The following is a 72,089-nucleotide window of genomic DNA, read 5'->3' as shown; positions in this document are numbered from 1 at the left end:
CTGTTGGCCAGTTAGATTACAGACCCCAAAAATTATGCATTCACTGTACAGAAAAGATCAAGTCATTATGTGGCTGAAGGTATATTAGACCGTCATTGTACAGATGTAGGAGGGTTAGCACTCAAACTCTTAACTCAAATTTCTAAAATCATTGTGTTTTCAAAAGCCATTGAAAAGCAATTGAAGGTGTTTGCTTAGTTTAGATAACACATCTCAGAAATCTCAGAAAGCATGAGTGTTAACTCTACTACATCGGTATATCAATTTTACTGCAGGCCAGTGGAGTACAGGCCCCAAACATTAGGAACTCACAGGACAGAAAACATCAAGTGATTATGTGACTGGAGGTATATTAGACGGTCAATGGATATCAATTTTACTGCAGGCCATTACAAATACATGTCAAATACATATGTTTAAAAGAACTAAAAATATAAAATTGGATTAAAAACATGGCTAACGAAATCCCCCCTCTTGAAAAAAAAAACAATGGTAATAGGTGAAATTTAATTAAACGTGGTCGTTACAGGTGTTAAATTCCTCCGAGATCCATGCTTCATTCTGTCGTAAGCTAGGCAAGTGCGCTTATCGGTCAAAGTTATGTACCTTCCCTGCCCGTGTTTGCTAGACCATGTGTCTGTGGTCAGATGTATCTTGGCACCGTCACTGTGTGGCAGAGATACTTTCACTTGCTGCTGAACATGACCATATAGCTCTGGGATGCTCTTCTGGGAGAAATATTTCCTTCCAAGGACCTTCCATTGCGGTGTTCCAATGGCCACAAATTTTCTAAAGGCCTCCGAGTCCACCAGTTTATATGGCAGTAGTTGGCGGGCTAGCAGTTCTAACAAGCCGGCGGTCAACCTTTGGGCAAGAGGGTTATCTGGCGTCATCAACTTTTCACGTTTCAACATTTGGGCCATGGAAGCCTGCCTTTTGTCAGATGAACGCGACGACCGCACGGTGGAAGGTGGAGTGGAGGAGAAATGGGAGAAGAGATGAGAAGGAGAAGAGGCAGGACGTGGATCGCCTGGAGTGTGGCTTTGTGGGTTATGAATGTGTTGCTCCCATTGGGCTTGGTGATGGGAGGCCAGTTGCCTTCCTAAGGGGGTCGTCCCTAGGTGAGTGTTGGGCTTACCGCGACTTATGCATTGACAGCACGGGCTGCAGATGGCAACACAGCAGCTTACACGTTAAAAAAAGCCCACACTACAGAGCCATGTGTCGTCTTCCTGGGAGTGCCAGATGTGACTGTGCATGATGGATGGCTCGCTCCATATATATTTGCAGTCTGCTTTTTGCCTCCTGTGCACTACGAGTTCTGCTTGCTTCTCCAACTTCTACCCCCTATCTGCTGCTCTGTCTCTCCCTCTGAACTCCCCTCCTCTTCCTCTCTTGTGGGCAAACAACGTAACAGCCATTGACACGTCATCATTGTCACCTTCACCACCACTGACATTAGAGATCTCGGAGTAAGCAGCAACAGCCGGGACCTCTGTCCTTGGGCTGATCTGGGTACTGTCGTCAGACCGCTGGGTGTGGGGGTTGTTGCTACTACCTCTTCCTGATCTGATGCCAAGAATGGCTGCGCATCAGAATGGCTGCGCATCGGTGAGGTCTGGGAATGGATGGAAAAATAATTTCTCTGACTCAAGTGGAGGGGCTATGGTGGTGATGGTGATGTCTTTGGGGGTGCACACAGCAGAGAGTGAGGAGGGTTCATATACAGAGGATGAGGAGGTTTCAGAAGCGGAAGGCTGAGTGAGCGACTCAACCAACTCTGGTGCGTCCTTTGACGTAATCGCATGCACCTTCTCCAACTTTCCACTTAGGCTTGGGCCTGCTGCACCGCACTGACCCCTACCACCACTGCGGAATGGCCTGCCTCTTCCTCTGCCTGTCATTTTCAAAATAACCCTTTGACAAAGTCCCTATAGAAGAGCAGAATTTGTGGAAGCAGGTATATAGAATCCCTTAATGATTATTTGCTGGAAGCAGGTATATCAAAACCCTTAATCCATTTTTTTGGGGGCAACAGGTATATCACACCAGTTGCAATTAGTTGCTCCAAAAAACGTTTTTCCCTCTGTATAGCTGCGGAATCGCAGCAGAACCGCACAAAAATACTACACAATACAAATGCACTATATAGAAAGTATATCATAGGTATATCACACCCCTGCCTCAATCAGTTTTTGGGGGGCAATTGGTATATCACACCAGTTGCAATTAGTTGTTCCAATAAAGTTTGTCCCTCTGTATAGCTGCAGTATCTTAGCAGAAACGCACACAAATGCCTCAATAATTTTTTGGGGGGCAACTGATGTATCACACCAGTTGCAATTAGTTGTTCCAATAGCGTTTGTCCCTCTGTGTAGCTGCAGTATCACAGCAGAAACGCACACAACTGCTGCACAATACAAATGCATAATATAGAAAGTATATTATAGGTATATCACACCCCTGCCTCAATCATTTTTTTGGGTGGTCAACTGGTATATCACATCAGTTGCAATTAGTTGTTCCAACCAATAGCGTTTGTCCCTCTGTATTGCTGCAGTATTGCAGCAGAACCGCACACAACTGCTGCACAAAACAAATGCACTATATCGAAATTATTTTATAGGTATATCACGCCCCTGCCTCAATCAGTTTTTTTGTGGGGCAACTGGTATATCACACCAGTTGCAATTAGTTGTTCCAATAGCATTTGTCCCTCTGTATAGCTGCGGTATCGCAGCAGAACCGAACACAACTGCTGCACAATACAAATGCACTATATAGGCAATTTTCTGACTGGGCTGTTAATATTGAGGTTTTTACACGATTTAGGAAAGAAAGGGTCAATAGAAAAGGCGGTGGTATGTGTCTGTATGTGTGGAGTGATCTGAAGACAAGTGTGAAAGAAGCAATTGTGGATTTGGATGGTGAGGATGTTAAAACCTTATGGGTGGAAGTTCAAAGGGATATAAACACTGAAAAAATAATACTTGGTGTAATCTATTGACCCCCCTTATTTTACAGATGAGATAGAAGCTCAACTGTATAACCAAATAGAGTGGTCTGGTACAGTGGTCATAATGGGAGATTTTAACTTCCCTGACATTGACGGGGATCATGGTTCGTCCTCAACCGCAAAAGGGAGAAGATTCCTCAATTTTCTGCTGGACAACTTTATGGGACAGTTTATAGAAGCCCCCACTAGGGGCAATAATCTGTTGGATCTGGTAATTTCAAATGATGCAGAGCTTGTTGGAAATGTTATTGTTCGAGAAACACTAGGTAATATTGACCACAACATAATTATATTCCCTCTAAACTATAAGAAGCAAACTCTGTCAGGCACTGAATTTTAAAAAGGCTAATTTCCCTGGGTTGAGGGCAGCATTTCAGGGCATAGACTGATACTGTCAAATAATAATACTGAGGATAAATGGGAGAGCTTTAAATTCACATAGAGTAATTGCACAAAAAATTTATTCCTTTAGGTAACAAGTATAAAAGGCTAAAATTACCCCCCCCCCCCCATGGCTTACAGTTACTGTTAAAAGGGCAATAAATGATTTTAAAAAAGGCATTTAAAAATACAAATCACAGGGGTCAGCTGTAGCCTTTGAAGTATACAAAGTATACAAAATTACAAAACGAACAGCAGGTGGCAAAAGAGAGCAAAACAAATCCACAAAAATTATTTAAATATATAAATGCTAAAAAACCAAGGTCTGAGCAGGTAGGTCCCCTAAATAATGGTAAAGTGGGGTTAGTCACTGAAGATAAGGAAAAGGCAGAGTTACAAAAGTTTTTTTTTGTTCTGTATATGCAAAAGAAGAGAAAGGAGCTGATTAGTGTTGGGCGAGCATGCTTGGCCGAATATCGCGTGTGCTCGAGTCAGTGTATTTAAATCTATTTTAGCCTCTATTTCTGAAAATTTTCTGGCGGGATTCAAACTAACAACCTTCTTCATTACAGCCAAGAATGTTAACCACTGCACTATACAGCTGCATGGCCAGATACAAAAATATATATATATGAGACTTCTGCTGTATAGGAATACTTACTACTAGTAAAAGTAAAAGTCTAATATTATTTTAATTTTTTAAGTAACTGGCCATGCAGCTGTATAGTGTAGTGGTTAAAGGGAACCTGTCACCTCCAAAAACCATCCCAAGCCGCCAGCCGTACCTGACAGTAGCCAGCAGCGTGGTTCCAACGATCATTTTCTTCCTAAAGCTCTGAAAACGTTCTTTTATCTTCTGCCAGCGCGCTTCTCTAGTCATGCTTGAAGTCAAGGGGGCAGCGGCCTCCTTGCTTCAAGTCAAGATAACCACTTCCCTTCGCTGTGACTGACAGCGCTTATGCAGAGAGTTCGGCAAAGCCAGCCGAACTGCTGGATGTCAGTCACAGCGAAGGGGCAGGAAAGGGGGCGCGGTTATCCTAACTTGAAGCAAGGAGGCCGTTGCCCTTGACTTCAAGCATGACTAGAGAAGCGCGCCGGCAGGGGATAAAAGAACGTTTTCTGAATCATTGGAATCACACTGCTGGCGGCTTGGGAGGGTTTTTTGAGGTGACAGGTTCCCTTTAAGATTCTTGACTGTAATGTAGAAGGTTGTGAGTTCGAATCCCGCCAGAAACTTTTCAGAAATAGAGACTAAATTAATTTTATATATTTTATATTTTGTTTAGTAATTGTAAAAAATGTGTAATTACAAAAAAGTAAAAAAAAGTAAAAAAAGTAAAAAAAAGTAAAAAAGTTTGGACGCACCTTCTCATTCAAAGAGTTTTCTTTATTTTCATGATTATGAAAATTGTAGATTCACACTGAAGGCATCAAAACTATGAATTAACACATGTGGAATTATATACATAACAAACAACTGTGAAACAACTGAAAATATGTCATATTCTAGGTTCTTCAAAGTAGCCACCTTTTGCTTTGATTACTGCTTTGCACACTCTTGGCATTCTCTTGATGAGCTTCAAGAGGTAGTCCCCTGAAATGGTTTTCACTTCACAGGTGTGCCCTGTCAGGTTTAATAAGTGGGATTTCTTGCCTTATAAATGGGGTTGGGACCATCAGTTGCGTTGAGGAGAAGTCAGGTGGATACACAGCTGATAGTCCTACTGAATAGACTGTTAGAATTTGTATTATGGCAAGAAAAAAGCAGCTAAGTAAAGAAAAACGAGTGGCCATCATTACTTTAAGAAATGAAGGTCAGTCAGTCAGCCGAAAAATTGGGAAAACTTTGAAAGTAAGGGCTATTTGACCATGAAGGAGAGTGATGGGGTGCTGCGCCAGATGACCTGGCCTCCACAGTCACCGGACCTGAACCCAATCGAGATGGTTTGGGGTGAGCTGGACCGCAGAGTGAAGGCAAAAGGGCCAACAAGTGCTAAGCAACTCTGGGAACTCCTTCAAGACTGTTGGAAGACCATTTCAGGGGACTACCTCTTGAAGCTTATCAAGAGAATGCCAAGAGTGTGCAAAGCAGTAATCAAAGCAAAAGGTGGCTACTTTGAAGAACCTAGAATATGACATATTTTCAGTTGTTTCACACTTGTTTGTTATGTATATAATTCCACATGTGTTAATTCATAGTTTTGATGCCTTCATAGTCATGAAAATAAAGAAAACTCTTTGAATGAGAAGGTGTGTCCAAACTTTTGGACTGTACTGTATATATATACAGTACAGACCAAAAGTTTGGACACATCTTCTCAATCAAAGAGTTTTCTTTATTTTTATGACTATGAAGGCATCAAAACTATGAATTAACACATGTGGAATTATATACATAATATGTGGGAAACTATTACTGATGTTTTAGCCATAATATATGTACATATATTATAATATATTATATATTCTAAATATATAATAATATATGTGAATATATTATGGCTTAAAACTTATATATATGTTTAAATTAAATTTAGCCTCTATTTCTGATGGGATTCAAACTCACAACCTTCTACATTACAGCCCAGAATGTTAACCACTACACTATACAGCTGCATGGCCATTTATTAAAAAAAATAAAAATAAAAATTATACTTCTGCTATATTGAAATACCAAATACTAGTAACAGCAGAAGTCGCGTTTTTTTTATTTATTTTTTTTATTATTATTTTTTAAATAGTAACTGGCCATGCAGCTGTATAGTGTAGTGGTTAAGATTCTTGACTGTAATGTAGAAGGTTGTCAGTTTAAATCCCATCAGAAACTTTTCAGAAATATAGGCTAAATTAGATTTAAATAAACTGGGTGTCCCCAAGCACTGACTCCATTTATGGACATAGCTATATATGGAGTCAGAGCAGGGACTCCTAAGCCGAACTAGAGTCCTGACACCATCCCCTCTTCAGAGCAGGGGGTGCCTGGCTTAATGCTCAGGTTCTCCCATTGACTTCAATTGTGCTCGGGTGCTTTGTAGAGCACCCGAGCATCGGGAACTGTTCTACTCGATCACATGAGCACTTTAGTGCTCAACCAACACTAGAGCTGATATATGTGGTGCTGGGGCTGTTAGTACATCCAGCAGTATACTCAATTGGCTAACTGTAGATATGGTCCAAGCTAAGTTAATTAAGGTAAATGTGAACAAGGCTCCAGGTCCAGATGGATTACATCCAAGAGTTCTTAAAGAGCTCAGCATAATCATTGATGCCCCTGTTTATAATTTTTAAAGATTCTCTAGGTACTGGTACAGTGCCAAGTGATTGGCGGAAGGCAAATGTGGTGCCCAAATTAAAAAAAATGATCTACTGTTGGTCCTCCACAGGTAATTATAGACCAGTCAGTTTAATTTCTGTTGTGGGAAAAATGTTTGAAGGGCTCTTAAGGGACTATATACAGGAGTAAGTGACTGTAAATAATATAAGTGATAACCAATATGGGTTTTACCACGGACAAAAGTTGTCAGACTAACCTGATTTGTTTTTGTTAGGAGCCGGAGGTCAGTAGAAGCCTGGACTGAGGTGCGGCTGTGGATGTAGTGTTTCTGGATTTTGTAAGGGTTTTGATACTGTTCCTCAAAGATGTTTAATAGTTAAAATAAGGCTTAGAAAGTATAGTTTGTAATTGGATTGAAAACTGGCTGAAGGACTGTGTCCAGAGATTTGTGGTCAATGATTCCTATTCAGAATGGTCCCGGGTTATAAGTGGTGTACCCCAAGGTTCAGTGCTGGGTCATCTATTATTTCATTTATTTATTAATGATATTGAGGACGGGATTAATAGGACCATTTCTATGTTTGCAGATGACACTAATGTAGTACTATGTAGTACTGTGCAGTCTATGGAAGGTGTCCATAAACTACAAGCTAACTTGAACACTTGGCAAATGAGGTTGGGCATCAACTTGGCAAATGAGGTTCAATGTGAATAAATGTAAATTTATGCTTCTTGGTAGTAATAATCTCTGTGCTTCATATGTCCTAGGGGATGTAACACTTGAAGAGTCACTTATAGAGAAGGATTTGGGTGTCCTTGTAGATGGTAGATTAAATAACAGCATACAATGTCAATCAGCTGCTTCTAAGGCCACCAGGATATTGTCATGCATTAAACGAGCCATAGACTCGTGGGGCAGGGATGTAATACTACCACTTTACAATGCATTGGTGCGGCCTAATCTGCAATATGCAGTTCAGTTCTGGGCACCAGTCCATAGAAAGGATGCATTACAGCTGGAATAAGTGCAGAGGAGATCGACTGATAAGGGGCATGGAGGGTCTTAGTTATGAAGAAAGATTAAAATAATTAAATTTATTGAGTCTTGAGAGGAAACATCTAAGAGGTACATGAAAAAGTTAAGTCTCCTGACTCCTGTAAGAACTGTACTGTAAATCTGCGGAATAGACTTCCTCAGGACGTGGTCACAGCAGGAACAGTGGACAGTTTTAAAAATGGTTTAGATGAATTCTTGAAATTAAATGACCTTCATGCTTATGAAAATGTGTAGAAATCTGAGTCTTACTTCCTTCTGGTATTCGCACCCCCACCTATCCCTTGGTTCAACTTGAAGGACTTATGTCTTTTTTCAACTGTATTAACTATGTAACATTCTACTGCACCCACTTTCAGAGTTAATCCGTTCTGTTAGTGAAATAGTTAGGTTGCGTCTGTATTCCAGGATGATTTAACCCCTTCCTGACACATGACGTACTATTACGTCATGGAAGCCACTGCGTTCCCGCAATTTGACGTAATAGTACGTCATGGTGATCGGGCGGGCATCGAAGTGGTACATGTGCAATCACTGCAGGGGCCCGGCAGTCCCAGTAGCCGGGCTTCTGCTGTATCCGCCGGCATCGCTGTAAAAGCCGATGCAAGCGGATTAACCCCTCCTATGCCGCGGTCCGCGCTGACCGCGACATAGAAGGGGTTTGTGTCGGGTGAGGGAGCGCATCTTGTCCCCGTGCTGCCGTGGCGGGGACTCGATGTGTCAGAAGGCAGCCTGATGCCATGCATATGAACAAAGGATCCCAGCAGTCGCGTCTTTGTGAATCAAATGTCTTTTATTCCATAGACCAGGACCAGGTTTCGGCAATGTGCCTTCATCAACAGGTAATCCAAATACAAACTTAACAGACTATATATGCTCTACAGTCACCGCCCACAGGAGCAAAAGTCCATCCCATAAAGGGAATGGCCAGAAAGTAACAGGTGTAATCAATTTAATGATAGACAAACCAAAGCAGAGAAAAAAGCATCTAGATAGATATTTCATCTTACATTTGTAGATAATACTCTTGTATAACTTTCAAATTTTCAATACCTGAGAAATAAACAGCAAAATATTATAAATATATAACAAAATTATTATATTACAGATACATAACCTCATATTCCCTATTGAGGCCTCTAGGGTGCAATGTGTCCAATGTATGGATCCAAAAGGCTTCCCTCCGTAGCAACATCTTATTAATGTCACCCCCCCTCCGTGGTCTAATCACCTGCTCTATAACCTGGAATTTCAGTTGGGCAATAGAATGTCTGCACTTTTCAAAGTGGCTTGGAATGGGTAATAATAAATTTTTAGTTCTAATGGTCGATTTGTGTTTGTTAATTCTGTCCCTCACTGCCTGCATTGTCTGACCAATGTACAACAGACCACAAGGGCATTTAATCAGATAAACAACATTTGAAGACTCGCATGTAAAAAAACCTTTTACTTCAAACGGATTCCCGGTGTGTGGATGATAAAATGTAGGGCCCTTTATGATGTGTGAACACTGGAGACAATGCAGGCAGGGGAACGTCCCTTTACGCGGTGTTGATAATACACTTTGACGTAACCGATGTTTAGTGCCCCCTAAATCCGCTTTCACTAGCATATCCCTGTAACTGGGGTTCTTCCTATTACAAATCAGGGGTAAACTTTTAAATTCTGAGACCTCTGGATAGGCCTTACCCAATAAATGCCAGTGTTTTCTTACAATATTGTCAATATATGCATTAAAGGGGTGAAATTTATGGACAAATGCTTTGCATGGCATCGGGACCTGCCTTCTACAGGTGCCCAGGAGATCCAGCCTCAGGCTGGGTCTCCTAGGCAACCTGTTTGTGTACTACTCACTGTAGTACACGAACAAGCAATGCATTACAATACAGATGTATTGTAATGCATTGCAGAGGGGATCAGACCCCCAAAAGTGAACATAAAGTAAAGAAAAAAGTTTCAAAAAAAGTGTTTTTTAATAAAATTAATAAAGCAATAAAATTAATAAAGTAAAAAAAGAAAAAAACGCCCCTTTCCTCTTATTTTATAATAAAAAACAGAAAAAAAACATCAGCATACATATTAGGTATCGCCGTGTCCATAATGACCGGCTCTATAAATATATCACATGATCCACCCTGTCCAATAAACACCATAAAAAATAATAAAAGCAGTGTAAAAAAAATGCCGTTTTTGTCACCTTACATCACAAAAAGTGCAACACCAAGGGATCAAAAAATGGTATCAATAAAACCATCACCTTATCCCGCAAAAAAGGATCCCCTACCTAAGACAATTTCCCCCAAAAAATAATAACTATAGCTCTCAGAACATGGAGACACTAAAACATCATTATTGTGCTAAAGTGAAATACATCAAAAAAATATATGCATATTAGTTATCGCCACGTGCATAACAGCCAGCTCTATAAAGATTTCACATGACCTAACCCCTCAGGTGAACACCGTAAAAAAAAAAAAAAAAAAGCAATTTTTGTCACATTACATCACAAAAATTGCAACAGCAAGTGAACAAAAAGACGTATGCCCCCCAAAAAAGTACCAATCAAACCTTCACCTCATCCCACAAAAAATTAGACCCTACCTAAGAGAATCGGTCAAAAAATAAAAAAGCTATCACTCTCAGACAATGGAGACACTAAAATATGATTATTTATTGCTTCAAAACTGCTATTATTGTGCTTAAGTGAAATAAAAAAAAAATATTTATACATATTAGGTATCGCCCCGTCCGTAACAACCAGCTCTATAAAAATATCACATGACCTAACCCCTCAGGTGAACACCGTAAAAAATAAAAAATAAAAACTGCCATTTTTCTCACCTTACATGCAACACCAAGCGATCAAAAATGCACATACCCCCCAAAATAGTACCAATCAAACTGTCACCTCATCCCAAAAAAAATGAATCCTTACCTAAGACAATTGGTCACAAAATAAAAAAGCTATGGTTCTCAGACTATGGATACACTAAAATATCATTATTTCAGTTTCAAAAATGCTATTATTGTGTAAAACTTAAATAAATAAGAAAAAGTAGACATATTAGGTATAGCGACATTCGTAACTATCTTCTCTATAAAAAAGTCACCTAATCCCTCAGGTAAACGCTGTAAAAATAAATAAATAAAAACTGCGCCAAAACAACCAATTTTTTGGTCACCTTGCCCCATAAAGTATAATAATGAATGATCAAAAAAATTATATGTATCCAAAAATGGTACCAATAAAAACGTTAACTCTTCCTGCAAAAAACGAGCCCCTACACAAGACAATCGGCAGAAAAAAAAGCGTTCAGAAAATGGAGATACAAAAACCTTATTTTTGTTTTCAAAAATGCTTTATTATGTAAAACTGAAACAAACATAATAGAAAGTAGACATATTTGATATCATTGCATCTGTAACAATCTGCTCTATAAAAATAGTGCATGATATAACTTGTGAGAGGAATGTTGTTAAAAATAAAAACGGTGCCAAAACATCCATTTTTTGGTTACCTTGCCTCAGAAAAAACGTAATATAGAGCAATTAAAAATCATATGTACCCTAAAATAGTAACAATAAAACTAGCACCTTATCCCTTAGTTTCCAAAATGTGGTAACCTTTTTGAGTTTCTACTGTAAGGGTGCATCAGGTGGGCTTCAAATGGGACATGGCATCTAAAAACCAGTTCAGCTAAATCTGCCTTTCAAAAACCATATGGCGTTCCTTTCCTACTGCGCACTGCCGTGTGGCCATACAGCACTTTACGACCACATGTGGGCTGTTTCTGCAAACCGCAGAATCAGGGTAATAAATATAGAGTTTTGTTTGGCTGTTAACCCTTGCTTTGCTACTGGAAAAAAATTGATTCAAATGAAAAATCTGCCAAAAAATTGAAATTCTGAAATTTCATCTCCATTTTCCATTAATTCTTGTGGAACACCTAAACGGTTTATAAAGTTTGTAAAATCAGTTTTGAATACCTTGAGAGGTGTAGTTTCTAAAATGGGTGGTTTCTATTATGTAAGCCTCACAAAGTGCCCCCAAAAATAAAATGTAATTTTCAAAATGATCCAAACATGAAGTAGACATATGAGAAATGTAAAGTAATAACTATTATATGAGGTATCAAATTTGGGAATTTTTTTATTTTTTTGTAAATTTGGTTTTTTTTTTTACAAATAAAGGTGAAATATATTGACTCAAATTTATGACTATCATGAAGTACAATGTGTCATGACAATTTCTGAATGGCTTGGATAAGTAAAAGTGTTCCAAAGCTATTACCACATAAAGTGACACATGTCAGATTTGCAAAAAATGGCCTGTGGAGAAGAGCGAAAAATGGCCCGGGGTAGAAGGGATTAATATTTTGCCCTGTTCAATTGTTCAGTGGAGCAAAATGTATCACAGCAAATGGCTTCTGCTTTCTGTTGCTTTACATAGCATCAGTATTAGGCCACAGTTAAGTATTTTGCACTGTTCAAATGAGCAGTAAAGCCAAATTTATCATAGCAAATGGCTTCTGTAAGCTGTTGCCTTACATAGCGTCAGTATTAGGCCACGGTTAAAGATCCAACTACGGTATGAGCTTCTTACCTTCATTAATCTTTAATACATGGTGGAGCTTTAATTACTGCAGGTGTAATATATTGCTTTGTGCATCACCTTCTACTGCACTGACATTCAGAATTAGTCCATTATTTTAATGATACAGTTAGTTAAATATTTTGCCCTGTACAAGAGTGCAATGGATCCAAATTCATCATCTCTAATACGATCTGTTAGTGAAAAATTATTCTGCGTCTGAATTGCAATCCGTGATCCCTATGACAAACGGCGTTGAGTGGGTTACCTGCACCTGTAGGCGAAGGTTAGACACAGGGGGATCCCGAAGATCCGAAGATCCGTCTGCATAAAAGCTGCCAGGTGCTGCCAGGCAGCAGGGGGCAGCCCCCCCTGTAGTTAATACATTGGTGGCCAGTGCGGCCGCCCCCCCCCCTCCCTCCCCTGTAGTTAACTCATTGGTGGCCAGTGGGCCCCCCTCCATCCCCTGTAGTTAACTCTTTGTTGTCCAGTGCGGCCGGCCCCCCTCCCTCCCCTGTAGTCAACTCGTTGGTGGCCAGTGGGCCCCCCTCCCTCCCCTGTAGTTAACTCTTTGTTGTCCAGTGCGGCCGGCCCCCCCTCCCTCCCTCCCCTGTAGTTAACTCGTTGGTGGCCAGTGGGCCCTCCCCCCTCCCTCCCCCTCCTAATTAAAATCTCCCCCCCTATCATTGGTGGCAGCGCAGAGTACCGATCGGAGCCCCAGTTTAATCGCTGGGACTCCGATCGGTAACCATGGCAACCAGGACGCTACTGCAGTCCCTGGTGCCATGGTTACTTAGCAATTTGTAGAAGTATTATACTTACCTGCGAGCTGCGATGTCTGTGTCCGGCCGGGAGCTCCTCCTACTGGTAAGTGACAGATCATTAAGCAATGTGCCGCACATTGCTTAATGATCTGTCACTGTGTGGGGCCGGCCACACTGGACAACAAAGAGTTAACTATAGGGGGGAGGGGGGCCGGCCGCACTAGCCACCAATGAGTTAAAAACAGGGGGGGTCTGCCCCCTGCTGCCTGGCAGCACCTGCCAGGCAGCAGGGGGCAGTCATGTACACAGTTCTTTTAGTATATTCTAAACTGAAGCGTCCCCATCACCATGGGAACGCCTCTGTGTTAGAATATACTGGCGGATTTGAGTTTCACGATCTAACTCATATCCGACAGTATACTCTAACATAGAGGCGTTCCCATGGTGATGGGGACGCTTCAAGTTAAAATATACCATCGGATTAGAGAAAACTCAGATCCGATGGTATAAAAGGGACTCCTGACTTTACCTTGAAAGTCAATGGGGGACGGATCCGTTTGCAATTGCACCATATTGTGTCAACGTCAAACGGATGAGTCCCCATTGACTTGCATTGTAATTCAGGACGGATCCGTTTGGCTCCGCACCGCCAGGCGGACACCAAAACGACTTTTTTTTCATGTCCGTGGATCCTCCAAAAATCAAGGAAGACCCACGGACGAAAAAACGGTCACGGATCACGGACCAACGGACTCCGTTTTTGCGGACCGTAAAAAAAAACCGGTCGTGTGCATGAGGCCTTATGCATTTTGGAAGTTTGGGGGTATATTCACATGGGTGTGGAAACATTTTCGTTACGCATTTCACAATTGCCAATTTTCACACACATTTTCTGTCGATTTGCTGCTGTTTTTATCCTATGCATTTGCAATAAAATTCCACAGAAAATGCAGATTTTTCCACAGTTGGTGGATCAGATTTGTTTGAATGACATCTACTTTGCTGCTACTGTTATACACAACAGATTTTCTGCCTGCGCATCCGGACAGAATATCCACAGCATTTATACTCCGGGACAGAATATCAGATGAACAGGTTAAAAGTTGTACAACTAAATGCCGAGTGTCTGAATATCCGAATTTAATACAGCTGGAATGGAATACAGCATTGTACTCTGGTGAGATTGATCGGCAAAGTTAATTACGACTTGATGGCTTGTTTCTAAGTGAATTCAGTTCATGTTTCAATGATATAATCAATTGTGTTCTCCAGAATGTATTACAAAGCACCAATATACAGTATAATAAACCAATACATACCACGATAGCTATGAAAACTGGTGTCCCCATTTTACCGTGTTATTATATAATGTCGCAGAGTATATGTAAATACAAGATCCCATTTCTACAGGTGCCATTTATTTATTTCGATAAATCTCATGACACTATGCATTTGCTACTTTTTATACTGTTTTCTTGACCGAATACGTTTTTAACATCTAGGTCACATTGTGGTTCACCCAATGTTCTCCTGTGTAAATAAATCCAATTTGATGTTTGCCGTAATAAAGAAAACAAACATGACAAAATTCATGAATTATTCAGCCAACTTTCATGGTACAATATATTTATAGGTCCCATACAGATTAAGGTGACCAGAACATTGTATTAATGCAGGGCCCTCATGAAAAATGCATGTTGCCGGGTTGTAATAATTTGAAATGAAAGTTTCATAAGTGTCCTTACAGGTATTTTCTCTTGACACAAGCCATATAGTATAGAGTTATAATAAAACACACTATAAAGGGAATGTGAGATCCGAAAATTATCTATTGATAAAATCAAGTTTTTAAGTTAAACATTTTTTTTTTAAATGAAGTCTGTCTCCTCCAAAATTGGTCTCAAAGTAAGCGTACTGCCATGTAGTGTAGATGCCCTGAAAAGATATCCATAGCTTTCTTGTGAAAATATGATCCTTAACCCCTTAAGGACTCGGCCCTATTTTACCTTACGGACTTGGCCATTTTTTGCAAATCTGACCAGTGTCAATTTAAATGCTAATAACTTTAAAACGCTTTGATTTATCCAGGCCATTCTGAGGTTGTTTTTTCATCACATATTGTACTTCATGACACTGGTAAAATAAAGTCAAAAAAATAAATTTTTATTTATAAAAAAATACCAAATTTACCAAAACAATTTTAAAAATTGCAAATTTCCAAGTTTCAATTTCTCTACTTCTATAATACATAGTAATACCTCCAAAAATAGTTATTACTTTACATTCCCCATACGTCTACTTCATGTTTGGATCATTTTGGGAATGATATTTTATTTTTTAGGGATGTTACAAGGATTAGAAGTTTAGAAGCAAATCTTGAATTTTTCAGAAATTTTCAAAAACCCAATTTTTAGGGACCAGTTCAGGTCTGAAGTCACTTTGCGGGGCTTACATAATAGAAACCACCCAAAAATGACCCCATTCTATAAACTACCCCCTCAAGGTATTCAAAACTGATTTTACAAACTTTGTTAACCCTTTAGGTGTTCCACAAGAATTAATGGAAAATAGAGATACAATTTCAAAATTTCACTTTTTTGGCAGATTTTCCATTTTATAATTTTTTTCCAGTTACAAAGCAAGGGTTAACAGCCAAACCAAACTAAATATTTATGGCGCTGATTCTTTAGTTTACAGAAACACTCCATATGTGGTCGTAAACTACTGTACGGGCACACAGCAGGGCGCAGAAGGAAAGGAATGGCCTAGCTGGCCTAATTCATTAGCTGCAAGTACTAGCTTCAAGTACTACATTAAGTACTAGTAAAGAGATATTGCAGGAGATAGTCAGGAGGTAGGCTGGAAGGTGGAAACAATACAAAAAAAAAAAGGTAAGATTTGTTTGATTTAAGGTTACAATTATTTTTTTTTTCTCTCCTCTTTAAAATGGCAGACTTGGTTCAGTGCAGGAATTGTTGTGCATTTATTTCATGTTCCACTCTTTGGAGATTCGGATGCTGTCAGATCTGTAGACAGTTCTCCTTACTGCAGCAGGAAATTGCATTTTTGAAAGCTGAAATATTTAAATTATCTGTTAAACAAACTCCAGCTAGGACTGCTGCAATGCAGCTGCCACAGAGGACCCCCAGAAATGGCAGATGGGTTACTGTAGGTTCTGGAAGTCTTAGAGTGGTGGATAGAAGACATGTCCCACAGTCGGTGGTTCTCCATAATTCATTTGCAGCACTCTCAGAATGTAAGGACAACATGGATATGGACTCAAGCACAGAGGGTGTGAAACCATCGACTCCTATGTCTAATGTATGCAACAAAAAAGATAAAGTGAAGTCTCAAAGGAAGCAGCTGTTGCTGGGTGATTCAATCATAAGAAGTGTGGAGCTTAAAGAAAATGGTTTTGTGAGATGTCTCCCTGGGGCTACTGCTAGAAGAGATAGAAGACGTATTATTAATATTGTTAAGCAAGCAAAGCAGGAAGGGGACGTGGATGTTCTTGTCCATCTAGGGAGAAATGACCTGGCTTGCAATGAAGTCTCAGAGGTGAAAAAAACTTTTATCACACTTGGTAATGACGTACAGGATTTTGCATCCAGCATTTCATTTTCTGAAGTTCTGCCTGTGCATAATGTTCAGAATGATAGGCAGAGGCGCATAAAGGAGTTCAACATATGGCTTGGTAAATGGTGTCAAGAGCAAGGATTTGGCTTTGTTTCTCATGATAGCTCTACTTGGAATAGAAAGGAACTGTACAAAAAAGATGGTTTGCATCTTTCTCTCAAAGGAACAAATGTACTTAGTGAACAACTCCAAGAATTTGCGGAAGAGTATTTAAACTAGGAAGGGGGGGCAAAAGAGTGAAAATAAAAGAGTCCAATTGCCCCCCGAAACAATGCCAGAACAGGTCAGAAGCACAGAGGTTAAGAAATGATAAGCTCAGAGTCCTGTCTACAAATGCTCGCAGTTTAGGTAAAAAAATCAATGAACTTGGGTCAATAATGGCATCTGAGAATGTAGATTTAGTGGCTGTTACGGAGACATGGTTTAATGAAAGAAATGACTGGGACATAACCATACCAGGGTACTCTTTATACAGAAGAGACAGAGAAGGCAAGAAAGGAGGAGGAGTGGCCCTGTATGTGAAAGATAGCATTAAATCTAACCTAATACAAGTTGGTGAGGCCAACATAGAGTCAGTTTGGGTTACGTTGCAGTTTGCTAACCATGCAGTAACTCGTGTAGGTGTGATATATAGACCACCTGGTCAAGTTAAAGAACTAGATGATCTACTAGTTGAAGAAATAGCTAAAATGACAATGAAAGGAGAAGTTATCATTATGGGAGATTTCAATCTTCCAGATATAAACTGGAAAACCAAAATAGCAAGTTCTACCAGGAGTACAGATATTCTAAATTCCCTACTGGGGTTATCTCTACAACAAGTGGTTGAGGAGCCAACCCGGAGGGAGGCCATTTTGGATTTGGTATTCACAAACGGGGATTTGGTATATGATGTCATTGTAGGCGAAACCTTGGGATCTAGTGATCACCAGTCAGTGTGGTTTAATATAAGAACTGTGAAAGAGTCCCACCACACAAAAACAAAAGTTTTAGATTTGAGAAAAACAGACTTTTCAAAAATGAAATTAGTCATAAATGAGTCCTTATCAGACTGGAACAGATTACATGGAGTCCAGGAGAAATGGGACTACTTAAAAGGTGCATTATTGAAGGCAACAGAAAATTGCATTAGACTTGTCAGTAAAAACTAAAAAAGGAGGAGACCACTGTGGTACTCAGCAGAAGTGGCCCAAATCATTAAAAATAAAAAGCTAGCATTTTGTAATTATAAAAAAAAACAGAGCAATGAAGATCAGGAAATCTACAAGATTAGGCAGAGAGAGGCCAAGCAAGTTATAAGAACTTCTAAAGCGCAGGCAGAAGAAAAACTAGCTCAGTCTATGAAAAAAGGGGATAAGACATTCTTCAGATATATAAATGAAAAAAGGAAATTAAAACAAGGAATAACTAAATTAAAAACAAAGGACGGAAGGTATGTAGAAGAGAATTAAGGGCTAGCCGACTGCCTTAATGAATACTTCTGTTCAGTTTTTACAAAAGGAGAAGGACCTCCACTAGAAAGAATGACTAATAAATTGTTTGTTGCATGTATCTTTACAGAGGAAGATGTTCTAAGTTTGCTGTCTAAGGTGAAGACAAATAAGTCACAGGGGCCTGATGAGATACACCCAAAATTATTAAAAGAGCTTAGTGGTGAGCTGGCAAAACCGTTAACAGATTTATTTAACCAATCATTAGTAACAGGAGTCGTCCCGGAAGATTGGAAATTGGCTAATGTCGTGCCCATTCACAAGAAAGGTAGTAGGGAGGAATCGAGCAACTATAGACCAGTGAGTCTGACATCAATAGTAGCCAAATTAATGGAAACCCTATTAAAGGATAGGATTGTGGAACATCTAAAATCCCATGGATTGCAAGATGAAAAACAACATGGGTTTACTTCAGGGAGATCATGTCAAACAAATCTTATATATTTTTTTGACTGAGTGAATAAAATAATAGACGGTGGAGGTGCAGTAGACATCGCATATCTAGATTTTAGTAAGGCTTTTGACACTGTCCCACATAGAAGACTTATCAATAAACTGCAGTCATTGAGCATGGACTCCCATATTGTTGAGTGGATTAGGCAGTGGCTGAGTGACAGACAACAGAGGGTGGTAGTCAATGGAGAACATTCAAAACAAGGTCATGTTACCAGTGGGGTTCCACAGGGATCTGTACTGGGACCGATTTTGTTTAATATCTTCATAAGTGATATTGCAAAAGGCCTCGCTGGTAAGGTTTATCTTTTTGCTGATGACACAAAGATAGGTAACAGGGTTGATGTTCCTGGAGGGAAACGCCAAATGGAAAAGGATTTAGGAAAACTAGAAGAATGGTCAGAACTCTGGCAACTGAAATTTAATGTGGATAAGTGCAAGATAATGCACCTGGGGCGTAAAAACCCAAGGGCAGAATATAGAATATTTGACACAGTCCTGACCTCAGTATCTGAGGAAAGGGATTTAGGAGTAATTATTTCAGAAGACTTAAAGGTGGGAAGACAATGTAATAGAGCAGCACGAAATGCCAGCAGAATGCTTGGATGTATAGGGAGAGGTATAAGCAGTAGAAAGAGTGAAGTGCTTATGCCGCTGTACAGAACACTGGTACCTCACTTGGAGTATTGTGCTCAGTACTGGAGGCCATATCTCCAGAAGGATATAGATACTCTAGAGAGAGTTCAGAGAAGAGCTACTAAACTAGTACATGGATTGCAGGATAAAACTTACCAGGAAAGGTTAAAGGACCTTAATATGTATAGCTTGGAAGAAAGAAGAGACAGAGGGGATATGATAGAAACTTTTAAATACATAAAGGGAATCAACTCGGTAAAGGAAGAGAGCATATTTAAAAGAAGAAAAACTACCACAAGAGGACACAGTTTTAAATTAGAGGGGCAAAGGTTTAAAAGTAATATAAGGAAGTATTACTTTACTGAGAGAGTAGTGGATGCATGGAATAGCCTTCCTGCAGAAGTGGTAGCTGCAAATACAGTGAAGGGGTTTAAGCATGCATAGGATAGGCATAAGGCCATCCTTCATATAAGATAGGCCCGGTGGCTATCCATAGTATTCAGTATATTGGGCAGACTAGATGGGCCAAATGGTTCTTATCTGCCGACACATTCTATGTTTCTATGTTTCTATGTTTCTATGTCTCTATGAATGCCATGCGGTTTTTGGAAGGCAGATTTTGCTGGACTGTTTTTTTTGACACCATGTCCCATTTGAAGCCCCCCTGATACACCCCTAGAGTAGAAACTCCATATAAGTGACCCCATCTAAGAAACTACACCCCTCAAGGTATTCAAAACTGATTTTACAAACGTCGTTAACCCTTCAGGTGTGCCACATGAATTAATGGAAAATAGAGATACAATTTCAAAATTTCACTTTTTTGGCAGATTTTCCATTTTAATTAAAAAAAAATTGTAATTGACAACATTCATCTGACAGGTTAGATCATGTGATATTTTTATAGACCAGGTTGTCACGGATGCGGCGATACCTAATATGTATACTTTTTTTTTAATGTAAGTTTTACACAATGATTTCTTTTTTGAAGCAAAAAAAATCATGTTTTAGTGTTTCCATAGTCTGAGAGCCATAATTTTTTTAGTTTTTGGGCGATTACCTTGGGTAGGGAAAGATTTTTGCGGGATGAGATGACGGTTTTATTGGCACTATTTTGGGGTGCGTGTGACTTTTTGATCGCTTGCTATTACACTTTTTGTGATGTAAGGTTACAATATTTTTTTTATTTAGCACAGTTTTTATTTTTTATTTTTTACGGTGTTCATCTGAGGGGTTAGGTCATGTGATATTTTTATATAGCCGGTCAATACGGACGCGGCGATACCTAATATGTATACTTTTTTTTATTGATGTAAGTTTTACACAATGATATCATTTTTGAAACAAAAAAAAATCATGTTTTATTGTCTCCATATTCTGAGAGCCATAGTTTTCTCAGTTTTTGGGCGATTGTCATAGGTAGGGTCAAATTTTTTGCGGGATGAGATGACGGTTTGATTGGCACTATTTTGGGGTGCATATGACTTTTTGATCGCTTGCTATTACACTTTTTGTGATGTAAGGTGACAAAAAATGGTTTATTTAGCAGTTTTTATTTTTTATTTTTTACGGTGTTCATCTGAGGGGTTAGGTCATGTGATATTTTTATATAGCCGGTCGATACGGACACGGCGATACCTAATATGTATACTTTTTTTTTATTTATGTAAGTTTTACACAGTAATATCATTTTTGAAACCAAAAAAAAATCATGTTCTAGTGTCTCCATATTCTGAGAGCCATAGTTTTTTCAGTTTTTGGGCGATTATCTTAGGTAGGGTCTCATTTGTTGCGGGATGAGATGACGGTTTGATTGGCACTATTTTGGGGTGCATATGACTTTTTGATCGCTTGCTATTACACTTTTTGTGACGTAAGGTGACAAAAAATGGTTTATTTAGCACAGTTTTAATTTTTAATTTTTTATTTTTTACGGTGTTCATCTGAGGGGTTAGGTCATGTGATATTTTTATAGAGCCGGTCGATACGAATGCTGCAATACCATTTATGTATACTTTTTTTTTTATTTATGTAAGTTTTACACAATAACAGCTTTTTTAAAACAAAAAAAATGATGTTTTAGTGTCTCCATATTCTGAGCCATAGTATTTTTATTTTTTGGGCGATTGTCTCAGGTAGGGGCTTATTTTTTGCGGGATGAGGTGACGGTTAGATTGGTACTATTTTGGTGGGCAAACGCCTCTTTTATCGCTTGCTGTTGTACTTTTTGTGATGTAAGGTGACAAAAAAATGGTTTATTTAGAACAGTTTTTATTTTTTATTTTTTACGGTGTTAATCTGAGGGGTTAGGTCATGTGATATGTTTATAGAGCCATTCGATATGGACGCGGCGATACCTAATATGTATACTTTTTTTTTTCCCCTATTTTTTACCAATTTTTTTAAACTTTATTAGAAGGAGAAGGAGCAGGAGCATCAGGACCAGCAGATGATGGGAAGGACAGACAGCTCCCTTTGGCTGAGTAAAAGGGAGGGGAGAAGAGAGAGGCAGCGCCAAATGTGTAGTAAAGTATAAAACGATTACAGTAATGAAAAAAGTAATGCGCTTACCAGAGTCTGTTGTGAAGAGTCACAACGCCTTTAAAGAGCCTTGCTGGAAAATGGACCAGCGGCCAGGGGTGCCTTGCTGCAGCCTAGGTTCCAGGGCGCATTTAAAAATTAAATGCGAAAGCGAAGTGAGATAAACAAAAAAGGAAGAAAAAACTGGAACTGCAAATAGTATTTTCTCCTTGGGCGCTGCTCGGCTGGATATATAACGCAGAAGGTGAATAAAAAAGTATTTATTGGTCTACGCGTTTCGAGGGAATTGGACCCTCTTCCTCAGGACATTCATACAATACAGGACAGTAAACATTTATTTATACACTTGTTTTTGGCGCCTAACCTCGATTTAGGGGGCGGGGCTATGGGCGGGGTTAATGTGCATATAAACAAACATGAATTCAAATAATTAGTAGGACACGCCCCCACTACCTTGGCACGTAAGCTGACGGGGCGGGCCCTCGGAGATGTCCTGTATAACAGTGAATAGACGTTATGGGAGCAGAATAACGACTGAATGGTAAAACTTGAAAGAATATAAAATGCACACAGTAAAAGGAAATTAACATAGCAGGTAAATATAGATAAAAATATTATCATAAAAAGGATATATCATGTATAAAATTCTATAAAACATAGGTAGTAGCATATGTTATTTGATTACAGTACTGTTTCACTCAGTTCATTAAGACCATGGGGTGTTAGCGTATCAAGTTGATATATCCAGAAAACTTCACGTTTTTGTAGGATATCAAACCGATTAAATGGGTTTTCTGGTATGTGTTCTATAGGAGTGATTTTTATTGGGTGTTTTTGTTTTTCTGTAGTTGTCGCACAGTGTCCTAATACTCTGCGTAGTATAGTATATTATAGCGCTTCCCAGCACTTCTATCACTCAGCAAAACCCAACCTCCCCTATAATGTTACGTCATCAATGTGGGCGTGGCATAGCGACCCGTCCCTAAGTATTACCTCCCCCTGCCGCTCTTTGTTTCATATATATCTCTTGTGCATACATTTTTTACCCTATTTACCACCGGACATCCATATTAAGTGTCCCTAAGTTTGTTTTTACCCATAAAGGAGGGATTGTCTTATTTCATGTTTACATGTATAATAACTCCGCCTACTGTCCCGCCCCCCCAGCGCTCCTATTACCTAGTAAAACAGCAAAACCCAACTTCCCCGTCAGTGCACGTCACAAATGTGGGCGTGGCCTAGCGACCCGTCCTAACGTATCACCTCCCCCTGCCGCTCTCTATTTATATCCATCACTGGGGCATAATTTACACTCCAGTGACTATGTTTGTTGTCACCAATATAGTAGGGATTATCTTAAACTCATGCTCGTTTACATGTATATTAACTCCCCCCCAGCGCTTCTATTACTGAGTAAAACCCAACTTCCCCCTCACTGTTGCGTCACAAATGTGGGCGTGGCCTAGCGACCCGTCCTGACGCATCACCTCCCCCTGCTGCTCTCTGTTTACATCCATCACTGGTACATATTTTCCACTCCAGTGATTACCGGACGTCTTTGTGAAGTGTCTCTAAGTTTGCTTTTACTTATATAGTAACGATTATTTGAATTCATGTTTGTTTATATGCACATTAACTCCGCCCATAGCCCCGCCCCCCTAAATCGAGGTTAGGCGCCAAAAACAAGTGTATAAATAAATGTTTACTGTACTGTATTGTATGATTGTCCTGAGGAAGAGGGTCCAATTCCCTCGAAACGCGTAGACCAATAAATACTTTTTTATTCACCTTCTGCGTTATATATCCAGCCGAGCAGCGCCCAAGGAGCAAATACTATTTGCAGTTCCAGTTTTTTCTTCCTTTTTTGTTTATCTCACTTCGCTTTCGCATTTAATTTTTAAATGCGCCCTGGAACCTAGGCTGCAGCAAGGCACCCCTGGCCGCTGGTCCATTTTCCAGCAAGGCTCGTCAAAGGCGTTGTGACTCTTCACAACAGACTCTAATAAGCGCATTACTTTTTTCATTACTGTAATCGTTTTATACTTTACTACACATTTGGCGCTGCCTCTCTCTTCTCCCCTCCCTTTTACGTTATTTTCCGGACCTGTGTATACCTACCTGGACCGGAGGACCTTGATGTCCAACTTCTTTTGGGAAGAGAGCAATAGCTGCCTTAACGTGTAACCCAGAACGCGGCCCATGAGATGCACCAACGCACCATATAAGAATACAGTGAAAAATCATTCTACGGGTTTATCCCCCTCCTGTGCTGGTGAGGATTATATACCAGCAAAGCCCTTACAGCAGTTGTGACTTCTCACAACTATCTCTGGTAAGCACATCACTTACCTCGCTTTACTCACAATCACTGTCAATACCACACATGAGGCGGTGCCTCTTTTCTGTTTTGTTTCCTCTCTAAATTTATATCTGATCCGATTTCATTGGCACAACGAAACCCACCGACCTAAGATAGAACTTCCAAGGAAAACTAAATACTTGAAAGATGGAATACTTCTCTCATCGGCTACAGCAACGTGAAAACTTGGTATCCCGCTACACCTCAAAGGATGGAACTTCTAAGATTATAGGTGCAGGCACAACTGATAATACAACCGACTACACGACACAGGAATCTGAGACTATGCTTAAACTCTTCAACTTGTTGGAGAAAAATTTAAAGACCGAACTGTTCCACCATCTTGATATAATGTTCCTCAAAATCTATCAGAAAGAAAACCTAGCGCCAAGAGGACTGAGGATCCCTATAGCGCCCACTTTTTCTGACGACCAAGCATTTGTTTCTGAATGGAATGACCATTTGGACCAATGCTCGGCAGGTCTTATTAGAATGGCGATCAATAAAAGACAGACTCTCATTGAATCTTACACAAATGCTATAGAGAAAGACATAGAAACCCTTAGATTTTTCTCCTCACATAGAGATTTCACAAATATCAATCACAATCTCACCAACAGAATTTATCAAAGATCTCATAGCCAAAAAAATCACAAAAATTACAACGGGACAGGAGAGATAGAGAAAAGGGCCCCTACCGTATACCTAAAAAACAGTTTCAACCACCAATTGAGATGGAATCAGCTCACCAGGTACCTAACCACAATAACTCCGCCCAAAATATAGGAGACGCCAAATTTAGCAATAGGTTCCCCACAAAACAAAAATATTCCACATATGTAGTCCAAAATAGAAATCGTTCCTCAACCAACCATCTACCAAAGTACCCCAATCAAACTATTAACCACTTTCCGATACCCAAACCCAATAAAGATACCTCTGATATAGGTCTCCCATCTAAACCAGCCCTTCCATCCCTACCCCCGAGCAACACTAACCCTCTAACTCAAGACTCCAGATATCTAAGTGCAAAAACCACACACAATCACTCGCCAACTGCGATGAGACAACAGGATAGTAACACTCATCATTCCTATGCCAACCCACCGAACACAATTAGAACACATAAGTCAGATACAGAGTCTCTCACGACAAATTTCCCTCAGCCCACCCCCAAGAAGCAAGATTTTTCCACTGATGAATTCCTGGACAATTTTCGGACACTCCATTCAAAATACCATGAATTTAAGGCCCGACGGGAAGCATTACACACCTACAGGGGAAAACCACACCAATCTAATCGACCTCAATATGGATCAGGATCCACAGCTTAGCCTTTCACAGACCGATCTCAATTTTTCCCTACATCTATCACCCGAACCTACTACCGATACCCACACTAATCATGTCATAATTGACAATACAGATCCCAAGAAAGGGGGGCCTCGTACCTTTTTTAAACCCTGCTACATCACCGAGTACAGTAGTTAAAAACCCCCCACTTTCCCACTCCTCTGTTTCCCACTCTGCTTCTTTTTTAGGGGTAGCAAGGAACACAGGTGCCATTCCAAAAAACCACCAACAAATAACAAAATATTTCAGACCAACACCAACAAAAAGAAAATTAGACGGAGAGGTAAGAGAGGAGGAGTCCAAAAAAGGAAAATTAAAGTAACCAAAAAGAAGAACCCTACACCGCTTTCAAACACAACCATCAAAATTTTCAATTTATCCACATACCAACTGAATAAGCAAGAGACTGGCTTATTGCAAAAAGGACTTTCCTTTTGTCCACACAATAAGGTTAACCCCTTTGAGCTTTTCATCGACATTCAGAAATTCAGAAGGATCCTAACAATAAAAAGACACTTCTCAAGGGAAAATCCCATACCACAGAAGCATGACACCAATTCACCAGACCAGGAGTACAGACACATTGATGTACGTCCAAAATCAAATTTTTTTCCGTCATATAGTCAAGGGCACTGCATACCAACTTTTTTTGACCTGATTTCAGCTGACCTTAAGATCTTAACCAAAAAACCAGTTATTCACAATCATAATGGTAATTTAACAAAATCCGAACAAGTAGCTTTGAACACGCTCAAAAACAACCGTGATATAGTTATCCGCCCTGCCGACAAAGGGGGGGCAATTGTCATTCAGAATTATACGGAATACGAAAACGAGGCTCAAAGGATTCTAAACGATACCGAAAATTATTCAAAAATACACCATAACCCCTTCACAAATGTAAAAATATCAGTCTAACCAACCTAGTGAAAGAGGCTCACAGTAAGGGTTACATAAATAAAAAATAAAAAAATTTCCTTCTACCAAAAATCCCGTGCAACCCCTATTTTTATCACCTTCCAAAAATTCATAAGAATAAAGAAAACCCCCCAGGAAGGCCCATCGTCTCCAATACCAAATGTGCGACAAGCAATCTATCTCAATATATGGATCTTCACTTACAGCCATAAGTCAAAAACCTGCCCACGTATCTACATGACTCCAGCCAGCTCATCCGTGAATTAAAAACTATAAATTGGGAAGAATCATATTCATTTCTCACTTTAGATGTCACATCCCTATATACCAACATTAAACACGAACTAGGCCTCCGGTGCGTCCAATCAGTGCTGGAAAGGGACATTAGCTTAAAATCTTCCCAAATTTCTTTCTTACTACAAAGCTTACAGTTTATATTAGAAAACAATTATTTTTTATACAATGGTAACATCTACCACCAGTGTAAGGGGACCGCTGTGGGGACGCGAGTAGCACCGTCCTTCGCTAATTTATTTATGGGGGAGTTCGAAGAACTACACATAACCAAGCACTCAACCTATAAAAACAAAATAATTTTTTTCAGGAGGTATATCGATGATATATTCATTATATGGGATGGGGACGAACTCTCCGCCAAAACCTTTTGCCAATCCCTTAACGAAACAGATTGGGGTATTACCTTCACTCTCAACTTTAATAAAACGGAAATCGAATTTTTAGATATTATCATTCAGAGTCACAATAGCATCATATCGACCAAAACATACTTCAAACCGGTAGATAGCAACAGTTATATTCATTATTCCAGTTTTCACCACAAAAATGGCTACAAAACATACCATATAGCCAATTTAAACGAATAAGACGTAACTGTACATACAAAGAAGATTTCATACAACAGACAGACACCATCCGTAAACGTTTTTCGGCAAAAAAATACCCACCTAAACTGATAAAAAACGCCTTGAAAAAAAGTTCCATTGTGTCCCAGGAGGAATGTCTTACAAAGACCTCCAAAAAAGAAGAAACACAAGACCGTCTTAATTTTATCACCCAGTACAGCACGTCAAATGGGCATATTAAGAACGTTCTAGCCAAACACTGGCATATATTACTCCAAGATCCATACCTCTCAAAACACCTAGCGCATAAACAAGTCATTACATATAGACGAGCCCCTACGATAAAAAGCATTTTGGCCCCCAGCAAACCCAGACAACACAATGCACCACAAAAGAAATCCAGTATAATTACGGCACAGAATGTGGGCAGCTACAAATGCCGGTCTAGGCGATGCCTATGCTGTAAAACAATTACCCATAATCAAACCACATTCATATCAAACCGCAATAAAACGTCCTTTCCCATAAAACAATACATGACGTGCCAGTCCTCTTACGTCATATACCTAATTGAGTGCAGTTGCGGCCTGCAGTATGTGGGGCGCACAACACAGGAGTTACACTGTCGACTTAATCAACATACATACAATATACGACGCTTATATCAAAAACACGGTCTGTCAAGACACTGTGCGACAACTACAGAAAAACAAAAACACCCAATAAAAATCACTCCTATAGAACACATACCAGAAAACCCATTTAATCGGTTTGATATCCTACAAAAACGTGAAGTCTTCTGGATATATCAACTTGATACGCTAACACCCCATGGTCTTAATGAACTGAGTGAAACAGTACTGTAATCAAATAACATATGCTACTACCTATGTTTTATAGAATTTTATACATGATATATCCTTTTTATGATAATATTTTTATCTATATTTACCTGCTATGTTAATTTCCTTTTACTGTGTGCATTTTATATTCTTTCAAGTTTCACCATTCAGTCGTTATTCTGCTCCCATAACGTCTATTCACTGTTATACAGGACATCTCCGAGGGCCCGCCCCGTCAGCTTACGTGCCAAGGTAGTGGGGGCGTGTCCTACTACTCTGCGTAGTATAGTATATTATAGCGCTTCCCAGCACTTCTATCACTCAGCAAAACCCAACCTCCCCTATAATGTTACGTCATCAATGTGGGCGTGGCCTAGCGACCCGTCCCTAAGTATTACCTCCCCCTGCCGCTCTCTGTTTCATATATATCTCTTGTGCATACATTTTTTACCCTATTTACCACCGGACATCCATATTAAGTGTCCCTAAGTTTGTTTTTACCCATAAAGGAGGGATTGTCTTATTTCATGTTTACATGTATATTAACTCCGCCTACTGTCCCGCCCCCCCAGCGCTCCTATTACCTAGTAAAACAGCAAAACCCAACTTCCCCGTCAGTGCACGTCACAAATGTGGGCGTGGCCTAGCGACCCGTCCTAACGTATCACCTCCCCCTGCCGCTCTCTATTTATATCCATCACTGGGGCATAATTTACACTCCAGTGACTATGTTTGTTGTCACCAATATAGTAGGGATTATCTTAAACTCATGCTCGTTTACATGTATATTAACTCCGCCCATAGCCCCGCCCCCCCAGCGCTTCTATTACTGAGTAAAACCCAACTTCCCCCTCAGTGTTGCGTCACAAATGTGGGCGTGGCCTAGCGACCCGTCCTGACGCATCACCTCCCCCTGCTGCTCTCTGTTTACATCCATCACTGGTACATATTTTCCACTCCAGTGATTACCGGACGTCTTTGTGAAGTGTCTCTAAGTTTGCTTTTACTTATATAGTAACGATTATTTTAATTCATGTTTATTTATATGCACATTAACTCCGCCCATAGCCCCGCCCCCTAAATCGAGGTTAGGCGCCAAAAACAAGTGTATAAATAAATGTTTACTGTCCTGTATTGTATGATTGTCCTGAGGAAGAGTGTCCAATTCCCTCGAAACGCGTAGACCAATAAATACTTTTTTATTCACCTTCTGCGTTATATATCCAGCCGAGCAGCGCCCAAGGAGCAAATACTATTTGCAGTTCCAGTTTTTTCTTCCTTTTTTGTTTATCTCCCTTTGGCTGAGGTGGTGGAGCCTTGACTGCCTGAAATCGGGTGCGTTTCACTGGGTGATGCAGCGGTTGCTGCGGCAGGCTGGACCATCACATCGGAGCCACGGTTCTCCCAGGCCAATTTATGGTGACGCTGCATATGTTTACGCAGGGCCGTGGTGCCAACATTGGCAACCTGGCGACACTTTACCTTCTGCCCACAGATTCTACAAATGGCCATGTTCACCTCCTCCGGCGGCTTAACAAGAAACTGCCACACCGCCGAGTAGGTGATTTTACCCCCAACACTCCGCACTGACTGACTGCTACCACCGCTGCTTCCGTGAACCCTTGCACCACTACTATCTGGGCAGGTAGGCTCCTGCGAAGTGGGTGGTCTACCCCGGGCATGTTTGGCTTCCGACCACCCACTGCTGCCACCCTGCTGACTCCCAGCCATGCTAGCGACTTGCTGGCTCCGCCGCTCCCTCACAGGCAAGCTACCACCCACTACTCCCGATGATGATTAAGCCCCTAATACATAAGTGAGATCAGCTAAATCATTATCATTGAGTACTGTCTGCACACCACTGATGTTCTCCTCAACTGTCTCTGAGTCAGGAGCCTGACCGCTCGCAACACTAGCTTCCACGCCACTCTCCTCATCACTACTAGCCTGCCTACCGGAGGAAGCGGCGGATGTCTCCTCCATATATTTTTGTGCCACTAATATACGCCAAAAAGGGCTGTAATTTTATCACTTCACCACACAACGGCTAATAAGCCCCTTTTTTCCCACTAATACAAGCCAAAAAATGCTTTAGAACATATAACTGCACCTCACAAGGGCAAATAAGATGTAGAAATATTTCCTTGTAATAAACCCTGTTAATGGCTGTATCAAACAGCACTTGCACCCCGATAACAAGAACGGTTTGCTGGAATTACAGAGCTGTATAATGGCAATTTGGATCCGCAGTCAGTGCAGCAAGGTGTAATAGGATTGTTCATATTACCCAGGCTGTAACCTCCCCTACTGAACCCTGTTTAATTCAATACTCCCTATCCTTTCCCTGAACTTCTATTTAGCAAAATAAAAGTTTTAAAGTCTTTTCTACCACTATCCCTAGCGCCTGCTGACATCTCTCCCTGCATTAAGTACACTGGAAAATGACTGAATCCAAGATGGCTGAGGCTATTTATAGGGCTGTGACATCACAGGGCTGGCTGGCTGCTGATTGGCTGCATGCCTTGCACTGTGGGTGATCCCTTGTTCCCAGAGTTCCTGGCTCCATGTCCTAACACGTGCAGCAGCAAAAATGCGATTCGTTACCGCGAAGTGTGAGGAAATTCGGATTCGGTGCGAGTTCAGATCGAATTCCACTTCTTCAGCTTCGATTCGCTCATCTCTAATTGTGACCATTGGGTTCTTGGTCACCCTTCTTACCAAGGCCCTTCTCCCCCAATCACTTAGTTTTCGTGGGGCAGCCAGCTCTAGGAAGAGTCCTAGTTTTTACAAACTTCTTCCATTTAAGAATTATGGAGGTCACTGTGCTCTTAGGAACTTTCAGTGCAGCAGAAGTTTTGTACCTTTCTCCAGATCTGTGCCCCCACACAATCGTCTCTTTGAGCTCTACAGTCAGTTGTTTCCTGCACATGGCTTGGTTTTTGCTCTGATATGAATTTTCAGCTGTGAGACCTTATATAGACAGTGGTGTATCTAATCAACTGAATTTACCACAGATGCCAATCAAGGTGTAGAAACATCTCAAAGATGATCAAGAGAAATGGGAGCCCCCCAGAGCTAAATTTGAGCGTCATAGCAAAAGGTCTGAAATTGAATACTTTTATATCCATGCAAAATTCAAGTTTTACCTCTTTAATAAATTCTCTTTTTTACTTTCTCAATCTGGAGTATGACGTACATACTTATGGGGGAAAACTGCAACATAACAAAATGTGAAAAAGTAAAAAGTTCTGAAGACATTCCAAATGCATTGTGCATTGTAGATATGCACACTAAATCACGTTATTACTATGAATAATCAATCAGGACAATGGTATTTGTGTCGTTTGCAACATTGTGTCCTCAATGGAAATGTGTAGCCCTAGCTCAGGGATGGCCAACCTGAGGCTCTCCAGCTGTTGCAAAACTACAACTCCCATCATGCCCAGACAGTCTACAGCTATCAGCCTACAGCAGGGCATGGTGGGAGTTGTAGTTTTACAACAGCTGGAGAGCCGCAGGTTGGCCATGCCTGCCCTAGCTAGCCAGCGTCTCAAAGATACTGTGCCTAAGGCTCGGTTTGGATTTTTTGAGAATCGTGCTGCAATCCAATTCATTTCTATGGGATCAACGCTACTCTGCAATCCTGGCTGTGACAGGTTCCAACCTTCACAGCATAAAATCACACCAAAGTTTGGCACATTCAAAGCCATCCTCTGAGAAAGCCCAAAACCAATCAGAAATAGCCTGAAAATGTCCGCTTTTGAGTGGAGTTTGCACAAGCCCCTCCTCTTTGTTACTTGGTTTGTGGGATTTTCCTAGTAAAATGGGGTTTGCAGGCAAACATGATAAAATAATTTTCATAACTTTAAATATCTTGGTTTTGCAGTGCAAAAATGGTGGTAGTGAGGTCAGAAAGGCTTACAAACATGAAAGAAGTGATAATCACCTCCACTGAACGCCCACTAATTCCGGTGCTGCCCACTGCTCTCTACTTTTGGCTCCTGTCTCGACACCCAGGAAATGCCTTGAAATTCATGCTCAGCCAATCACTGGCCTTAGCTGTGATCCACCTCAGTCAATGATTGGCTGAGTGGGTATTTTGATGCTTTTCCTGGGTGAAAATAAAGAGCAGCGGGGATGCTGGAAAACCACTTTAACAAATAGATAATCTAGAAAAGTTGGACCTGTTTTTAAAAAGCTGGTTCAGTATGCATTCCTGAAGAGATGGTCCAGAAATGGAAATGTCCCCTATAGTTCCCCCAGTTGTATACTCCCCAAGTGGCTGGGTAAATAAAAAAAAAATTAAAAAAACTACCTATCCTGTTTCATGTCACATGTCGTGCTGCCATTTCATGCTGCCGTCTGAGGCGCAGGCCACTAGCCTCTTCCCGACGCAGGTGGTCGTGTTGACGTCTTCACACTGCCTGTGATCCAGAACAAGTAGTTGCCTGCACTGTTCGTACAACACCTAAGGCTACTTTCACACTTGCGTTTGGGGCGGATCCGTCTGGTGTCTGCACAGACGGATCCGCACCTATAATGCAAACGATGGTATCCGTTCAGAACGGATCCGTCTGCAATATATTTCAGAAAAAAATCTAAGTCTAAGGCTAGATCTACACAACGACATTTGTCGCGCGACAATTTTTATAATGGCAGTCTATGGTGTCGCACTGCAACATGCAACATGCTGCGACTGCGACGCAACAGTCGCATAAAATCCATTTGAGATTCATTTGAGTAGGCCTTCACTGCCCAAACCCCTGAAGACTTCAAGTGCTTGGCGAAACATGTCGGGGGGCAGATAGCGTGTTTTAGCCAGTTTATGCACAGCTAGGAAAGTGATCTGACAACAATATAAGGAGAAAGAGTGTAACTTATGAGGGCGACTGCTGTTGAAAGAGCGCACTGTGTCAATAATAGAGTGCAGAAACTCAGTACTGGGGCACTGCAATAATAGGCAGGAGAGCCTTAACAGCTTAGGGTCATTAGCGCCCTCTAGTGGAATCACTCAATATTCAGAATCACTGGCACTATTGATAGATATTAAGCATGCATAGCTGATTATTTTAATAGTAGTGTTCGAAACATTTTAAGGACAAGTAATAAATGTAAAATTTTAGACTTAGTAACACGTGTTAATCAGGGACATGTATGGTCCTAGTGACCAATTGTAAATAAAATGGTTGTATGGTCCCAACACGTGTTAGGGAGAGATATGTAAAGGTGGTTAAAAAAGTAGGCCCGTCTCATTCATCATTTTCGTTTGGCAGATGGGCCCAAATAATTAATTTTGCACAAAATCTGCCAAGAATCTCAAATTTACAAAATAAGCGTAGCATTAGCAGCAGAATATTTTTTATAACTATGGCATTATTGTGTTTGCAGAGTGCTGTTGCATTGTGTTTTTTCCTCATTCATCATTTTCTATACCTGTTTTAGGTGTAGAAAATGGTCTAAATTTAAGACACCAAGGAAGATGGCTTATATTTAGAAGCGGCGGTGGATACTCTGAAGTTATATAGAGGCCTGTGCCTCTTCATAACTTTGGCGAATCCACCGCCAGTGCAGGGCTTTATTAAGACCAGCTTCTAAAACGTCGGTCTTACTAAATGTGCCCCTTAGTCTCTTGTTAAAATACCCGATATATATATTACTTTGAGCACAATACCAAAAGGTGAGCATCTTAAAATGGGTTTTTGGCCTAGGACAGTAATGGTGAACCTTTTAGAGATCGAGTACCCAAAGTGCAATCCAAAACCCACTTAACACAATGTGCCAACACGGCAATTTACCCTGAATATTACAGTCCAATCTAGTATATCTTCCATGTACTTTATCATTTAGCTATAATAGCCTGCCTACATTCAATGTGCTGCCTGTGCTGTTCATAGTGTTCCCTACTCTGACTAATGGCAGGAAAAGTCTGAGGCATATTGGTACGCCATAGACTTTTTCCAGGGTTCGGGTGCCCACAGAGAGGGCTCTGAGTGCTGCCTCTGGCACCCGTGCCATAGTTTGCCACCACTGGCCTAGCTTAACCCCTTCCAGTAAAGTGCACCCGAATAAAATAAAAATATATATCATTTCACCACTGCAGCTCCCTTCCTGGCTGCTTCAGACCCTGCCAGACTGGAAGTGTCTTGGTTCTCTGACTACTGCAGCCAATCATTGTCCTCAGTGGTCACATGCACTTAAATATGACATCATTGACAGTCACTAACCGTTCAAACACATGTGACCACTGAGGCCAATGTTTGGCTGCAGAGTTTCCATGACAAATGCTGCACTTCTACTACATGGCTCTACCCTACTTTACTCAATTTTGCTACCAGGTGGATTGTTTGCCACTGTGGGCATGGTGTCCCCTAAAGCTAGCAAGAGTGTAGTGAAGATTTTCTTGGACCAATCATTAGTTGGCACTGCAGTATGGTCATGTGATTTTATGATACCTACTTGGCCCCACTCAGTGCAACGAATCTGCATAATTGAGGCATCAGTAGGATCAGCCCTACCAGACTTTATGTCTGGTTTATTGGGGTTTATCCTGCTGACCGATGCTCTTTAATAATATAATTATAAAGTCTTCCTTTTCCTTTCCATTGAAGAATAATCTATGTACTTTAAAGTTATAAAGCATTATTTCATTATGCTGGACGAAATATACAAACTCACAGAGATGGTCTTACACAGGAAATAAACTGTATCCAAAACATAGTGAGTAAATCTAATGATCAGCATGCAGAGCCGGCTCAATCAACGACATGCCTAATACAGTAAATCAGAGGATTAGACAGGTGCATCGTGCCTGAAGCCCAAGAAGTGTGCCAAATGTCGTTTTCCTAAGCGCATGGTGATACATATATTTCCTTGAGTCATGATTGTGAGTTCCCGGGCTTCTTACTTTCACTCTGTAACACGTGCAGCTGCCATTTTAGGAAAAACTGATTTGTTTTCATAAATTACAAGGAAATTCGGATTTGTATCAAATTTTTGCTAAACTTCAGCCCGATTACCGCTTTGAATGCTTTGATTTGCTCAACTAGTTATGAGCGAAGTTTTAAAAAATATGGCTCGACAATTTCGCCGAAGTTAGCCAAGAAATTTGATTTGTTATGAATTAATTTGTCATGAATCACTGTAAATCAGGTATATCCAGGCCACTATGCCTTAGGGTACTGCCACACGGAGAGGGCGGGATGGGGGACGGTTTCGGCCATGCTGCGGTGAAGAACCGAACGGCCAATTAGCCCACAGCTGCCTTTAATTTAATACTGAAGACCGCACTGTATAGTCCTTCTTCATTGTTAATGTCCGTGTGGCACCTTTAAACAGGGGCTGTTGCTGGTATGGGGTTTCGCTGGTTAGGTTGGGGGGACAATATGCATATTATTGCAGTTCTGGACAGCAATCTCCTGCAGGTTCTCAGTAAACTGTGAATATTAATCAGCTCTGGCATACCCACTCCTCCAACCCCAGTGCTCTACTGCCCTACAGGTGGAAGCCCTTCTTCTGCCATCTGCTTTTTCTCCTTTTCCACATCATTCAGCTCCTCCTCTCTCTACATCTTGCTGACTTTTCTAGGACATGGACACTTTGAATGATGATTTGAAAGAAGTAAATCCAACAAAAGATGAGGTTGGTCATCATTAAGACCTGGCCCACCTAAAGGGTGCAGACTGGATGGTATTTGTTGGCAAGCTGACACTGGAATAATAAAGGCTTCCATCTTTCTGGTATTGAATTACATTTGCGGCTGATGTAGAAATAAGTAAATGTAGGAATAAATAAATAAAACCTATGCAGCATAAGTCTCCCTGCACTCTCCCTCTCCAGTATTCTTCTAATAATAATTTTCAGCAACACTGTCCCTAGCGCATGAGCGCTTGCCACGTCTATCCCTACGCTCAGCTCACAGGACAATTACGGAGACCGCGCAGGATGCATGTTTTATAGGGCTGTGACATAGCAGACATCAGGGCTGTGACATAGTGGATAGCTATCTTTGGATTGGCTGGCTGCAGCCTGTCACAGATAATGGGGAGGGGAAAACACCAGATAACACACAGAAGAAAAAAGACTGGAGTCTAGGCCTCAAAGCTAAGGGAGAGGGATGGTAAACTCCTAGGAATCCCTAGACCTCTCCCTGACTCCTGCCAATATGATTAGACACTGAAGGTGGAAATACTCATACACCATAAACTTAGCCCTGGAGACCCTGGAAATCCCTAGGAGTGGTGTCAGGGAATGAGACTACTGGTTCCTTCCCAGATGAAGGAACCAGCATCTGCTTGAAGCCTAGAAAACAACAAACACAAGTGAACAACAAAATGCAAAACAAAATGCACTTAGCTTAAAGAAGAATGGAGGAGCAAGAGATCCAAAGGAACAACACACCAGCTCAACCAACTCTAGCAGGAAATATCAACCGCATAGTAAGCAGTGTGAGTCAGAACCAAATAGAGCCTCAGTAATGACCACAAGCTGCACCTGACAAGAGGCGTGGTAATTACCAAACAACAACACTGCAAGGAGAAAACAGAGAGACTGTCAGATACCTTCACATGCCGCCAGTCTCTCTGATATTCTCAACTATGTCATGGGAGAGACCGTCACAACGCCATTATGAGCGATCTTGCGTTCCCGGGATTCTTACTTTCACTTTATAACACGTGCAGCTGTCATTTTAGTAAAAGTTATTTGTTACCATGAAGCATGCGGAAATACAGATTTGTTGCACATTGAAGTTTTCCTAAAATTCGGACCAAATTCTGCTTTGAATGTTTCGCTTAACATTTGCCTAAGGCCTCCTGCACACGACCGTTGTGTGCACCCGTGGCCGTTGTGCCGTTTTCCGTTTTTTTTCGCGGACCCATTGACTTTCAATGGGTCCGTGGAAAAAACGGAAAATGCACCGTTTTGCAGCCGCATCCGTGATCCGTGTTTCCTGGCCGTGAAAAAAATATGACCTGTCCTATTTTTTTCACGGCCAACGGTTCACGGACCCATTCAAGTCAATGGGTCCGTGAAAGAACACGGATGCACACAAGAGTGGCATCCGTGTCCGTGATCCGTGGCCGTAGGTTAGTTTTTATACAGACGGATCCGAAGATCCGTCTGCATAAAAGCTTTTTCATAGCTGAGTTTTCACTTCGTGAAAACTCAGAACCGACAGTATATTCTAACACAGAGGCGTTCCCATGGTGATGGGGACGCTTCAGGTTAGAATATACTAACAGAACTGTGTACATGACTGCCCCCTGCTGCCTGGAAGGTGCTGCCAGGCAGCAGGGGGCAGCCCCCCCCTGTAGTTAACACATTGGTGGCCAGTGTGGCCGCCCCCCCCCCCTCCCTCCCCTGTAGTTAACTCATTGGTGGCCAGTGCGGCCGGCCCCCCCTCCCCTGTAGTTAACTCATTGGTGGCCAGTGGGCCCCCCCTCCCCTGTAGTTAACTCATTGGTGGCCAGTGCGGCCGGCCCCCCTCCATCCCCTGTAGTTAACTCTCTCCCCCCTATCATTGGTGGCAGCGGAGTGTACCGATCGGAGTCCCAGTTTAATCGCTGGGGCTCCGATCGGTAACCATGGCAACCAGGACGCTACTGCAGTCCCGGTTGCCATGGTTACTTAGCAATTTGTAGAACCATTATACTTACCTGCGAGCTGCGATGGTCTGCGTCCGGTCGGTAGCTCCTCCTACTGGTAAGTGACAGGTCCGGCCGGGAGCTCCTCCTACTGGTAAGTGACAGGGCATGTCACTTACCAGTAGGAGGAGCTCCCGGCCGGACCTGTCACTTACCAGTAGGAGGAGCTCCCGACCGGACGCAGACCATCGCAGCTCGCAGGTAAGTATAATGGTTCTACAAATTGCTAAGTAACCATGGCAACCGGGACTGCAGTAGCGTCCTGGTTGCCATGGTTACCCATCGGAGCCCCAGCGATTAAACTGGGACTCCGATCGGTACACTCCGCTGCCACCAATGATAGGGGGGAGATTTTAATTAGGAGGGGGAGGGAGGGGGGGCCCACTGGCCACCAACGAGTTAACTACAGGGGAGGGGGGGCCCACTGGCCACGAATGAGTTAACTACAGGGGGGGGGGGCGCACTGGCCACCAATGAGTTAACTACAGGGGAGGGGGGGCCGGCCGCACTGGCCACCAATGAGTTAACTACAGGGAGGGAGGGGGGGGCCGGCCACACTGGCCACCAATGTGTTAACTACAGGGGGGGGCTGCCCCCTGCTGCCTGGCAGCACCTGCCAGGCAGCAGGGGGCAGTCATGTACACAGTTCTTTTAGTATATTCTAACCTGAAGCGTCCCCATCACCATGGGAACGCCTCTGTGTTAGAATATACTGTCGGATTTGAGTTTCATGATGTAACTCAAATCCGATGGTAAATTCTAACATAGAGGCGTTCCCATGGTGATGGGGACGCTTCAAGTTAAAATATACCATCGGATTGGAGAAAACTCCGATCCGATGGTATATTAACTCCTGACTTTACATTGAAAGTCAATGGGGGACGGATCCGTTTGAAATTGCACCATATTGTGTCAACGTCAAACGGATCCGTCCCCATTGACTTGCATTGTAATTCAGGACGGATCCGTTTGGCTCCGCACGGCCAGGCGGACACCAAAACAACTTTTTTTTCATGTCCGTGGATCCTCCAAAAATCAAGGAAGACCCACGGACGAAAAAACGGTCACGGATCACGGAAAAACGGGACCCGTTTTTGCCGACCGCAAAAAAATACGTTCGTGTGCAGGAGGCCTAACACTAGTTATAAAAAATAAAGTCTCTTTTTACTGGTGAGAGAAGTAGTAGTGCTAAAAGCATCAACAGGCACAGTTCCAAAGTATATTACAGTGTAGTCTTTTCCCAATAGCTGTGAATAGGCTGCAATGATGGTAGTAGTACTCTTTGTCTCTCTCTAATTAGACTTAGCAGCCTCTCCAAATAACCAAAGGCATGCAAATCTGTTCTCATTGACTCATTTCTGCAATCCCTAGTTGCAGGGTGCAGATCTTAGATCCAGGTGGCCAAGTGTGGTGGGTGCTAAAGCAATATACCCTTTCCACAGCAGTAAAGTCTTATTGTCATAAATGTGCTGTACTTTACTGCCTGAATCCAGCATGACCTTGATAGTTCTAGACCTATTATGAATATCTGTTTCCTTAGGGGTAGCCTCTCAGTTAAGTTGTTCTCTAGCAGCTTTTCAGTCTCAGAAATGGTGTTTACTAGATGAGGTAGGAGCTCACACATGTAGGTCTTGCTTAAAGCTCTGCACAACTCATACTCTCTAACTAACCAGAGGAGGCCAAGCCAGCCACTCTCAAAAGCAACCTAACCAAGATTGACATTGTTAACAATTTGTTGTCTCTACACAACCATTTGGAATACACATAGTAAAAAGAAACAAGTGTTGTTAGCATTAAGTCATAGTATTAAACTCTTTGCAAACTATTAACTTTTAGCAGTGATCCACTGGGTCACTTCAATTGTTATGGGCCACAGTGCAAAAGCTATTTATATTTGAGCTCTCTGCCTATTCACCAATGCCTTTATAAGCTACATACAGTGAGGAACAGAAGTATTTGAACACCCTGCGATTTTGCAAGTTCTCCCATTTAGAATTCATGGAGGGGTCTGAAATGCACATTGTAGGTGCATTCCCACTGTGAGAGAAAGAATAAAAAAATTAAAAAAAATCAGGAAATCACATTGTATAGTTTTTAAACAATTTATTTGTCTTGCACTGCTGAACATAAGTATTTGAACACCTGAGAAAATCAGTGTTAATATTTAGTACAGAAGCCTTTGTTTGCAATTACAGAGGTCAAACGTTTCCTGTAGTTCTTGACCAGGTTTGCAAACACTGCAACAGGGATTTTGGCCCACTCCTCCACACAGATCTACTCTAGAGCTGTCACGTTTCGGGGCTGTCGCTGAGCAACACAGAGTTTCAGCTCCCTTCCAAAGATGTTCTATTGGATTTAGGTCTGGAGACTGGCTAGGCAACTCCAGAACCTTGATATGCTTCTTATGGAGCCACTCCTTGGTTATCCTGGCTGTGTGCTTCGGGTCGTTGTCATGTTGCAAGACCCAGCCACGACCCATCTTTAATGCTCTGACTGAGGGAAGGAGGCTGTTGCTCAAAATCTCACAATAAATGTCCCCATTCACCCTCTCCTTAATACAGTGCAGTCGTCCTGTCCCCTTTGCAGGAAAGCACCCGCAAAGCATGATGTTACCACCCCCATGCTTCAAAGTAGGGATGGTGTTTTTGGGATGCAACTCATCCATCTTTTTCCAACGAGTAAAGTTTAGACCAAAAAGTTCTACTTTGGTCTCATCTGACCACATTACTTTCTCCTATGCCTCCTCTGGATTATCCAGATGGTCATTAGCAAACTTCAGACGGGCCTGTACATGTGACGACTTGAGCAGGGGAACCTTCCGTGCAATGCATGATTTGAAACCATGACGGCGTAGTGTTCTACTGACAGTGACCTTTGAAACTGTGGTCCCAGCTCTCTTCATGTCATTGACCAGCTCCTCCCTTGTAGTTCTGGGCTGATTCCTCACCTTTCTTATCATCAGTGATACACCACGAGGTGAGGTCTTGCATGGAGCCCCATTCCAAGGGAGACTGACAGTCGTCTTTAGCCTCTTCCATTTTCTAAAAATTGCTCCAACAGTTGATCTATTTTCACCAAGCTGCTTGGCAATTGCCCCGTAGCCCTTTCCAGCCTTGTGGAGGTCCACAATTTTGTCTCTGGTGTCTTTTGACAGCTCTATGGTCTTGCCCATGATAGTAGTTGGCATCTGACTGACTGTGGGTTGGACAGGGGTCATTAAAGAGTTCAGACAGGTGCTACTAAGTTAGATTAATGAGTGGAGTAGAAGTGGACTTTTTGAAGGCACAGTAACAGGTCTTTGAGAGCCAGAATTCTTGCTTTTTCTCAGGTGTTCAAATACTTGTGTTCAGCAGTGCAAGACAAATAAATTCTTTAAAAATCAAACAATGTGATTTCTTGATTTTTTTATTTTTATTCTGTCTCTCAGAGTGGGAATGTGAATTTCAGACCCCTCCATGATTTCTAAGTGGGAGAACTTGCAAAATCGCAGGGTGTTCAAATGATTTTGTTCCTCACTGTACATACACTCACCTAAAGAATTATTAGGAACACCTGTTCTATTTCTCATTAATGCGATTACCTAGTCAACCAATCACATGGCAGTTGCTTCAATGCATGTAGGGGTGTGGTCCTGGTCAAGACAATCTCCTGAACTCCAAACTGAATGTCAGAATGGGAAAGAAAGGTGATTTAAGCAATTTTGAGCGTGGCATGGTTGTTGGTGCCAGATGGGCCGGTCTGAGTATTTCACAATCTGCTCAGTGACTGGGATTTTCACGCACAACCATTTCTAGGGTTTACAAAGAATGATGTGAAAAGGGAAAAACATCCAGTATGCGGCAGTTCTGTGGGCGAAAATGCCTTGTTAATGCTAGAGGTCAGAGGAGAATGGGCCGACTGATTCAAGCTGATAGAAGAGCAACGTTGACTGAAATAACCACTCGTTACAACCGAGGTATGCAGCAAAGCATTTGAGAAGCCACAACACGCACAACCTTGAGGCGGATGGGCTACAACAGCAGAAGACCCCACCGGGTACCACTCATCTCCACTACAAATAGGAAAAAGAGGCTACAATTTGCACGAGCTCACCAAAATTGGACTGTTGAAGACTGGAAAAATGGTTTCTTGAACATGACAATGAGTTCACTGTACTAAAATGGCCCCCACAGTCACCAGATCTCAACCCAATAGAGCATCTTTGGGATGTGGTGGAACGGGAGCTTCGTGCCCTGGATGTGCATCCCTCAAATCTCTATCAACTGCAAGATGCTATCCTATCAATATGGGCCAACATTTCTAAAGAATGCTATCAGCACCTTGTTGAATCAATGCCACGTAGAATTAAGGCAGTTCTGAAGGCAAAAGGGGGTCCAACACCGTATTAGTATGGTGTTCCTAATAATTCTTTAGGTGAGTGTATATTCTTTCATTATTATGCAATACTAATTAAAGGTGTTGTCCAGACTTCGATGGAGTTAACAACCCTATGGTCCAGACCTGTGGCCCTGAAGCCCCTGAACACAAAAAAAGGAAGACTCACCAGTCCACTGTCCAGCCAATTCACCATTCCCGGCTGCTTCAGGTCCGCACAGGACCAGGAAGTGGCTGGGTCCCATGACTGCTGCTGCCAATCACAGGCCTCAGTGGTCTGATCGATATATCACTGCTGTGAGATACCATTAATGCTGCTGTGACAAGAATGGAGCAGCTACGGAATTTTGTGGGTGGACTATGATGGACCATTAACCACAAACTCATGTAGCTAGAACTTCATAAAGGGGAATGATTATTTTTGCTGATATGGCTCTGCACCTAAATGCTCTGTCCAAGACAGATAGGCTTTTTGGGAAAACAACACTCATGCCCTATTAGGCCTCATGCACACGACCGTTGTGTGCATCCGTGGCCGTTGTGCCGTTTTCCGTTTTTTTTCGCGGACCCATTGACTTTCAATGGGTCCGTGGAAAAATCGGAAAATGCACCGTTTTGCAGCCGCATCCGTGATCCGTGTTTCCTGTCCGTCAAAAAAATATGACCTGTCCTATTTTTTTGACGGACAACGGTTCACGGACCCATTCAAGTCAATGGGTCCGTGAAAGAACACGGATGCACACAAGATTGGCATCCGCGTCCTTGATCCGTGGCCGTAGGTTACTTTCATACAGACGGATCCGAAGATCCGTCTGTATGAAAGCTTTTTCAGAGCTGAGTTTTCACTTCGTGAAAACTCAAATCCGACAGTATATTCTAACACAGAGGCGTTCCCATAGTGATGGGGACGCTTCTAGTTAGAATATACTGAGAACTGTGTACATGACTGCCCCCTGCTGCCTGGCAGCACCCGATCTCTTACAGGGGGCTGTGATCCGCACAATTAACCCCTCAGGTGCTGCACCTGAAGGGGTTAATTGTGCATATCATAGCCACCTATAAGAGATCAGGGGCTGCCAGGCAGCAGGGGGCAGACCCCCCTCCCTCCCCAGTTTTAATTTCATTGGTGGCCAGTGCGGCCCCCCCTCTCTCCCTCTATTGTATTATTTTCATTGGTGGCACAGTGTGCGCCCCCCCTCCCTCTATTGTATTATTTTCATTGGTGGCACAGTGTGCGGCCCCCCCCGGCCCCCCCTCTATTGTATTAATATCATTGGTGGCCAGTGTGCGGCCTCCCCTCTCCCCCGCCCCCCCCCCCGATCATTGGTGGCAGCGGAGAGTTAGGAGCATCATACTTACCTGCTGCGCTGTCTGTGACCGGCCGGGAGCTCCTCCTACTGGTAAGTGACAGATCATTAAGCAATGTGCCGCACAGACCTGTCACTTACCAGTAGGAGGAGCTCCCGGCCGGTCACAGACATCGCAGCTCGCAGGTAAGTATGATGCTTCTAACTCTCCACTGCCACCAATGATGGGGGGGGGGGCGGGGGAGAGGGGAGGCCGCACACTGGCCACCAATGATATTAATACAATAGAGGGGGAGCCGGGGGGGGCGCACACTGGCCACCAATGATAATACAATAGAAGGAGGGGGGGCCAGGGGGGGGCGCACACTGTGCCACCCATGAAAATAATACAATAGAGGGAGGGGGGGCGCACACTGGCCACCAATGAAATTAAAACTGGGGAGGGAGGGGGGTCTGCCCCCTGCTGCCTGGCAGCCCCTGATCTCTTATAGGGGGCTATGATATGCACAATTAACCCCTTCAGGTGCAGCACCTAAGGGGTTAATTGTGCGGATCACAGCCCCCTGAAAGAGACCGGGTGCTGCCAGGCAGCAGGGGGCAGTCATGTACACAGTTCTCAGTATATTCTAACTTGAAGCGTCCCCATCACCATGGGAACGCCTCTGTGTTAGAATATACTGTCGGATCTGAGTTTCACAATCTAACTCAAATCCAATGGTATATTCTAACATAGAGGCGTTCCCATGGTGATGGGGACGCTTCAAGTTAAAATATACCATCGGATTGGAGAAAACTCCGATCCTATGGTATATTAACTCCTGACTTTACATTGAAAGTCAATGGGGGACGGATTCGTTTGAAATTGCACCATATTGTGTCAACGTCAAACGGATCCGTCCCCATTGACTTGCAGTGTAATTTAGGACGGATCCGTTTGGCTCCGCACGGCCAGGCGGACACCAAAACGACTTTTTTTTCATGTCCGTGGATCCTCCAAAAATCAAGGAAGACCCACGGACGAAAAGAAGGTCACGGATCACGGACCAACGGAACCCCGTTTTGCGGACCGTGAAAAAATACGGTCGTGTGCATGAGGCCTTAGTCTTGCCCGCCAGCTGTGTCTCTGACCCATGGGCATAGGACAGTGCATGTAGTCAACATAGGAGTAAAAACTCACATAATGGAACCATCCTTCTTCGTAATGACTCTAAAAAATGAATAAATCCTTTATGTGGCAAAAATATACAGATGTAGCATACTTAACTTTAACACCATTAACTTAGCATGCCTACACAATTTTAGTAGAGAGACCAGTCAATTTGCATTGGAATCGCCAAGTTACAAAATTTCATTGATCCAAATGAAAGTTTACACTGCAATGAATGTTGTTTTTTAAAGAGTTGTCCAGGATTAGAAAAACATAGCTGCAACATTCCAACAAGAACACCACACCTGTCCATGGGTTGTGTCTGAAATTGCAGCTTAGCTTCATTTGAGTGAATCAGCCAGAGTTGTTATGCCACACTCACCCTGTAGACAGGTGTGGTGCTGTCTTTGGAAGATAGCAGCCATGTTTATCTAATCCTGAACAACCCCTTTGGGATTGAAAGTAAAGTTGGTTATGCACATTAGATCTTGCTGATTTCAGCAGGATCAGCTGACCATCAAATGTGTATGATGGTATTCAAGCTTTCTCAGGAGGGAAGGGAGAAAGAATGATCAGGCTGTTGGAGTTTAGCAGGCCCGATTTTCAGGGGAGATAAGCCGCCGCCAGAGGGATCTGGCTTTCTCCTTTCTCACCATTTAGAAGACACTCATGCCCCGCCAAGACTTACATGTATGGTAGGTCTGGAAGCATATCTGGCCAAACGAACGTCTGAAGTGTATTGCCAGCCATAGCTACACAGCAAAATCTAAATCATTGTACTTAAATGGGCAGATTTATAGCATGAACTGAGCCGACATGTTATAAAACTGACAAACTTAATGGCTTATGTACATGAGAGAAGCAAGAAAAATGGTAGGATATTATTTTTCAAGATATTTCCCTCCCCCCCCCCTCCTTATTGCAGAATGACCAATTTGACTTTGCTTTACCTCATTTTACACCACTCACCTAGTGTCCATTTATAGCAAAATGCCACAAAATTCCTATTTTTACGGCTCTACCGTGTCTGATTGGGTTTCAGCAAGGGACCTCGGTGAGGAAGGGCCTATTTTCTCGCTGTGTGAATTAGATCAGTCTCACTTGTTAAGAGAACTGCTGCACTTACTGCATCTTCACTCGTTCCAAGACCATTTCAGGGATTTCAATAGTGAAATCAGAACATCACAATCCCAAACCTCAAACGTCTCATTTGACTGTGACAGCGTCCCCGTCATGACAGAGAAGCAGCCTAAATAAAGAGCGAGTCTACAATCGCTAGCTTAGGCACCAAGGCGCAGTCCCTCATCAGCCGTCACCTCTGCTCCCTGACACAATTCATTATGTGGAAAGAGACCATAAGAAAGAAAAGATAAGTATTGATTTTTTGTGAAATGAACACTCACAGCCTCATTTTGGACTCTGATGTCTGGGGATTAACATTTTAAAACATCAAAGAGAGATCTTCAGTTAACCAGGGCATTCCAGTAAAAAATGCTGAAGGTAATTTCAAGCAGCCCTGAAATGTTATTTCGAAGGAATTAACTAAAACTGAAGGGTTTTACCACCAAATGATATAGGACCTTTTGGCTGCGGTGACAATTATGAAGTAATGTCGAATTAATTGGTTTGTGTCGTTCGATTTCTTAAAGGTTGAGATGCCTATTATTAGAGCCAAATATTGAAAAAAAAATATTATGCAGGGCCGCAGTCATAAAATAGAGCCCAAAAACATATATATATATTTTTTAAATCTGTGGATAATATTAGCGCCATGAATTTTATTACATTGGACAGTAATTAATTCTAAACTTAGAGAGCGATTATGCAGAAATGTCTTGCTTGATTTGTGAGCTTGTCTAGGAAAGACACATTATGTGCTGTCAAATGTCCAAGAAGTACACAAAATACAAGACAAAAAAAGGTTATTTCTATTTTTGCAGAATTTTCATATTTTATATTCCCTATGTATCTCTCTTCACACAAGCCAAGATCCCATATCACCTTGAGGATCTAGCAATGAATGATTGTGCAATGGATGCTGAAAATAAAGACAAAGCGACTCACGGAAATATATGTCATAGAAGGTGAGCGGTGACTGAACTCCCTTCTTCACACATACTGGGGCAAATTCACTATATAGTGTCTGTACCTGTTTTTAGGCATAAAAATTAAAAAAAAATTGTAACTATGTTCTGACTTATTTATGTAGGTGTGCCTTTTTTTGCTCCTGTTTTAGTGTCCAAAACAGAGTGGTGAGTTGCGCCAAATTTTGTCTAAAAAAAATTCACACTGTCATGGAGACTAGAGATGAGCGAATTTAAGAAAAATAAAATTTGGCTGCTTCGCCGAATTTTACAAGAAAATCTGCTTCATGGTGAGTTATTTTGTCACAAAGCGCATTTCTTTGTACCCCTCAGATGCCGCGTTCATACATGATCGTGGCTTCTGAGCTAAATAAACGATTGTAAAATAAAAAAAAAAATAATAATCATATTTACCTGCTCCATTTGCTCACGACGGGCTGGCCGCCGCCATCTTGCTTGGAGATCTGGTACGAAATCTCGCTTGGCCAGCAATGATGTCATCACACGGCCAGCGTGGTGACATCATACATCACTGCGCACAGGATCTCGTGCAAGATCTTCAAGCAAGATGGCAGCGTCTGGCCCATTGCGAGCAAATGGAGAAGGTAAGTATGATTTTTTTTTCCCGTTGTTTTACATTATTTCAGGTTTAATCGATTCGCTACAACAAAGCACAAGGAAATTTGGCTTTGCGGCAAATTCAATTTATCATCCACTTTGTGGACTTCGATTTGCTCAGCACTAATGGAGACGTACACTTATTTTCAGCTGACTTCATGCGCATACTATTTAGGACAGTCATAATAATTCAAGGTCATACTAACGGCCTAGTGCAATTCATGAAGTGTGGTGGGACTTTTTATTAAAATTTTGCAAAAAATTGATAGACAAAGCAAATATGCCTATAAACAGACAAGCTTGTTCATACACGTTTTTTTTTTTTTTTTTTACATGGATTTTGGAGCAGTTTTTCACTCATAAAATCTGATCAGAAAATGCATGCAATCCACCTCCCACTTATTTCAGTGGTAATTTTGTGCAAAAAAAAAGTGACATGTTCATTCTCTGTGCTTATTCTGTGCCAAATCGACATCCAAAGTTCATAATGAACTACAGTAGGTAGGATCAAAAATAGAGTAAAACCATGTTCAGTTTTGTCCATGTGGGACACAGCATTGTTTTGTTTTCAGCCGAGAAAAAGTTAGCCCTTTCCTAACTGAGCAGTTCTTTTTGCATTTTGGTATTTTAGGCCCCTTTCACACGAGCGGATGCGTTCAGGGGGCATTCAGTGAAACTCCCACCATTTTGCAAGCAAGTTCAGTCAGTTTTGTCTGCGATTGCATTCAGTTGTTCAGTTTTTTTCCGCACGGGTGCAATGCGTTTTGATGTGTTTTTTTCACTGAAGCTTTATTCATTTCTATGGGGTCAGGGCTGCGTAAAAAACACAGAATATAGAACATGCTGCATTTTTCACGCAACGCAGAACTGATCTGTGAAAAAAAATGCTCATGTACACAGACCCATTGAAATGAATGGGTCAGGATTCTGTGCGGGTGCTATGCCTTCACGTCACGCATTGCACCCGCGCAGAAAACTGGCTCGTGTGAAAGGGGCCTTACTCCCTGCCTTCCCAGAGCCAGATTTTTTTCATGTTTCCATTCACGTAGCCATATGAAGGCTTGTTTTTGTGTGGGACAGGTTGCACGTTTTCATGGCACCATTTAACGTTGCATACAATGTAGTAGGAAGCTGGAAAAAAATACAAATGGGGTGGAATTGGGGGGAAAAAAGCAATTCCGCCACAATTTTTATGAGTTTCGTCTTTATGAAGTTCCCTATAAGGTAAAACTGACCTGTTACCTTTATTCTCTGGATCAGTCTGATTACAGCGACCCCACAATTTTGATAGTTTTTCTAGTGTTCCAATTCTAATACAAAAAATAAAAAGTTTGGAAAAATTTTTTTTATTTCAATCACAATATTCATAACTTTTTTATATTTATGTCTAATTGGCTGTGTGGGGGCTTATTTTTTGTGGGAAGATTTGTAGTTCTTATTGATGTATTTTGGAGTGTGTATGACATTTTGATCACTTTTTATTCAATTTTGTTTGGGAAGTAAAGCGCTTGGAAAACAGTGAATCAGCCTTTTTGATTTTTTTTCATTATGGAGTTCACAGTACGTGATAAATACACTTATATCGTGATAGTTCAGCCATTTTTGGACATGGTGATGCCTATGATCTCTAGTCACCCGAAGGGCTTGAACATCATCATCTGAGCTCCATAGGAACATCCCTATGACATACCTCAGATCCTTCAGAGGGCCCAAGGCTGCCAGAGCAACCATTCACTTTGCTGGCACTGTAATCCGAATTGTGTGCAGCCGCCCTAACACAATAAGGCCACCTGCACACGAGTACAGGTGAACGCACAATAGATCAGCACAAATTTATTTGCCGAGTTATGTGCGTTCCTGCAGCATATGTCCACCACGATTCGCAATTTCTAACAACGTTTTTTGGTGTGGATTTGATGCGGTTTTGCAACAGATCTCAGCCTTCCACTAAACCAGCTAAAACCCCTAATATAATTGACATGCTGCTGATTTTAACATTCATAATGCAAGTCAAAAATATCTGTGTACATGAGATTTGTTGGATCTCATACCCTTTGCTGGTACTGTACTATGCTGCGTTTTTTCCGCACGGGAATCCGAGCAGACAAACCATTCATATCCCACAATGTTGCAGGTGGCCTAAGGGTACCTGCACACACTGCAGATTTGTGTGCAGAAAATCCACATGAAAACCGCACAAAAACATACATAAATTTGCACTATTTATCGCTGTTTTGGTGCTTTTTTTTTTTTCTGTGGACTTTCACGCAGGTTTTCTGTTTATGTTAACAGCCCCGTTGAGGTCTATGGGAAAACCACTCTACAGAAGTTGCAGATTCGCACAAGCAATTGACATGCTGTGGATTTTTAAATCTGCACAGCAGGTCAATTTATGCATTGAATAAAAAAAAAGTCAAGTGTACATGTGATGTGTCAAATCTTAATCACTTTGCTGGTAAAATCCGCGTGTAATTCGTGTGCAGCCACTCTAAGCATGCATTTATTTTCTGTTGTTTTTCACCTCTTATAGAGGAACCTATGGAAAGAATGCTAGAAAAAAAATAAAACAGAATTCAGCATTTTGAAAAAAGAAGACAAAAATGGCAAAATGCCCAAAAGCAACACAAAAAATTCAGAACAACAAAAGTCTTTGTCTGTTGTGCATTTCATAATGGACTAGAAAAAGTACCCGACACTGCCTGAGTACAAAGTGTTGGTCAGTTTATGCATTTATTGGATTTTTTCCAAGGGTGCCCAGGAGTTAAAACCTTGCCCTTATTTATTAGTTGTTGTTGTTTTTTTTTAATGGGGGAATTGCTACTAGCCCTATATATCCCGGCAGTTGCACACTGTTTATTTTATTTTAACTTTCCCCTATAACAGTGACCTCCACATTTCTCTGCCCCCTTAACAGTGACCTCTACAGGGACCCCCCCTTAACAGTGACCTCAGCATTGCCCTGCCCCCTTAAATCTTCCCTCCACAGAGCCATGCCTACCTTAATAGTGACCTCCACAGCACCCCACCCCCTTAAAAGTGACCTCAACAGTTACCTTCCCCCTTAGCACTGACCTATAACAGTGAAGAAAAATGAGTTGTTATGGAAACCTGGTATAAAACTATGTGTATTTCGGTTAGGATATAAGTAAAGGACCTGAAAGCTTCTATTGGCTAATACGGGTCATGTGATGGTGCCATATTTGTATTTTTGGGAATATCTCAAGAACGTTGGGGGAGATTTATCAAACTGCTATAAAGTAGAACTGGCTTAGTTGCCTATAGGAACCAATCAGATTCCACCATTAATTTTCCAAAGGAGCTGTCAAAAATGAAAGGTGGAATCTGATTAGTTACTATAGGTTCTACTTTACACCAGCTTAATAAATCGCCCTCATCTTGTCCTAGAGAGCTGAGAATTTTACGAAAACCTTCCCAAACACCCGATGTGCCTATATGTCAAATTTGCTGTCCAACGGTTCAGGTGCTTGGATGCCTATAGAGGACAGACAGACAGACAGACACTGATTTAAATAGTATAGATAAAAATTGCACTGAAAAACTAAAAAAATCTGCAAAAACTATAAAAACAGCAAAAGCGCAGGCCAAATAATTATGCTTATATCAACAGTCCCTGCTAAGGCAAACTCATCCTTTTTTAAGTAATCATCTGGATAAAAGAAGCCTTGTGCTATGAAAAAGCTAATGAGACAAGACATAAATGGCTGTGGAATTTAAGAGATTAATATGATTAAACCATAATAACACATATCAAAACAACATAACTACAGGGAGTGCAGAATTATTAGGCAAGTTGTGTTTTTGAGGATTCATTTTATTATTGAACAACAACCATGTTCTCAATGAACCCAAAAAACTCATTAATATCAAAGCTGAATATTTTTGGAAGTAGTTTTTAGTTTGTTTTTAGTTTTAGCTATTTTAGGGGGATATCTGTGTGTGCAGGTGACTATTACTGTGCATAATTATTAGGCAACTTAACAAAAAACAAATATATACCCATTTCAATTATTTATTTTTACCAGTGAAACCAATATAACATCTCAACATTCACAAATATACATTTCTGACATTCAAAAACAAAACAAAAACAAATCAGTGACCAATATAGCCACCTTTCTTTGCAAGGACACTCAAAAGCCTGCCATCCATGGATTCTGTCAGTGTTTTGATCTGTTCACCATCAACATTGCGTGCAGCAGCAACCACAGCCTCCCAGACACTGTTCAGAGAGGTGTACTGTTTTCCCTCCTTGTAAATCTCACATTTGATGATGGACCACAGGTTCTCAATGGGGTTCAGATCAGGTGAACAAGGAGGCCATGTCATTAGATTTTCTTCTTTTATACCCTTTCTTGCCAGCCACGCTGTGGAGTACTTGGACGCGTGTAATGGAGCATTGTCCTGCATGAAAATCATGTTTTTCTTGAAGGATGCAGACTTCTTCCTGTACCACTGCTTGAAGAAGGTGTCTTCCAGAAACTGGCAGTAGGACTGGGAGTTGAGCTTGACTCCATCCTCAACCCGAAAAGGCCCCACAAGCTCATCTTTGATGATACCAGCCCAAACCAGTACTCCACCTTCACCTTGCTGGCGTCTGAGTCAGACTGGAGCTCTCTGCCCTTTACCAATCCAGCCACGGGCCCATCCATCTGGCCCATCAAGACTCACTCTCATTTCATCAGTCCATAAAACCTTAGAAAAATCAGTCTTGAGATATTTCTTGGCCCAGTCTTGACGTTTCAGCTTGTGTGTCTTGTTCAGTGGTGGTCGTCTTTCAGCCTTTCTTACCTTGGCCATGTCTCTGAGTATTGCACACCTTGTGCTTTTGGGCACTCCAGTGATGTTGCAGCTCTGAAATATGGCCAAACTGGTGGCAAGTGGCATCTTGGCAGCTGCACGCTTGACTTTTCTCAGTTCATGGGCAGTTATTTTGCGCCTTGGTTTTTCCACACGCTTCTTGCGACCCTGTTGACTATTTTGAATGAAACGCTTGATTGTTCGATGATCACACTTCAGAAGCTTTGCAATTTTAAGAGTGCTGCATCCCTCTGCAAGATATCTCACTATTTTTGACTTTTCTGAGCCTGTCAAGTCCTTCTTTTGACCCATTTTGCCAAAGGAAAGGAAGTTGCCTAATAATTATGCACACCTGATATAGGGTGTTGATGTCATTAGACCACACCCCTTCTCATTACAGAGATGCACATCACCTAATATGCTTAATTGGTAGTAGGCTTTCGAGCCTATACAGCTTGGAGTAAGACAACATGCATAAAGAGGATGATGTGGTCAAAATACTCATTTGCCTAATAATTCTGCACGCAGTATACATTAAACACTCAGTGAAACAACTCCCAGTTACGTGATCTGTGCAGAAAGAATGTACGACAAAGGCTTACCGATTGAGCCCACTCCATACAGGATGGGTGCCAGCTGTTTAATACATCTGACACCCAATCAGCAATGACCAGGATCAGAGATAAATCCAATCCCAATCATTGAACCCCTCACATTAATCACAGGGAGAGGACTCCCTCTGACCTCTGTTTGGATCCCTGCTGAGAAAATGGTGGATTCTGATAGCTTGCTAAGGCAGCTTGGGGCCTCGTGAAGGTATGTCCAGTCCTCTAGGGGGGATAAAAAAAACATAAAGTAAAAACAATGTTTAAAAAAAAAAAAGAGAACAAAAAATTTAAATCAGCCCCTTCTCTTAATTTTACATATAAAAAATAAACACAAAATAAACATAATTATCTCTGCATCTAAAAATGTCTCAACTATTGAAATAAAAAAAGTATTTACCCTGCACAGTGAAGTGATTATGGAAAATAAATGGTGGAATTTAATTTTTTGGGCAATTTCATCCCACAAATAATGTTTTTCCATTTTTCAATACAAGGTATGGTAAAAGATCTCAACACCCAAGCTCAGGATAATCCCCCTCCACCAACAGATAAAAAAAATCACCAACTATTGCAGTCACCTACTCACCAGACTGACCTTAAAGGGGTTATCCCATGATTAATGTAAAAAATGAAAATGAGATATCGCATTGAGCATGACAGTCTCTTTCTACCAAACTTAGAACCAGTCGTGTACCTCCCATGGATCCAAAGATCTCCCCATTCATTACTGCAATTGCTCTGCTAGATTTATTTCAAGTTGGCAGCTCAGGGGGCATGCACTTTCTCAGGAGTGTGTCCTATTTTGCTGTAGCTGTCGACAGTTGAAGGATGGAACTGAGCATGTATGTCAATCTAAGTGATCTGGACAGGGACATTAGAAAAAGGGCAAACAGCAGGTGTCCCTATACAGATAGATTTCAGTGAATAACCCAGTGGCTATACTAAATGTTCAATTACATGCAATTACAAAAGTATTCAAATCCACGTGCTGGTTTGAAAATGTATAAAAAAAAATTATGGGACAACCCCTTTTTTTCAAATTAGCCTGGTCATTTGCTCTTTCTGCAATATACTACATGACCGGCTTTATGCCAAGCCCATCTAAATTCATCATCTATCAGTGTTAGGCCTCATGTACACCACAGTTGATTGGGTCTGCATCTGAGCCGCATTTTTTTGTGGCTCGGATGCAGACCCATTCACTTCAATGCGCCACAAAAGATGCGGACAGCACTCCGTGTGCTGTCCACATCCGTTGCTCCGTTCTATGACCCCGTAGAAAAAATAGAATATGTCCTATTCTTGTCCGTTTTGTGAACAAGTATAGGCATTTCTTTGATGGGCGGACCATTCGATTCAGCAAATTGCGGAACGCACATGGGCGGCATCAGTGTTTTTAATATCCGCTATTTGTGGACCGCAAAACATGGCGCGGTCATGCGCATGAGCCCTTAGGGATAGCAGCAGGAAGGGGGAGGAGGTACCACATAGTAGATCTGACATTGGAGGTAAACTTCAAGCCACTGCTGTTATCCTGTACTTACTTAGCGGGAGGACCCACTTCCTGTTGTCTCAAAGTGGCATGGGACCTAACCTACCTGTGCCGTATGGGCAATTACAAGGGCTGTATGGGCAATTACAGGGGCATAAGGTCCGGCACACAGCGAACAACTCCCAGTTACCTCCAGCGTGAAATCACACATACAATGGGAGGAGGGAGGAGGCTGTGAGTCCCACCTACCACTTAGAAATGTGCAACAGCATATGGGGTTTTGAGGATTTTCTGTCCTTTTAAGACCATTTTATTCTGTTATTCTGTTTGTACATGCAAGCCTGGAGGTGTGGCAACTCCAGGTTTGAATGTGCCTTGATTTTGATCTATGGTTAACATTCAAATGCACCTGTGTGGCCTGCGTCACATGAGTCAGTGGTAGGTGGGACTCACAGCCTACTCCCTCCTCCCATTGTATGTGTGATTTCATGCTGGAGGTAACTGGGAGTTGTTTGCTGTGTGTCGGACCTTATGGCCCCTATAATTGCCCATACGGCACAGGTAGGTTAGCGTTTGGTCCCATGCCACTTTGAAATACCTTGACGGGGTGCACGGGCTCCGGTATGTTCTTGATATAAGAATCTATTGGCAAAAGTCTCATTTTAATATCAGTGTGAGGGTTTAGCCATATACTGTCAATTGCATTTGCCATTGTAATGCACCATCTTTTGTAAATCTCTGTTTTATATAGTCAATCACATCCACACATTTGGCTATCCGGTGTAGGATGTCTTTGTGGTACATGTGGTCCTCTATTGTATGCATTTTTGCTGAGGATTGCTGTTAGCAACGGACCACATGTGCAATATTAGCTCCCCCCGGTTAGAAATAGCAGCATTTGGGGTTTTGAGCATTTTCTGCCTTTTAAGACCACTTTAGGCTACTTTCACACTGGCGTTTCTGGGTCCGCTTGTGAGATCCGTTTGAGGGATCTCACAAGCGGCCCCAAACAGATTAGTTCAGCCCCAATGCATTCTGAATGAATTAGGATCCGCTCAGAATGCATCAGTTGGGCTGCGTTCGGTCACCGTTCCGCTTTGGATGCAGACATCAAAACGCTGTGTACACCTGACGATACAGAGCCAAACGGATCAGTCCGGAAACACAATAGAAGTCAATGGGGACGGATCCGTTTGTAATGGCTCCGCTTTGAGACGTATCCGTTTCAAAATGTTCAGGGATCTGAGCATGCCCAGTAATTTTCTTTCCTTCCCAGCATCGTCGGCCATCTTGGAGGAGCAACTTGGTGAACACTGGTAAGTATTGGAAGTTTGTCTGTTTTCCTGTCTTTATTTTTTTCTATCTATCTGTTCTATCTATCCATCTATCACTGGGGGGGGGGGGCTTCTGGCATTGGGGGGGGGGTGGCTGGCTTTGTGGGGGCTGCTGGCTCTGGAGGTGGCTGCTGGCACTGGGGTGTGGGGGCTGCTGGCACTGGGGGGGCTGCTGGCACTAGGGGGGCTGCTGGCTCTGGCGGTGGCTGCTGGCACTGGGAGGCTGCTGGCATTAGGGGGGGTTGCTGGCTCTGTGGGGGCTGCTGGCTCTGGGGGTGGCTGCTGGCACTGGGGGGGGCAGCTGACACTAGGGGGGCTGCTGGCTCTGGCGGTGGCTGCTGGCTCTGGTGGTGGCTGCTGGCACTGGGGGGGCTGCTGGCTCTGGCTGCTATCACTGTGGGGGGCTGCTGGCATGGGGGGGTGGCTGGCACTGGGGGAGCTGCTGACTCTGGCTGTGGCTCCTGGCACAGGGGGGTGGCACCAGGGGGGCTGCTGGCTCTGGCTGCTTGCACTGGGGTGTCTGCTGGAACTAGGGACGGTTTCTGGCATTAGGGGGGGTGGCTGGCACTGGGGGAGCTGCTGGCCCTGCGGGGGCTGTTGGCACTGGGGGGGGGCTGCTGGCTCTGTGGGGGCTGCTGGCTCTGGGAGTGGCTGCTGGCTCTGGCAGTGGCTGCTGCCACTGTGAGGGGCTGCTGTCACTGGGGGCAGCTGCTGGCACTAGGGGGGGTTGCTGGCACTAGGGGTGGCTGCTGGCTCTGGCTGATGGCACTGTGGGGGGCTGCTGGCACTGTGGGGGGCTGATGGCACTAGGGGGGCTGCTGGCAATGGGGGAGCTTCTGGCACTGGGGGGGCTGTTGGCTCTGTGGGGGCTGCTGTCTCTGGGGGTGGCTGCTGTCTCTGGGGGGCTGATGGCACTTGTGGGATAAAAAAAAATTTTTTTTAGCTTCGTCAAAAAATTAAACTAAAGAGAAAGTTCTGTGGTGGGCAAGCACCAATTTATTGTCTATAAAGTAAGTTAAAAAATTTTTTGGGGTGATATCTCTGTAAACCGTGCTCTAAACATGTTCTTATAACGTTATCATTAACGTTAGCATTTTGTCTGGGATTATGTTGCGTACAGATGTCTTCACCGCAACCAATTGATTGGAGACACCCACCCAGAAGGCGCCGTCGTATTCAAAACCTGGTAAGTATAAAATCAACGCTTGGAGTTTGTACTGTTTGATTCGTTGCATTAATCAGTATGTGCTTTTATTATAGGCTTCTTCATCATCATCTGCCGGCTCTCCAGCTGTGGCCGGCTCTCCAGCTGTGGCCGGCTCTCCAGCTGTGGCCGGCTCTCCAGCTGTGGCCGGCTCACCTGCTGGGGTCGGCTCACCAGTGGTGGCCTCACCATCATTCAGGAGAGGTGGACCAAGCCTGAACCGGGGCTGTCAAGAAGTAAATATATATACACACTGCTCAAAAAAATTATGTAACTCCAAGTCAATCACACTTCTGTGAAATCAAACTGTCCACTTAGGAAGCAACACTGAGTGACAATCAATTTCACATGCTGTTGTGCAAATGGGATAGACAACAGGTGGAAAGTATAGGCAATTAGCAAGACACCCCCAATAAAGGAGTGGTTATGCAGGTGGTGACCACAGACCACTTCTCAGTTCCTATGCTTCCTGGCTAATGTTTTGGTCATTAAAGAATTTTTGAATGCTGGCGGTGCTTTCACTCTAGTGGTAGCATGAGACGGAGTCTACAATTTGTGAGAGAAGGATTTATTATTTTACGCATATATAATGAGAATATTCTGTAGTACACATTTCTCTCCACAAGATGGCTGCAAACCATATGTATGAGAAGGTCAATGAGGGAGGGGGAAAGAGGGGATTACATTACAGTCTTCAAATACACCTATAGACTCAGTGAAACCACTCCTATCAGGTTAAGGAGCCAATAGTCTCTTCTTAAGGAACACCCCTTTTGTGATGTCATGCCTGCTATTTAAGTGAATGTACTGTGAATAAAAGGCTCGCTCGCCTGCTCTTCCACCAGGGCTCAAGGAAGATGAGAAGATGCTTTCATGAAACCACCTAGCGTGTCTGGTCTCATTATAAAGCTGTATGGCATGCACATACTTATTCTTCTAATTGATTTGGCACCACACAAAGAAGAAGGAGAAGCGCATGAATTGCGCTAACAAAATGGCGCCCAACGTGGGGCAGATAGCTTGCGTAACTTCCGATTCAAACACCATGAGAGCGACTTAAACGGAACCATCAGACGAGATCACATGCCGGCAAGGTAAGAAAGCTTTATTTCTTACAAATCTCCTCTGTAATTTCCGCTTTTGTGGGTTCTCAAGAGTTGAATTGGTGTTATCGCGATAAAAGGGTTCAAGTTATAGCTGATCTGTCTGTTAGAAAGAACCTGTTGAAATATTCCTTCTTTGTGTGGTAGAACATGCTGAAACTAAACTGAAGTTGTTAGACAGCTGAGCCGGATATCCTGTGACGTAGAATTGGTTCCCAGCCCAAGATTCTGACGAGAATCTGGAGATAAAGGGTTAATACCAATTGCCATAGGCAATTGGAAGTTATTAAGATTTTGTATCCCGGTGAATTGACTAGGGGTCTTCACTTTGAGAGATTGTGGGCTCAATACTATTATATCATTTGATCTTTGTGCAACTGCGCTTGAGTTAGTGGGTTCGGTGGCGATTACTTATAGTAATCGGATTCCGTTTGATCTTTGTGCAACTACGCTTAAGTTTGTGGGTTTGATAAGTAGCAATTGTTTGATCTTCGTGTAACTACAATAATGGGAAATTCTAATGTTGCAGGACAGAGTGAAAAGAGATATTAATGGTGGCTCAGTTGATGCGAGAAAAGAAAGGAAAAGTTTCAGTTAGAAATAAAAGTTGAAAGCATTCTGTCATACTAAGTAGCAGCGATTTCCGGTATTATCCGTAAATATGCAGTTTGTGTAAAAGTTCCCACTAGAGATTGCAAATGCAGTAGGAGATAGATTAAATTAAAGTTGTGGAAAAGTGTAGAGGGAAAGTTGAAAGTAATTGAGAAGAATGGACAATATTGCTATAGTAAAATGGAGGATTTGGGTGTGGTAAGGGAACAAAGAGAGTTGGCCATGCGGCATTCCCTTCCCCCCACCACATGTGTTGTAACTTAAAGAAAAAAAAAAAAAAAAGAAAAGAGTAATCCTGGGTCTTGTGGTCCATCAAAGACTACCTATTGCTTTTTCTGTCAGCCACTCCTCTACACCAGGTGCTGGAATGTGCTAATCAGCACCACCCACTGTGCCTTCTACTCTTTCCTTAGGCCTTATGGGGGATGAGTGTGTGTGCAAGTAACATGTTGTGTGTTTGTGGATCTCAAAGACTTTACACAATCCTATCATAGTTCCAACACTGGATTATATCCAGTGATGTCTGAAAATAACCCTTCCCAATTGTATGTCCCATCAGTTAAAAATGTACCTGCAGTAATTGCCCCTATGATGCCTACTAGAAATATTCCAGTGTCCAATCCTATCAATCTAAGGTTGCACCCATTCTAAGTCCTTATTCAGGTATGAGTGAAAGTGTAGGGATATCTGCATCATTATATGATATATGACATATATTACACCCAGTAGTAACATCAATTTTGCCATGATGAATAGATTTCCCAATTCAGAGGACTTACTTATGCTGCTTTATAGAAAATTAGTTAAAATATGGAGAGTTTTCTCATATTATTTATGAGATTTGGAAAATTGAGTCCAATGTAGAGCTGGGGATTTAATGCATAGTGAAGATCAGTGAGTCTGTGATGAAGTATTTAGATCATCAGTCAGTCACATTGTCCTCAGGACAGAGTGTGTGGAGAAAGTTTTCACTAGACTCCAGAAAAGTTGGGTGGATTTGGATTTTTGAGATTACCTTAGCTATGCATGAGAAAATCCTAAGTGCTGCCTTTGTGTATGGTCTTGAGAATCATATAGAAAGGTCTAGTGTTGGCTAGGCTTGAGAAAAGTTCATTTTGTCCCTATTTTGTCATATTGTTAAAGTTAAATCAAACAAAGACCTAAGGCGGGGGTGGCTGCCAATCAGTCCTCCCCACAAGGGGGGGAGGAAGACTTTGTATGTACTTGCCCACTTCCTCGCCCGTGGGAGGAAGACAAATGTTCAGCCCCTTCAAATGAAACACCCATAGGAAATTAACAACCCAGAATCAAATGCTGGATCCCTATTATTCTATACAGTCCTTAGGATCTAATTCCATTGCCTCATAGCAAACATGTTCCATGATCTCTCATGGCTAAGGGTAGTATCACATGTATAGGAGCATCTAGTAATGCAATTCCTACTCCTCTCACCAATTAATCACCGTCTTAAGGGTGTGCAAAATTAGATCCGATCACTCTGCTGCATCTGGAAGGGGGGAGTCTGGGAGTAGTAAATACAAATATAAAAATTCTAATTTAATGTCTCCAATTAATAACCACATTTTTGAGTTTCTGGTAGATCATTTCAGGTTCCTGGAAGATGGATCATTTCGGACAGGATATGCTGTTCCTACTTAATCTGATGTTGTCAAGAAAGAACCACTCCGTCCAGCAATGGTAGTGCAGGAGACAGAGCTGAAGACACTCGCTGAGGTTGGTAAGATGGCTGAGGGTAAGACTGCTAACATCCAGGTATGCCTTCGGTATCACTCATTGTTATGGTCTAATCTAGTGAAGCAGAGATTTTGTTGGATCCATGGGTAAGCCCATCAATAATGAATGCTGAGTGTATGAAAGATGTTTGATGCCCTGATACTGCCTGAGAAGGTAGAGGTTACATTATTACCTGAAGTCTACCCTAAGTGGAAATCTGTGTGATAAAGGATGGCTTAAGGCCAGTGGACTTCCAAAAAGTTTGTCTTTTTCAGATACAGGTTACAGAGGCTGAAAGGAAACATCAAAGGATAAAGGTAGAAGTGATAATAGGACTCTGGAGAGTTGGTAATAAACTCTTCCTTCAGAGGGCACTCCACCTAAAGAGGATGGATTTAGAACATGGGCAAATCGAGAGAGAGAAGGTGTGATTGGGTTCTGTGGTGGACGGCTCCTGGGTTCAGCAATGCTGCCACTAGGTGAATGCTGTAATAATGATGGGAGAACTATGGGAGTTCCAGGAAGGCATATGCCAAGGTCATCTTACCCGTTTCAGAGACTGCGGATTGACTACATTCAGAACAAAGGTGGAACAGTGTGAATATGTCTGTCTATATTGATCTCTTTCCAGGATATTCGGAGATTTGGCCTGTAGCGAAGGCTACAGCTAAAAGATACTGACTGAGGTGAGAGTACCTATCCCTGGGGTTTTTCTTCCTCCGATATACATCTAACCGGAAGATAGGCCTAAGTCCTTATGAAGTACTCTTTGGGAATGCTCCTGGATTAGGTGTCTATTTCCCCAATAGTTCCAGATGCAGCATAGTAGTTTTCCAAAATGATGTTGTCTGTCGCACAATTTATTGTCTAATGTGTATTTCCAAGTTTTAGTTGTTTCCTAGAATCCAGACTGTATAGAAGCGATTCATTCTTCACAATCAGGAGATTGGATAGTGGTGAAACAAGAGACGTGTGGAAAGTCCTAGAGCTACGGTTTGAAGATCTACATCAAGTCCTGATAACCGCCGCCACTGCTGTCGAATTGCAAGGAGAAACTGATCGTATTGCAATCAAGTGCCAGGACTATAAGAGCCATAATGTTGTTTCATGCCTTATTGTTTGTTCCATATTGTACAAAGGGAAAATCACAGTCAAATCAAATTCCAACGGTGATATATTATCAAGATGAGTCAGGAACAACTAAGTTGACTTTTGCAGTATAGTGAACTGTAAGACAGATGACAGGTAGGACACTTGGTTTTGGTCTGATAACTACATCTGTGTGACGGGGACTGACCCAGTCTATGGTAATTGTGTTTAAATATGACCATACCAACTGTGGATATTGGAGATTAACCAAATGGAGTACTAATCTAAAGTGTTAGGAATATAAACCAGTGGAAACTACCTCTAGAGTCAGTAAAGGTGAAGGTTTGTCCCATAGAATGACTATCCTGAAGGGAACCCCACCAAACAGTTGTAAACATCATAAATGTAATCCTCTGTTCCTGTCCATTAGAAATCCTATACAACAGGATTTGGGGATATATATGTGTTAGGAGCATGTGTAAGTGACCAAGATCCCCTAGGCAAATTTAGAATGTTGGTAAGGGAGAAATCTCAAAGTTCAGTTGCTTCTGTGGCTCCTACATCCTTACCTATAATTGACATTAAATATTTGGCCAAATTTAAAATATAATGACAAACTGACCTTAGAGACAGGATTTATACAGGAAAGCCCTTTGGTGTTTTCCCTCCAGGATATTGTTCTTACATAATTCAGCTGAAGAAGACAAGTAGTGACTCTAACGTTTACTCTGACAGTTGGTTTATCAACCAAAATTATCAAAACGCAGATATCTGGTGATTGTGTGGAGATTTGAAACTCCGACCCAGGATGCAGGTAGAATGAAGTGGCCAATGTACCCTGATCAATTCCTGATCGGGTACTGATGCCATTTGTTCTATTCTCACCTCCTGAGTAGGATCAAATCAGAAAACATTGTCCGGTCACGACTAAGGAGGTCGCTCCCTACATCCTTTGACTCACGTTTATACATGGATACATGGATGCCATAGGAGTCTGTAGTAGAGTTTCTGATTAATTTAAAGCTAAAAGTCAGATAGTTGCAGGATTCGAGTCATTAATTCCCATGATTAGTAGTATAAAAAAAAAATTATAATAATTTTTTTTGATTAGATTAACATATCTATTGTCATCAACAGAGATTTGTGAATTATATCTGTGATGCTGTGCAGAGAATGGTGGAACAACTGAGCTCTTTTCCAGTGATGACTCTACAGAACCGACTGGTCCTTGACAGCAGAAAAAGGAGGGGTCTACAGGAACTGCTGCATCTACATCCCGAACAACACTGCCCCTGATGGAAGGATCACCAAGGATCTGAAGAAACTGATGGAAGGATCACCAAGGATCTGAAGAAACTGATGAACTTTATCAAATGAACTGACGGGAAAAATTCTGAAATTAATATCATGGCCAGAATAATGTTTTGGGAACTGGTTCAGCGACTACAATGTTATTAGAATTTGGTTTTAACAGGCTGTCATATAGTTCTACATTTTAGGAAAATTGTTTTTGAAAATGTATAATACATCCATGCCCACACTATGTATATGTGCTGTGCCCCTGTCAAAGACAAAGATTATTCCATCCTTAAGTAAATAAAACCTTGTTGATGGTTGCGGTGTAAATAGGACAAGGTGAAGGCAAACCCGAAAGGGAGTTGAGGGGACCTGGTGAAGCAATAAGGAAAGTCCAGCTCTTCGCTGTTTAGGGCGTTGGGAGAGTACCTCACTTTGCCTGTTCACCTCTGGTCTATTGCCCGCAAAAGGAGGGATTTGTGAGAGAAGGATTTATTATTTTACGCATATATAATGAGAATATTCTGTAGTACACATTTCTGTCCACTAGATGGCTGCAAACCATATGTATGAGAAGGTCAATGAGGGAGGGGGAAAGAGGGGATTACATTACAGTCTTCAAATACACCTATAGACTCAGTGAAACCACTCCTATCAGGTTAAGGAGCCAATAGTCTCTTCTTAAGGAACACCCCTTTTGTGATGTCATGTCTGCTATTTAAGTGAATGTACTGTGAATAAAAGGCTCGCTCGCCTGCTCTTCCACCAGGGCTCAAGGAAGATGAGAAGATGCTTTCATGAAACCACCTAGCGTGTCTGGTCTCATTATAAAGCTGTATGGCATGCACATACTTATTCTTCTAATTGATTTGGCACCACACAAAGAAGAAGGAGAAGCGCATGAATTGCGCTAACAAACCCACACAAGTGGCTCAGGTAGTGCAGCTTATCCAGGATGGCACATCAATGCGAGCTGTGGCAAAAAGGTTTGCTGTGTCTGTCAGTGTGATGTCCAGAGCATGGAGGCGCTACCAGGAGACAGGCCAGTACATCAGGAGACGTGGAGGAGGCCGTAGGAGGGCCGCTACCTCCGCCTTTGTGCAAGGAAGAACAGGAGGAGCACTGCCAGAGCCCTGCAAAATGACCTCCAGCAGGCCACAAATGTGCATGTGTCTGCTCAAACGGTCAGAAACAGACTCCATGAAGGTGATATGAGGGCCCGACGTCCACAGATGGGGGTTGTGCTTACAGCCCAACACCGTGCAGGACGTTTTGCATTTGCCAGAGAACACCAAGATTGGCAAATTCGCCACTGGCACCGTGTGCTCTTCACAGATGAAAGCAGGTTCACACTGAGCACATGTGACAGATGTGACAGAGTCTTGAGACGCCATGGAGAACGTTCTGCTGCCTGCAACATCCTCCAGCATGACCGGTTTGGCATTGGGTCAGTAATGGTGTGGGGTGGCATTTCTTTGGAGGGCCGCACAGCCCTCCATGTGCTCGCCAGAGGTAGCCTGACTGCCATTAGGTACCGAGATGAGATCCTCAGACCCCTTGTGAGACCATATGCTGGTGCGGTTGGCCCTGGGCCCTGGGTTCCTCCTAATGCAAGACAATGCTAGACCTCATGTGGCTGAAGTGTGTCAGCAGTTCCTGCAAGACGAAGGCATTGATGCTATGGACTGGCCTGCCCGTTCCCCAGACCTGAATCCAATTGAGCACATCTGGGACATCATGTCTCGCTCTATCCACCAACGTCACGTTGCACCACAGACTGTCCAGGAGTTGGCAGATGCTTTAGTCCAGGTCTGGGAGGAGATCCCTCAGGAGACCGTTCGCCACCTCATCAGGAGCATGCACAGGCGTTGTAGGGAGGTCATACAGGCACGTGGAGGCCACACACACTACTGAGCCTCATTTTGACTTATTTTAAAGACATTACATCAAAGTTGGATCAGCCTGTAGTGTGTTTTTCCACTTTAATTTTGAGTGTGACTCCAAATCCAGACCATTTGATTTCCATTTTTTTATTTTTGTGTGATTTTGTTGTCAGCACATTCAACTATGTAAAGAACAAAGTATTTCAGAAGAATATTTAATTAATTCAGATCTAGTATGTGTTATTTTTGTGTTCCCTTTATTTTTTTGAGCAGTGTGTATATATATATATATATATATATAGTATAAAAAATTCCGGCAGCACTCGCTTTTGTTATTTATCCGGTGCACGCGTCTCACCCTTGACATCAGGCATGTATATCCATGAAAAATCAACGCAGCACTCCTCTTGTAAAAAAACACAGTGTCTTTATTCACACATGTGACACAAAATAGGCAACGTTTCAATCCCCTTCCAGGATCCTTCTCAAGCCAAGTGCCAAATATTAAGCCATTTTTTGTTTTTGTTTTAGCAACCTGCACCTAGAGCCGACAGCCAGGATCGCCCAGTCGCCTCTAGAGTTTGTGGGATTGTGCGGTTGTAGACGTGTAAGTCTTGATTAAGTAGTTGTAATTTGCATTTTGTTTTCGGATTTTAAGTTAATTTAGTATTTATTTTTCTTTCAGGGTTTCAGAGGCTCCACCGGAGAAGATCAGGAGTTCGGGATCCCTCACATTGATAACAAGCTCCTCATCCAACTGGTGGAGGCGTGTCCATCTTTATGGGACCATTCCGACCGCCACCACGCTGATCATCATCGCACCCAGCGGCTCTGGAGGGACATACCAGTCAGGTCCATAAATATATTGGGACATCGGCACAATTCTAACATTTTTGTCTCTATACACCAACACAATGGATTTGAAATGAAACGAACAAGATGTGCTTTAACTGCAGACTGTCAGCTTTAATTTGAGGGTATTTACATCCAAATCAGGTGAACGGTGTAAGAATTACAACAATTTGCATATGTGCCTCCCACTTGTTAAGGAACCAAAAGTAATGGGACATAATAATAATCATAAATCAAACTTTCACTTTTTAATACTTGGTTGCAAATCCTTTGCAGTCAATTACAGCCTGAAGTCTGGAATGCATAGACATCACCAGACGCTGGGTTTCATCCCTGGCGATGCTCTGCCAGGCCTCTACTGCAACTGTCTTCAGTTCCTGCTTGTTCTTGGGGCATTTTCCCCTCAGTTTTGTCTTCAGCAAGGGAAATGCATGCTCAATCGGATTCAGGTCAGGTGATTGACTTGACCATTGCATAACATTCCACTTCTCTCCCTTAAAAAACTCTTTGGTTGCTTTTGCATTATGCTTTGGGTCATTGTCCATCTGCAGTGTGAAGCGCCGTCCAATAAGTTCTGAAGCATTTGGCTGAATATGAGAAGATAATATTGCCCGAAACACTTCAGAATTCATCCTGCTGCTTTTGTCAGCAGTCACATAATCAATAAATACAAGAGAAACAGTTCCATTGGCAGCCATACATGCCCACGCCATGACACTACCACCACCATGCTTTACTGATGAGGTGGTATGCTTAGGATCATGAGCAGTTCCTTTCCTTCTCCATACTCTTCTCTTCCCATCACTTTGGTACAAGTTGATATTGGTCTCATCTGTCCATAGGATGTTGTTCCAGAACTGTGATGGCTTTTTTAGATGTCGTTTGGCAAACTCTAATCTGGCCATTCTGTTTTTGAGGCTCACCAATGGTTTACATCTTGTGGTGAACCCTCTGTATTCACTCTGGTGAAGTCTTCTCTTGATTGTTGACTTTGACACACATACACTTACCTCCTGGAGAATGTTCTTGATCTGGCCAACTGTTGTGAAAGGTGTTTTCTTCACCAGGGAAATAATTCTTTGGTCATCCACCACAGTTGTTTTCCGTGGTCTTCCGGGTCTTTTGGTGTTGCTGAGCTCACCGGTGCATTCCTTCTTTTTAAGAATGTTCCAAGCTGTTGTTTTGGCCACACCTAATGATTTTGCTATCTCTCTGATGGGTTTGTTTTGTTTTTTCAGCCTAATGATGGCTTGCTTCAATGATAGTGACAGCTCTTTGGATCTCATATTAAGAGTTGACACCAACAGATTCCAAATGCAAATAGCACACTTGAAATGAACTCTGGACCTTTTATCTGCTCATTGTAATTGGGATAATGAGAGAATAACACACACGCCTGGTCATGGAACAGCTGAGAAGCCAATTGTCCCATTACTTTTGGTCCCTTAACAAGTGGGGGGCACATATGCAAACTGTTGTAATTCCTACACCGTTCACGTGATTTGGATGTAAATACCTTCAAATTAAAGCTGGCAGTCTGCAGTTAAAGCACATCTTGTTTGTTTCATTTCAAATCCATTGTGGTGGTATATAGAGCCAAAAAAATTTAAATTGTGTCGATGTCCCAATATTTATGGACCTGACTGTATGTTCTTATCTTTTTCAGACCTGGGGAGATCTAAATGCGGTGGCTCAGAAGAAATGTGGTAAGTACAGCAATATGTATTTTACTACATTCATATTGTTGTTAACCTTACATCATGAAAATTTTTATTTTTATGTTTTTTTCAACAGTCAAACAGGTTACCACGCGTTGGCGATCTTTTTGGGACCACTTCAGGAGGGACTATAACATGGAGGTTCAGGCCCCGAGTGGCTCTGGAGCAACCTCAGGGCCTACATACATCTATACGTACGTCCCTGGGGTTCCTGCGACGTACCAAGAAGGTAATTTTTTTTTTATGGACTGTAAAAAGCATTTATTTTAAGGGTCTGAGACAGCGGAGTGTTTGGCTCCCCTGTTTTGGCCAGTCCCCTACAGTCAGAGGGACAACTGTTCTCTCCATCTGAGTGTAAGGGGCTGTCTGAGACAGCGGAGCGCTTGGCTTCCCCTGTTTTGGCCAGCCCCCTACATTCAGAGGGACAACTGTTCTCTCCATCTGAGTGTAAGGGGCTGTCTGAGACAGCGGAGTGTTTGGCTTCCCGTGTTTTGGCCAGCCCCCTACAGTCAGAGTGGGCACAGGACAGTGGACACAGGGCGCGATATGTATGTGCGCACAGCTGAACGAGTGCAGGGCAGGAGCCCACATACACATCGCACCTCCTTCCTGTGTCCACTGTGCTAAAGCCGGATGTAGGCCATCACCCACATCTTAACCCCTTTGCTACCAGTGCCATTTTGTCATTACTTCTCTTACCCCAAACCCCTTTAACTCCTTGCTGCTGATGCTGAGTGTGCACATAGCCACCAATCATATCCCCCCCCCCCCGCCTAATGCCCCACAAATGCTCGGGGGGGGGGGGAGTAGGAGGAAAGCACACTGTCCTCTATTAGCCTCCCTCCTCCCCTGAGTCCTCCTACTCCTCCACCCCCCTGGGCATTTTGGGGGGGGCATTAAGGGTTGGGGGGCTCATAGAGGACTCAGGGAGGGGAGGCTCATAGAGGACAGTGTGCTTTTCTCCTACTCCTCCCCCCCCCCCTGGACATTTTGGAGTAATGGGGGCATTAGGGGTTGGGAGGCTCATAGAGGACTCAGGGGGGGAGACTCAGAGAGAACAGTGTGCTTGTCTCCTACTCCCCCTCTGGTCATTTTGGGGAAATGGGGGCATTAGGGGGGCTCATAGAGGATTCAGGGGGGAGGCTCATACAGGACAGAGTAGGAGGAAAGCAGACTGTCCTCTATGAGCCCCCCTCCCTATGAGTTCTCTTGCTGCCTGGTAAGCAATGCTGCATTAATCTATCCCTTCCCATACACAACAAACCACAGGCACCAACCAATCAATAGACCACTGTCCGGGACTCCGTGTCCAGTCAGGAGTGGGCAGTCCTTCAGTCTGGGGCTGGGCAGAGTGCAGGGTGCGCAGCCTACTTCTCTCAATCCGGTCACACTCTGTATGGGTATGTATTGCACCGCTCCTGCTGCCTGCAAACACTGACCAATCAGCAGCTGCCTCTTTGTGCAGCTGACTTGCGCTGATTGGCCAGTATGAAGACTAGAACACACCCGCAGCCTGGCCGGGAGAATCAAGTTCCTGAAGTGACTAGTGAGGCTGGTGAATACAAGACGCGAGCGGGGGTCGGGGGGTGCCGCCGATCAAAGGCAAGTGACGCGGGCCACAGTGTGTGTACTACAGTACTAGCTAAAATAAAGGGAGGGGGCGGGGCCTTCCGTGGGCTCCGGGCCCCATAGCAATGGCGTGGTCAGCACTCGGGAGCCTGAACAACCTCCTGAGGCGGAATCAGAACAGATCGCCACCTCCAGCCCTCCTGTCCCTCATGCATCGGCTCAGGACAATCCGGGTCCCCTACCGGATCCCTCCGCTCAACAGAGGCTCTTAGGTTTCCGGACAAATTTGAGAGCCCTGGTGAGCAGGCAGAGATCTGGTAGGCCAAATCGAAATGATTATGTGGACCTTGTAGAGGTTGTTTCCTCTGGAAGGTTTTGCCGAACATCAGAAGGAATTTAGTGCTGGCTTGGTTCGCCGCTGGGAGTGGGCGGAGTCGGCGATTCAACGCAGCCCTAACTACCATTATGCGCTAAGCATAATTAATTTGATGGACTCAGCGATGCCCAAGCAGTTGCATGAGTTTAAGATCATGCTAGAGAACGGGTCATGGGAAATTATTTGCACATTTTTAAATTTTGTATATATTTTGTGTATATATATTTTTTTGTTGTTGTTAATTTTTTTTTTTTTTTTTTTTTTAAAAAATTATAGTTTACTTCACTGTGTCTGTGTTTTCATTGTCCTGTACAGGGGAACAGTAACCTTGGGCACTCCAGTTGCGGTGAAATTAAAACTACCATGGGCTCACTACTGTGTGTTTATTATAAAACAACCTTAGTGCCAAAGGTGGCTGAACCATGAACATGACCATCAATAATGAGCTATCTTTTGGCTCTTTATTGATCGTATACCCTCTGATTGGCACATGAACTAGCAAATAATTGTTTATTGTTCAATCTTGTGCCCTTTCATATGAGCCCTTGTGGGAGTCACGGTCCATCAGCATCATCATGAATTCATTAATAAATTGTAATTTTACAGTTTGATTAATGATTTCCGGATGACGCTCTGACATAACTAGTGTGATTACCACAAGGGACATACTGCTGTTAAGGCCTTTTGCACACGACTGTATGCCCTCCGAGACATACGGTCCGTGAGTGCGCCATATGTCCCGTAGTGGCATTGATCGTGCGCACGGGAGTACACATCATCATAGTTTACAATGTTGCTGTGCAAGTCGAGCTGCCCGCGGGGCTATTTTCTAGCACTAATAGATCATATGAGTGCGGGACAATAGCCCAGTGTGCGGCACAACATGGACAGCATCATGATGATATGTACTCCCGTACGCACGATCAATGGCGCTTCAGGACATATGGCCCGCTAACGAACACTATACATCTTTTAGTGCATATAGTCGTGTACAAGAGTCCGAAAGGTGTGGTCCGTGATCAGAGCTGAAACCGGACCGACTTGGAATTTCAACCAGACGGCCCCCAAGAGATTAGCAACGGAGCATTTCAATGCTTCAAAGCTAATGACAACCCTGGGGATCTGAATATAAAAAGAAGGGGGAAACTTTGAGACGCTACTCAATACAAAACGGATCTGCTGAACGGATACAAAAACGGAACCGAACGTGACAAACGGATCCGCATTTCAAACAGATCCGTGAAACGCCATTGTGAAAGTAGCCTTAATAAGATGTTAGTTAATCAGACCTCAGATCAGACAAAAATGAATAAATGAACTCATCTCTCCTGTTCCAGACGTTGCTACTTCTGAGATCCATCGCTCTTCTTGCCACACTGTGCTGTGACCCGGTGTCGCACAGCGTGAGATCAGAGAGCTCCAATGTCCTCACACTATGCTCAGATCACAGTACTTGAGTTGAGCGAATCGAAGTGTCCGAAGTGGAATTTGATCCAAATTTTAAGGAAAATTTGATCCGTCGCAAAGCTGAATTTCCTCGTGGTTCGTAGTAACAAATCTATTTTTCCTGAAATGACGGTAAAAAAAAAATTCATACAGTACTCACCTCATCCATTTAAGCGCAAAGAGGCCGCTGCAGTAATCTTGTGCGTGGTGATGTGTGACGTCACCATGATGGCCAGAGTGATGACTTCATCACGCACCGTTGGAGATTTCCCACGGGCTCTTCAATCAAGAAGGCTGTGGTGGCCCCTTTGCGCTCAAACGGATAAGATGAATATTATAATTTTTTTTCTCAGATGCCGCAATCAGTGATAAATGCTTCATCTGAGGAGTTCAATGGCAATCGTCGTTCACCGTCATTGTGTCAGCTACCTACAAACAAATGCGCTTTGTGATGAAGTCATTCGTCACAAAGCGAATTTCTTTGTGAAATTCGGTGAAGCAGCTGAATCTAATTTTTGTAAACTTCACTCGTCAATACACAGCACAGCATGTGACAGATGGCAAATTAAAACGAAGACCAGGAAGCGGTCAGTAGCCCACACAGGGAGCGTTGCATTCACCGCTCCTCAATTCTACTGTAATAATAGGCACTTCCATAATAGAAGCACTAATTAGTGAATTGTACAGAACGAAAAATATAGTATATATGCCGCAAGGGTCATAGTTACACTTAACCTCATGAGTATGGGCCATCCTCACGCCCGAAACTTTGCTGTTTGGATTGTTTTTACAGGATAAAAAAAAAGAATGTGTTTACCTGGAAATTGCATGCTGGAATGTAGCCCTTCTCTTTGTCAAGATAATGATTGCTTCATCTGTATTTTGTAGCACACTTTGCATAGTTTATTGTATTCATAAACCCAAAAGTCTATAGCCTTAAATTTTTATATTTTTTATAAATATTACATGAATTTCAAATCCAGTATGTATGATATAGAAATATCTGTCCAAGAAAATATAACCATGTGTTGAGCTAATGAAGGTGGAGTAAGGAAAGAGTCAAAGGAGCGTAAAGCTATAAAGTGAGGGAGATGGCCAAATGTAATTATACAAAATAAGCAAATAGATGTTCGATTTGGGTCACAGAGCATAAAGAGTTCTATGTACCTGTGACCCAAATGGCTCCCCGTGATTCATTACAGGCTTTAGAATTAGTGAAAGGCTCCATTAATGTTTATGTAAAGCTTTTTGATGATTTAATAGGCTGCCCGATGCAACAATAATTTCATTTTCAGCCAGGACGGTACAGTAGCTCATTATATTCCACATACTCAGCAGCCACCAGGTCTGCTATATTGTTCTGCATCCCTGATCTATCGCCGCCCTTCCAAGCCTTGAAAGGCTTTTTTCTTTAATCTTCACTTGTGATTATTGATATTTTTCATTAACAGCAAAACTGGGTAAAGTCTGCAATTTTCTTGATTTCTTTATAAGACGAAAGACGCCGCCAAGTGTGAATGATAAACAAAGCAAAAATACAATCATCTCTCAGACAAGGCTTTATGTGTCTTCTATCAAAGCCATGCAATGTACTATTGATTAACGTTCTTGCG

General features: G+C 42.4%; 1 long non-coding RNA gene across 1 annotated transcript; it reads right to left on the bottom strand.

The window, feature by feature from the left end:
* Positions 1-28,051: 28,051 nt before the first annotated feature.
* On the bottom strand, positions 28,052-54,985 carry LOC120986834. Its single transcript, XR_005775806.1, has 3 exons — positions 54,859-54,985; positions 39,433-39,442; positions 28,052-28,064 (listed from the first exon to the last, which is right to left on the bottom strand). It is a non-coding gene; the product is annotated as an uncharacterized LOC120986834 (long non-coding RNA).
* Between the last annotated feature and the right edge of the window lie 17,104 nt (positions 54,986-72,089).

Source organism: Bufo bufo, chromosome 1, assembly GCF_905171765.1.
Source record: "Bufo bufo chromosome 1, aBufBuf1.1, whole genome shotgun sequence".
Taxonomy (NCBI): domain Eukaryota; kingdom Metazoa; phylum Chordata; class Amphibia; order Anura; family Bufonidae; genus Bufo; species Bufo bufo.
The sequence above is the reverse complement of the archived record's forward strand: the minus strand, read 5'-3'. Positions and strand labels throughout refer to the sequence as shown.